Below are 54,582 nucleotides of genomic sequence, written 5' to 3'. Positions count from 1 at the left end.
AGTTTTAATTGTGGGATCAGGACACACGCTAAACATGTGCCTCTGCATGCCCTGCTTTTTTTAAGCTAGGTATTCTACTATCCTTTAATAATATAATAATCATCTGCAAAACCTACGCCCATTTAATTGAAAAACTTTATGAAGACTGATACTAGAGGTTGTTGGAGAGGACGTGGTTTCATGTAATATGAGTCACTGATGGACAAGTAAACTGGTAAAATTTCTTCGGAAAACTGGTCATACTTGTTACACTTAAACGTTCAGATAGCAAACACCCAGAAATTCCATATTGTCATATGTTTCCATGAGAAAAAACAAGAGACCTGTATTAAAATATCAACGATTATTAAAAATAATCACACTGGGTTTCATGATTTTTGTGTTAGCAACTCAGTCTCTGCCTGTTTTCAGCAGCACAACCTCTACCCAATATACATTTTGTTTTTTTTTTTCAGTCTACCACTCTCTAAGAACAAATACTATATTTTCTATCAATTCTACATTCAGGGTCTATAACAGAAACCAGCATTTTGTAGATTCCAAAGATTTGTTGAATAACTTAAATACGTTATTATTTATAGTATTTATATACAAATAATGTTATCATCTCAATACAGTGATAACATTTATTATGCAGAAATTGATTTCAATCTCAGTTAAAAATATTTTGGGCATATGAGTTACTGTCACATATAGATGGTCACATTGTTTTGTTTACGTGAAGCTGTTTGTAGTTAATGTATATTTTTGGTACTTAAGCCTTTTGGTCTTGCTGCCATAGCAAATAGTGTGCCGCTTAAGAACGTGAATCTGGCTGGGCACAGTGGCTCACGCCTGTAATCCCAGCACTTTGGGAGGCTGAGGCGGGCAGATCAGGAGGTCAGGAGTTCGAGACCAGCCTGACCAACATGGTGAAACCCCATCTCTACTAAAAATAAAAAAAATTGGCCAGGCATGGTGGTGCGCACCTGTTGTCCCAGCTACTCAGGAGGCTAAGGCAGGAGAATTGCTTGAACCCAGTAGGCGGAGGTTGCAGTGAACTGAGATCGTGCCACTGCACTCCAGCCTAGGCAACAAGAGCAAAACTCCGTCTCAAAAAAAAAAAAAAAAAAAAAAGAGAAAAACCACTCTCATTTCTGTATCTTTTTTAGCAAGTGTGTGAACTCACAGTGCTTTTCCGTGAAAAAACCCTGGATCAAATAAAAGATCATTTTTCTTAAAGCAAAAAAAAAAAAAAAAAAAAAAAAACTCTCTAAACCCAGAAAGGACCAGGAAATACTTAATAGAAGATTATAGATTTCCTGTGAGTGCATATGGCTTGGAGTGACATGATGCTATAAACCACATGTTACTGTCCTCCTCAAATTCATGTGTCGAATTCTAATTCTATGAGATGGTATTTGGAGGAGGGGCCTTGGCAGGTGAATAAGTTCATGAAGGCAGGGACTTCGTGAATGGAATTGGTGCCCCTATCAAAGGGACTGCAGAGAGCTCCCTCATCCCTTCTGTCACGTAAGGACACCGGAAAAAGATGGCTGTCTATGAACCAGGAAGCCAGCCCTCTGCGGACAAGGAATCTGCTGACCATTTGACCTTGGATTTTACCATCTCCAGAACTGTGAGAAATCAATTTCCTATGCCACCTAGTCTATGGCATTCTGTTTTGACACCCAGTTACCTAAAGTGCCAGCATGTCAACTTGCACACATAATTTTTGGAAACTCTGATTCCAAAACCTTGATGGCAAAAGGTGACTTATCTGCTGGAGAAATGAAACTACATGATCCCACTTTCCACAATACACTGGAGAATCAAAACAGGCAAGAGTAGGTCAAGGTCTTCTAAAAGCCATACCTGAAAGGTTTCCAATAACAGTTGATTTGGTGGTAACTCAATCACACAAACAACCACAACAAAAAGACACAACTATCAGAGATATTCAGGATCGCCTCAAAAACACCATCTAACATTAGGGAGCTAAAAAAGGCATGAACTTTCAAAAAGTTGAGCTTTAATGAAACATCATTTGCATAAACTGGTAATTTAACACTATGAATAAATCCTAGGGCAGGTGGCAGCATGGAGAGACCGAAGCACAAGTGCTGAGTTTGGAAGCTTTGGTTGCTGTACCCTTTGAAGCCGCCCCCTGGTCCTCGCAACCCCTGCCCGCCCATTAAGCCCATCCTGGGGAGCACATCAGGAGCAAACAGCCCAGATGTCCAGTTGCAGAGAGACCTCCACGCCTGGAGCAGGAGGCCGCCTCTGGGAGCAGGAGGAGCTGCTGGAACCCTTTCTCACAGGCTTCTTTTCCTGCTCTCATAGAAGTCAAGGCTGACTCTGGGAGCAGGAGGAGCTGCTGGAACCCTTTCCTGCAGGCTTCTTTTCCTGCTCTCAAGCACCTCCTGTGCGCAGATAGCTACTCCCAGCACTGGCAGAATGCAAAGGTCCTGCTGCACCTGGGATATGGCTCTGGTGAATAAAATAAGCCTCTTTCCAGTGAGGTAGATGAGCCGAGGCTGCATACCCTGGTCTCTGACTCCATGGCTCCCACCATGCCCGGGACTAGGGGCAGTGTGGGAGCTGCTGTCTAGGGTGGTGCTGGCCACCCGCTCTCTGTCTATCTCCAGCCACGCTGTCAGCTCCAGGGCTGAGGTCAGTGGCTACGGCAGGTGGCCTGAGGTCGGGCAGCTCCTCACTGGGCTGGTCCTTGGCTGTACCGGTGCACGGCCGGAGGGCTCTGGAGCTGCCTCTAGCTGCAGCGCTGTCTCTAGAGGGGGCCCTCCCCGTGCCGTGGGCTCTGGCTCCACAGCAGGCGCTGGAAGTTCCTCTCTCTTTGCACATGGCGCAGGAGCTGAAAAAGGGGAAACGGTCACCCATGTCAGTCACTTTCCATTGGAATTTCCAAACATGGAAACCACCTCACTGAATTTAAAGGAATTCCAGTCCTCAAACACCTCTATCTCCAGCCATGTTCTCAGCTCCAGGGCTGAGGCCAGTGGCTACGGCAGGTGGCCTGAGGTCGGGCAGCTCCTCACTGGGCTGGTCCTTGGCTGTACCGGTGCACGGCCCGGAGGGCTCTGGAGCTGCTGCTCTAGCTGCAGCATGGCCTCTGGAGGGGCCCCTCCCATGCTGTGGGTTCTGGCTCCACAGAGGGGCGCTGGAAGTTCCCCTCTCTCTGCACGTGCGGCAGGAGCTGAAAAAGGAGAAAGATCACCAACGTCAATCACTTTCCTCTGGAATTTCCAAACACAGAAACAACCTCACTGAATTTAAAGGAATTCCAGCTGAAAAGCACCAACCCCACAAAGCCTTCCAGACTGCAGGCCACCTCACCATATGCCTGTGCCCGTATAGGCTCCCGAATCTCCTCTTGGACAAGGACAACGTGCAGATGCAGGCCCGATGGGATCTCCGGTGAGGACTGGATTGCCAGGGCCTGCCCTGGGCTGCCCTGTGGTACCTGGGTGCGCGTTTTTACAAAGGGCCACAGGCGTCTGGGGTGAGGGATAAGCCTTCGTCAGCATCATCGGAAAAGGCTCTTCTGCCATTCCTGAAGGAGCAGCCTTGGGAAGTGGGGATGCAACACGAGAACATCTCTCTCTTTTGAGCGTCTCTCACCAAGTAAGCTGGCCACGGGGCTGACTCTAGGATATGGGCACCTGGTTACTAGAGTTCTAAGTTCTGTTCGGGTCTGTCATCAAGTAAGTGAGTTTGCTTCTTTAAGTTTCCGTCTCCACGGCCCCTTCCTTCCGTAAGACCTACTCAGGACTCCACTGGGCTACTGACTGCTCACCCTCCTCCAAGGTCAACTCCTTACCTAGACACCGTTATGTCCACTCAGGGCCTGCTTGGACACCTGCACCTAATGTTCACCAGGGGCCGGATGTCCTCCTCAGGCCTGATGTCCACCTAGGGCCTGATGTCCGCCTTGGGCTTGTGTCCCACTTGGGGCCTGGTGTCCACTGGGGCCTGATGTCTGTCTGCAGGACTGATGTCCTCCTGAGGTGGGAGGATCTCTGGAGCCCAGGAGGTCGCGGCTACAGTGAGCCGTGATTGTGCCACTGCCCTCCAGTCTGGGTGACAGAGTGAGACCCTGTCTCAAACAAATAAACAAAAAACCACACAAATTATATAGTTATACAAAAATATTTTCTTTCTTTTTAACCTTATTCTATGAGCTTTTTTCTATTATTTATTAATTTTACTTTTAAAACCTTTTTTTAAAAACCAAGACACGGCCGGGCGCGGTGGCTCAAGCCTGTAATCCCAGCACTTTGGGAGGCCGAGACGGGCGGATCACGAGGTCAGGAGATCGAGACCATCCTGGCTAACACGGTGAAACCCCGTCTCTACTAAAAATTACAAAAAAAAACTAGCCGGGCAAGGTGGCGGGTGCCTGTAGTCCCAGCTACTCGGGAGGCTGAGGCAGGAGAATGGCTTGAACCCGGGAGGCGGAGCTTGCAGTGAGCCGAGATCTGGCCACTGCACTCCAGCTTGGGTGACAGAGCAAGACTCCGTCTCAAAAAAAAAAAAAACCAAGACACAAACACACACATTTGCCTAAGCCTAAGCAGGTCAGGAGCATCAATATCACTGTCCTCTACCTCCAAATCTTGTCCCACTGGAAGGTCTTCAGGGGCAGTAACAGGCATGGAGCTGTCATCTCCTTGATAATAATGCCTTCTTCTGGAAACCTCCTGAAGGACCTGCCTGAGGCTGCTTCACAGTTAACTTAAAAAAAGAGTAGTAAACATATACTCTAAAATAACAATTTAAAAGTATACGATATTAAATACATAAAACATTAACATCATTTATTATTTTCATCAAGCGTTATGCACTATACATAATTGTATGTTCACACCCACATCACCACAAACACGTAAGCTCTGTGGTGTCCAATAAATCTGCCTTTCTTTACCTACAACTGTCTTGGTAAATTCTTTCACCACCCATGCCACCATCTCAGAGAGTCGCTGCTCCCCTGTGACATGGAGTAAGGAGGATGTATAGCTGACACCACCCAGGAATATTCCCTGAGGCCAAGCTCAGGCCACAGATTATGGTGAAGCCTCCAACTTCCACACTGTAAGCCTACAGGGAGCATCTATGGGTCAGGCACTTGCAGAGGCCCCAGGGTATACCCCAGCACACCCTTTCCACACCCAAAACCCCAGGCATGTATAGAGGATCCACACTGTTGCCCACAAACACCAGGTAATGCATGAGGGGAAGGGAGGCTACCTTGAGACTAAGCACTGCCTCGCTACCTAAAAGCATTCTGTCATCATGAGGGTGAACCAGAGATTGACTCGACTGGCCGTTTAATCCATCACTTTGGCCCTTGAGTTACTAACATTGATGGAACTGTTCAAAGTTACTAACTTTGGGTTTTCTGCCCACGTAACTGCCGGAAACTAAGATGGGAATATCAGTGTCAGTCAAATAAAGCAACATGCGTTAACTTAGTGACCACTGCACAAGGTCACCAGTACATCCTTCTGGTGCCACTAGGATGCCCCTTACTCCTCTACATAAGAGAAAATATTTTTAAAGTAGAATATGAATTATTGCTTTTTATGGAGATGTCATTATTAAATTTTATAATTGCCCTGCTTTTTCAAAGTATGACATATAAACAGTTAAATCAATTCAAGATCATTAAATCTTATGAAATAATTTTTATATACATTATCTGCTGAGTTGAATATTGCATAAGTCTTCTCCAACCCAGGTAGTCTTACAGAGACAGAGGCATATTTTTAAAATTACTGCGTTTGATATCAAACACTATAAAGGCTGTTAAGAATGCTGAGATGGATTTGCTTAATAGATGTCAAACCGGCCTGCCTTCACAGGAAGGGCATATAGCCGCTGCACTTGCACTGGACAATGTATTTGTGTGTCTGTGGATAAGATGTAAAGAAAAACAGTGAATAACTTCCAAAGCAGTGAAAACCTTGCAGCTGAGCTCTGGAATTCTTAGTAGAAACCATGAAAAGGGAATGAAAACACTTAGAGCAATTGCAGGTTAGAAACTGTGATTCACAGGAGGTTAACGGAGCACATTGTGTTAAGTGAAATGAGTCAGGCACAAAAAGACAACTACCACGTGATCTGACTTATGTGGAATGTCAAACAATTGAACTCACAGAAGCAGAGAGTAGAATGGAGGTTACCAGGGGCTGGGAGGCAGGGGTTTGAGGAGACAGTGAAAGCATTCAAAATTGTAGTTAGACAGGAGGAATAAGTTTAAGGGATGCATTGCACAACATGGTGACTGCAGTTAATGTATTGTATTCTTGAAAATCAAGAAGTGTTCTCACCACAAAAAATAAGTATGCATATGTTCCTGAGCGCAACGTAATCATTCTACAGTCTGCTTATTTCTAAACAGGTTTTACATAACATATATACAATTTTATTTGCCATTTAAAAAAACTAATGAGTTGTAAAAATAATTAAGGCCGGGTGCGGTGGCTCAAACCTGTAATCCCAGCACTTTGGGAGGCCGAGACGGGCGGATCACGAGGTCAGGAGATCGAGACCATCCTGGCTAACCCGGTGAAACCCCATCTCTACTAAGAATACAAAAAATTAGCTGGGTGTGGTGGTGGGTGCCTGTAGTCCCAGCTACCTGGGAGGCTGAGGCAGGAGAATGGCGTGAACCCAGGAGGCGGAGCTTGCAGTGAGCTGAGATCTGGCCACTGCACTCCAGCCTGGGCGACAGAGTGAGACTCCGTCTCAAAAAAAAAAGAATTAAGTACTGGAAAACTTGTCACAGTTTAGGACAACTCTCTTTGTAAAATTAATGGTTCTTTCTTAACCAACCTGTTGGTCTGTATTAGTTAATGAAATGAGACTTGGTTTATACTCTAAATCTCAACACAAATTGTAGTCGTCTTCTACATATTAACTGATCTGAAAGTAACAGCAAAATCAGAATGAAAGCCATCTTAAAAGAAAGTTATCCCAAATGAAATGTTTTATTAGCCTTTGATTTATCTCTTTTACTTAGAAATAAAATGAATACTTATTATTTTCATAGACCTAATTGCTTCAGGCTATAAACTTTATTGCTTAATTTCAACTTCAATTTTTATAGCCTGAGAGACATGCTTTTGAAAATATTCTTGGCTGGGTGTGGTGGCTCGGCATCTGTAATCCCAGCTACTCAAGAGGCTGAGGCATGAGGATCTTTTGAACCCAGGAGGTGGAGATTGCAGTGAGCCAAATCATGCCACTACACTCCAGCCTGGGCAACAGAGGGAGGCTCTGTTTAAAAAGAAAAAGTCATTTTTGAATAAAAACACAACACCTTTAATTCCATGCTATTGTCCTTTATATATTAACTTATAGAAAAAGAAAAAATTTATATAATGAAATTCATTATGTTCCCTTTAATTATTACTACTAATATGTTTATTATGTTCCCCTTTATATCACCCAGTTTACTTCTTCATCAACTCCATAATCAGCTGCATATTTCTTTACAGATATTAAATTTGAAGCAATTGTCTTTTAAGATACCCTTTTGTCAGTTTCACTTACTGATGGCAACTTTCTACTTTGAGTAGCATGATTCATCTCTGTTGTCAGGCGTTGGGGTTGCTGAGGGAGGAAGGTGTGTGTGTGTGTCTATGTTTGTTTTGTTCACTGACTGCATCTGTCCTACTGGCTGGGAGAACACACACTGACATCTGTCCTGGCAGTGAAGGAGGGAGCAGCCCTCTGGGCACAGAGAGAAACCATCACTGCACCCAGACTGCATCTACTCTAGTAAATAACAAGTCTGAGAGCTTACACACTAGTGAGATGATCAGTTCCTCACTCTGCTCACGCTAAGGACAAGGCTGTGACTATCGGCTGGGGCAGAGAGTACACAGCTCAACAGCAGGTTTTTAAATAGGGAGCAGAGCCTTCTTCCTTCCATGTTAAAAAACAATCATAATATGGTTCAGCTAACCACCAAGGACTGGGTTATATCCTGCTATTCTCTGAAACTCAATACTGTCTTTGAATTTTTTGGAATCTCATAGCCTTTTCTATCTAAATGTGTACTGTTACTCTCATGGCTAAAAGTTGCAGGGAGCAGTCTCTTTCTTTCATTTGTGTTTCCAGTTCCTTCTGGTTTCCTATACTATGACACTGTTTTAAACAAAATTTAAAAATCTTTCAGTCAGGCTGCACTCTCTGTTACACACTGGTTTTTAGTGCACTAAAATTCATAGCATTTCCTGTTTGAAAAATAAGAAGCCACAATTTTATTAATCATCATCTGTTTGAAAGCCATGCTAGTTTTAATAGTTACTGTGCTTCTGAACGTATTTTAAATGCCCATTTATGTGTCTTCTCTAACATTCCCAGGTTTGTGCTATTATACACAGGGGTAAAAGAAATGACCAGGAGAATCAATGTACAAATCGCTGAAAAAACAAGACAGATCCCAGCAGTTGTTTAGAACAAAACAGACCTGGCTGAGTCTCAAGTACCAAAGCAGCAATCACAAACATTCCACAAGGCATTTGCTCCAAATGATATTTAAATATTTAAAAAAACGTACAATTTATATATGAGCAAAAAGAAAAGAATTAACTGTGTTTCTGAGACAGGGTCTCACTCTGTCACCCAGGCTGGAGTGCAGTGATGCAATCATGGCTCACTGCAGCCTTGAACTCCCAGGCTCAAGAGATCCTCGCACCTCAGCCTCCTGAATGACTGGGACTGTCTGAATGCACACCTGGAAAGAAGGTGAAAACTTATTTATATTTCAATGTAATTCTTTGTGAAGAAGAAAAAATAATAAAGGCGTTAGGAATGTAATGCCTAAATAGTAAAGTGTGTTTTTGTGGAAAATGACCAGCAGCCAGAAAGAATGCCTCTCCGCAGAATATTTAGGTCCTGTTTGCAACAGTAGTGGGGAGCACTGGACACATCTCACCTCAACCCACAGGCAAGGCAGGACCCGAGCCACAGCCTTAAATGTATTCATTTGCTAAAAGAAAATGAATACTTCTTTCTCTTCTTTCCATAAACTTAAATCTAGTTTTATCATTACATAATTTCTGGCCGGGCACAGTGACTCAAGCCTGTAATCCCAACACTTTGGGAGGCTGAGGCAGGTGGATCGCAAGGTCAGGAGTTTGAGACCAGCTTGACCAACATGGTGAAACCCCATCTCTACTAAAAATACAAAAATTAGCCAGGCATGGTGGCAGGCGTCTGTAATCCCAGTTACTCCGGAGGCTGAGGCAGGAGACTCGCTTGAACCTGGGAGGGGGAGGTTGCAGTGAGCCGAGATCACTTCATTGCACTCTAGCCTGAGCAACAGAGCGAGACTCCGACTAACAATAATAATAATAATTTTCATATCTGAGCCCTGATTAATATATCACTTGTGAAGCTGATGTCTGCTTTGATTTCTCCTTTCCTGAATTTTTAGAAAAATGCCAAGTTTCTACATTATGCCTGATGGCCAAGTGAGGGAGTCAGGGTGGAAGCATTTTTCGTGGAAGGTCCTGGTGGTCTCACAGGTAGCATTTAGGATGACATATGAGCTCAGGTGAGAGCAGTTTCTACCTTGTCTCTCCCTGGGAAATTATGAATATGACAAGGAGCTTCTTTCAAAATAGCCAATGCTTCCTGCATTTGCAATACAGGGCCTCGGATCCATGTCATGGGGGAAATACTCTTTCTTCTGCTTTCCTAAAATTGTCTCCAACATGAGGGATTTGACAGCATTGAATCATTGAATTCTGTCTGTGATGAAAGAGAATTCTGTCTCCTTGTATTCTGGTTAACATGTTTATTCATGTTTTAAGTATCTATAATTGGTATAATCCACAAAGATACATATTTTAAACCTCAAAGCTTTTCTTATGTCAATAGGAAATTTGTAATGCAAGCAGAAAAATGTATGATATATACAGATTCAACACATAACAGTTATTCTTCAAAACCAAGTGACAATGCATAATTTAAATACTCTGGTGCTATTTATTTATTTTTGAGAAGAAGTTTCACTCCTGTGGCCCAGGCTGGAGTGCAACGGTGCAGTCTTGGCTCACTGCAAACTTGGCCTCCCAGGTCCAAGTGATTCTTCTGCTTCAGCCTCCCAAGTAGCCAGTATTACAGAAGCCCACCACCATGCCTGGGCAATTTTTGTATTTTTAGTAGAGACAAGGTTTCACCTTCTTGGCCAGGCTGGTCTTGAACTCTTGACCTCAAGTGATCCACCTGCCTCAGCCTCCCAAAGTGCTGGGATTACAGGCATGAGCTATTGTACTCGGCCTCTGGTGCTTTTTAAATATGTATTCCTATTTAAGCCAAATGTTGATTTTTCCTTCAGGTTAATTTGCTGTAGCATTTGTTCTTTTGTACCTAGTGGGAGTGGGTTCCCACTGGCACGTCTCCAGTAGTCACTATGATAACTCAGACATTTCCCTGCCAGGTAAAGGAAAACCAGTGAGGATAGTTTGGCATTTTAAATGGTCAAATAACAATGATAACTTGGCAATCTCATTGCTAAATATTGTTACACAAAACAAAAAACCTTGACTATAGGTTACGTCCTAGCAAGATCTATGGAGGAACAGTGCTGAATGTGTATCTTTTCTCTTTAGGATTTATTATAAATTTTTGCTCTAAGTCTTACATTCTTGGAGTAACAATTTTAATTGGCCAAAACAGAATTTTATAATAATTCTCATCAGCATATCCCCATCGTCACTATGATAAACATTTGGCTGCCAAGTAAAGTAAAACCAATGAAGTACTAAACTGTGAATGCAGGTTCTAAAGTACATTTTAATTTATTTAATAAAATTTGAATCTGTTAAGCATTTACTTGGGTGCACCAATATTTACTTTTCCTGGAATAATGATCATTTATGGCTATTCCAGGATCAAATTTTAAATCCAATTCTAATTATTTCAAAAGTCAAGACCAAATAGGTTATAATAAAGAGTATTTTTTCCAAGTTCCTCCATTTTCAGCTGTGTATGCTGGTGCATCCCTGTAGTCCCAGCTACTCAGGAGGCTGAGGCAAGAGGATTCCCTGAGCCCAGGAGTTAGAGGTGGCAGTGAGCTGTGACTGCACCACTGTACTCCAGCCTGGGTGACAGAGTAAGAACCCAACTCTTAAAAAACACCAACAATTAAGTCCCTCCATTTTCATTCAATAAAGGAAAAGGCTGAAGTTAAGCATATGAAAACTGAGTGATGCTCTAAGTTATCATTAATGTGATATTTATATTATTAAATGGCAAAGCCTTAGGCAATACTGCATTACCATTAAGTTTTTATAAGCATTTAACTTCTGTTTTAAAAAAAATGTTGGCCAGGTGCAGTGGCTCACGCCTGTAATCCCAGCACTTTGGGAGGCTGAGGTGAGTCGATCATGAGGTCAGGAGATTGAGACCATCCTGGCTAATACAATGAAACCCCATTTCTACTAAAAATACAAAAAATTAGCAGGTCGTGGTGGCGGGTGCCTGTAGTCCCAGCTACTCGGGAGGCTGAAGCAGGAGATTGGCGTGAACCCGGAAGGCGGAGCTTGCAGTGAGCCAAGATCGTGCCACTGCACTCCAGCCTGGCAACAGAGCGAGACTCCATCTTAAAACAAACAAAAAATGTTAATAGTAGCTTTAGTCACAATTGTCAAAAGGTGGAAACAACCCAGCAGATGACTGGATTTAAAAACTGTAGTAGCCATCCCCATTAAGCTACCAATGACTTTCTTCACGGAATTGGAAAAAACTACTTTAGAGTTCATATGGAACCACAAAAGAGCCCGCATTGCCAAGACAATCCTAAGTCAAAAGAACAAAGCTAGAGGCATCACGCTACCTGACTTCAAACTATACTACAAGGCTACAGTAACCAAAACAGCATGGTACTGGTAAGAAAACAGAGATATAGACCAATGGAACAGAACAGAGCCCTCAGAAATAATACCACACATCTACAACCGTCTGATCTTTGACAAACCTGACAAAAACAAGAAATGGGGAAAGGATTCCCTAATTAATAAATGGTGCTGGGAAAACTGACTAGCCATAAGAGGAAAGCTGAAACTGAATCCCTTCCTTACTCCTTAGACAAAAACTAATTCAAGATGGATTAGAGACTTAAATGTTAGACCTAAAACCATAAAAACCCTAGAAGAAAACGTAGGCAATACCATTCAGGACATAGGCATGGGCAAGGACTTCATGTCTAAAACATCAAAAGCAATGGCAACAAAAGCCAAAATTGACAAATGGGATCTAATTAAACTAAAGAGCTTCTGCACAGCAAAAGGAACTACTGTCAGAGTGAACAGGCAACCTACAGAATGGGAGAAGATTTTTGCAATCTACCCATCTGACAAAGGGCTAATATCCAGAACCTACAAAGAACTCAAATTTACAAGAAAAAAACAAACAACCCCATCAAAAAGTGGGCAAAAGAAATGAACAGACACTTCTCAAAAGAAGACATTTATACAGCCGACAGACACATGAAAAAATGCTCATCATCACTAGCCATCAGAGAAATGCAAATCAAAACCACTATGAGATACCATCTCACACCAGTTAGAATCATTAAAAAGTCAGGAAACAACAGGTGCTGGAGAGGATGTGGAGAAACAGGAACACTTTTACACTGTTGGTGGGACTGTAAACTAGTTCAACCATTGTGGAAGACAATGTGGCAATTCCTCAAGGATCTAGAACTAGAAATTCCATTTGACCCAGCCACCCCATTACTGGGTATATACCCAAAGGATTATAAATCATGCTGCTATAAAGACACATGCACATGTATGTTTATTGCGGCACTACTCACAATAGCAAAGGCTTGGAACCAACCCAAATGTCCATCAGTGACAGAGTGGATTAAGAAGATGTGGCACATATACACGATGGAATGCTATGCAGCCATAAAAAAGGATGAGTTCATGTCCTTTGTAGGGACATGAATGCAGATGGAAACCATCATTCTCAGCAAACTATCACAAGGATAGAAAACCAAACACCGCATGTTCTCGCTCATAGGTGGGAATTGAACAATGAGATCACTTGGACACAGGAAGGGGAACATCACACACTAGGGCCTGTTGTGGGGTGGGGGGAGGGGGGAGGGATAGCATTAGGAGATATACCTAATGTAAATGACAGTTAATGGGTGCAGCACACCAACATGGCACATGTATACATATGTAACAAACCTGCACATTGTGCACATGTACCCTAGAACATAAAGTATAATAAAAAAAACCAGATAAATAAAAAAATAAAAACTGTAGTATAGGCTGGGCGCGGTGGCTCATGCCTGTAATCCTAGCACTTTGGGAGGCCGAGATGGCCAGATCACGAAGTCAGGAGATCAAGACCATCCTGGCTAACACAGTGAAACCCTGTCTCTACTAAAAATACAAAAAAATCAGCCGGGCGTGGTGATGGGCGCCTGTAGTCCCAGCTACTCAGGAGGCTGAGGCAGGAGAATGGCGTGGACCTGGGAGGTGAAACTTGCAGTGAGCCGAGATTGCGCCACTGCACTCCAGGCTAAGCAACAGAGCGAGACTCCGTCTCAAAAAACAAAATGTAGTATATACATACAATAAAATATAATTTAGGCATGAAAAGGAGTGAAGTTCTGATACCCCTTACAAGACAGATGAACCTTGAAACATTTTTTATAACTTCTTTCACTGACTTATTTTAATGCATTTTAATGTATTACTGACATTTGCATAATTTGTTTTTCGTTGCACAACCAGGATTTCTTTCCTAATGTTTCTGCTATAATCAAGGGACATGGAAAAGAGAGAAGTGGTTTACTACAATATCTAAACCCTTTACCCACACAATGGTCTCCTTTACAGTTAGACTCTTGACTTTACAACTCTCTTGTTGCCTATGCCAGATCCTATCAGAGAGTGTGGAGGTGCTTCCAGAAGTTTCTCCTCTCATGTGCCATGAGGCAAGATTGAAGGCTGGTTTTGCTCTCCAATGTGCACGCCTGAAAAAGCCCTGGTGGGGCACAAGCTGGGTAACTCCCGCTCCACTTGTCTGTTTCATGCAGAGATGACACGAGCGACTTCCCAGCTACCGATGGATGAAGAGCAGCTGCGGATATGGATACCAGCTTTTATATGGGTTAAGTACTACTTTGTTTAGGAGGAGGAAATAATTTCCATAGATAAGATAATAGCTCTTATTTTAAACTAAATTGATTAACAATTTAGATTATTCATATAGAGAAGGAAAGGCCTTCCGGCAACAGGAAGCACAGTTTCATATCAAATACATAAAAATGATCAAAATCTTATGGAAGAAAGGTATCTTAATTTTAATCACTAAAATTTAACTTTTTTTGATAAATATTTAGGGCTTTAATGAAAAATAAACCAATGCTAATAGAATGACAGTTGCAGGGAATGCTGTCGAGTTTCTTGTTTGTGGTTTGAACACTGAAAGGCCCCACCTTGTTATGGTTATAATATTTGGCCTCACTCTTGTTGTTACGCTGAGGACACTCACCATTTAGGGTGAGAACAACTGGAAGGTATTCCTCGAGGAAGGAGCTCTTGTAGAGCTGTAAGCCGGGGGATGGTGGTTCGGAAGCTCAGTGTGGCCGCCTCTCTGGTCAGCATGACCTCTTCAGGAAATAAAGCTGCAGGGAAGCTGGAGTTCTTACTGAAGGTGTAAGTGTACTGTTCTTGAAGACTGTAGATCACCACGGTGCCCATTCAACATGCCAAAATCTCTGGAATGACACAGTTTTGCTTATATCAGGAATATGTATATGCCAGACTCTTGCTTTGTGTATATTTTTCAAGTATTTTTAATCCTTAAATATCTCAAGATAAAATAATCATGGCATTTTTGACGTTTTTTTAAAACTTTTAAATTTTAAAGATTTTAAAAGAGGAATATAAAATATAGATAATTAAACTCCCTCATATTCCCAGGACCCAGAACTGATTAACAATTAACATCCTATTATTGCCCCCAAAATGCTTCATCTTCGATTTGGATAAAGGTGAATCTCCAGTAGAACTGTGTAATTTCTATGTTACTGCTTTCCTCAGGGTGTTGCACTGATGATCCTCTGAGAAATGCAGAAAGGACTGCCACCAGATCCAACAGAAGCAGCCACAGGCGTCTCGAGAATGGAATCCTATCTCCTCCTAAAGTAAATGGGTTTGGGACAGAAACGATTCTATTTTAAATAATCAGACAGAATTGCCTTATACTTTCCTTAGAGTGCCAAATGCCAGAATGATCTCTGTAGTCTGTGATCTCCCACAGTTTCTCTGCGACCTGCTCCATGGGCACACCCACCTTGTGTGTAGACAGCCCATCCTATGTGGCTGCTGCTGCCGTGTCCTGCACACCCTGGCTCCACTCCTGGCGTGGCTGTGGCTTTTTTCCAGCGTCTGGGGAGTGATGACAGAGAAGTCCTGGACAGAGCATATTCATGAGAGATGAGATCAAAGCTAGAATACATGTGTCTCATTTTGCCTGTTTTGGGGGAGCTGAGGTCATGGAGGTTTCCCTGTGAACATGCGGAGTTGCCAGAGGTGCTAACGAGCCAATAGGCCTGATGGCTCTGTCCTTGCATTTTCTCATTCGCTGACCAATTTTAGTGATCTTAGCTTTCAGTAAAGTAGGTATGGATAAAACACTTGCCAACAAGTGATATAATATTTCAGATGATTCCATTAGTCTTTACAGCTGTGGTCTTATTTAAATACTGTATCAAAGAGACATAACCCAGAGGTAATATAATTTTTATCACTTTTTTCACAATTATAAGATACATTGCTTTTTCAAGTTAATTATTCCTAATGAAATACAGATTACCAGGGCATATAATGTTGTTTTTAACCCATGCAGCTAACTTTCCCATAAAACATGGACATGTATTATTAGTGAGCCAAGACAGTTCCTCTTGCCACTACTTACTGTCCCTTTGGCAGAGCAGAGGCCCCAGCATGTAAGCCGCTTCAGAACATGGCCAGTGTGTGTCCATCCTAACAACCCGAGTAACTGGCAGGAGCTCCTTATGGGAAAGAACTTCTGTGTCACCGGCCTTAGGAAGCAAACACAACTACCTTAATGTTATTCTGAACAACATACAGCAAATAATAGCCTTTCATTGCAGTTCAAGAAGTATTAAGTTACATTTGTAAATACATAATGTAAATCAAAAATATAATTCTAAGCCCACTGGCCATCTGAATGGACCCCTTCTCTGGGCAAGGGCATTCCGAGGCTAACCTGAGGGACTGGTTCAGGCCGTGATGGGGGGGGGCAGGGGGTACCTCATTACACCCTCCTCCCTTTCAGAATTACCAATGGAAAAACTAAGTCTGCTGAGAAACATTTTCAGTCTCTTCTCTCTGAAGCCTGCTACCTGGAGGCTTCATTTGCATGATAAACTTTGGTCTCCACAACCCCTTGTCATCATAACCCAGACATTCCTTTCTACCGACTCCAAGTCGTCCAGTTAATAACTTAACTCTTTCAACCAACTGGCAATCAGAAAATTGTTCCATCTACCTGTAATCTGGAAGCCTCCCCTTCCCTGCTTCGTGCTGCCTTTCCAGACTGAACCAATGTACATCTTACATGTATCTGACCGAGTCTCATGTCTTCCTAAATGTATAAACTAGGATGTGCCCCAACGACCTTGGGCACATACTCTCAGGATCTCCTGACAGTTGTGTCACAGACCATTGGTCACTCACATTTGGCTCAGAATAAGTCTCTTCAGATATTTTACAGAATTTGACTCTTTTCATCATCCATAATAGCAGGGAAATAAAACTGCTCGTGTGAACACTTACTAACATAGTAATGTATTTAGTGAGGCCCTCTGAGGACCAGTGTTCACTGTTCATAAACCTGACCACAGAAAAATAAGTGGTCGTGGGTGCAGACGTGAGATTACATTCTCCATGCAATTAAGCACGCCACTGCTCTTTCCAATGTAGCCACTGCATAAAACTTAAATGCAGTTACCATGCAAGGAATAGCAATCTGCCTTCACCATAAAAGCACCTGTCTGAGAAGATTTAGGATTTCAATTATCAGAAATTTATTGCTAAAGTCTTAAGAGATTCCTATTGTGATTTTTAGGCATTTCCTTACTCATTCATGTTATAAATTTAAAAACAACAAAAAAATACTGATTCAAGAGCAAGATGAAGGTATGATACGATGCACTCTTTTTTTTTTTTTTTTTTTTTTGAGATGGAGTCTTGCTCTGTTGCCCAGGCTGGAGTGCAGTGGTGCAATCTCAGCTCACTGCAAGTTCCACCTCCCGGGTTCATGCCATTCTCCTGCCTCAGCCTCCTGAGTAGCTTGGACTACAGGCACCCATCACCACACCCGGTTAATTTTTTGTATTTTTAGTAGAGATGAGGTTTCACTGTGTTAGCCAGGATGGTCTTGATCTCCTGACCTCGTGATCCGTCCACCTTGGCCTCACAAAGTGCTGGGATTACAGGTGTGAGCCACCATGCCTGGCCACAGTGCACTCTTAAAGTTATTTTATGTAGCATAAGGCATGGGAAAGTGCTTGGCCTATGACTGTCACCACCCGTGCTTTGACACTTACTGCACATCTTGTATTTGCTGGGCCCTGTGTGTTGGGCATGTAGACATAAATACCATTCATGCCCCCAGGAAATCTGCTGGATATTACAAACAATAATAATGACAGCAATAATATCATCATGTAAGTAAATATTTGGGGGAACACTAGTATCTGTGGTTCCAACACAAAAAGGACTAGCATAGGAACCGGAGACCTGGCAGGTGAGCTGGCTGGACCAACAACATCCCCTCTGGACACAGTAAGGTGATTTTTCTACAGCTCTTAAGCTGTTCATATATTGTGTTGTAATACTTCAATTACATGTGTATTTCTGATTTACGGACAAATAGTTGCTCATCTAGTTTATCTTTCTGATATCCTTTATCTGTGTAGAGCTTAGTAAGTTTTAATTCCTAACAATCACAAAGCCACCACTCGCTCCAGGATATACAGGCTGAAGCATCTGAAACCACCACTTTTGCAGGTCAAAAAGTCAGCAATTTAATATGACCCAAACTAATAGCTTTGCACCAAAAAATATGAATGACTTAGTAGCCATTCTTGTTCTATTTAGGTGTCAGAACACTCATTTAAGATAGAAAAGTTAGCATTGTTAAGTTTTTATCCTAAAATTTTTAATAAAATCACCAGTATATTTGGCAAGACAGGAATAAATATAAAATGAATATCCTAAAAGAAATTGTTTTATTGAATCAGGTTGCTACCAAAATCAGACAAAATAAAATGGCATGGATTTATTTAGGTAAGCCCCTGTGATTCTCTCCCCCTAAGGAAAGCCCGTAGATTATTGTCAACATAGTACTATCTAGCTGTGTTGTGGAACCAGTGGCCAACAAGGTAGCAGGAACCACCAGATTATAAGCGGAGTGAACCTAGACGTTTGTTTTATTATAAATGTGAGGATAATACACCGAATTAATTTCTGGCGCTAAATATCAACCTATTTGTAACATCACATATAAATGTTTTAATCCCTGTGATTGCTGTTTTGAAAAAACATCCTATAGTAAAAATATAAGTGTATTAGTTATTTCTTGTGGATCTTTGAATCTTAAGGAACCAATTTAAAATGACATTTTTTAAACGTAGGAATAACTAAATGTTAATTCTATTTTTTTGTGTTTTGTTTTTTTGTTTGTTTGTTTTCTGAGACGGAGTGTCGCTCTGCCTCCGACTCCCTGGTTCAAGCGATTCTCCTGCCTCAGCCTCCCGAGTAGCTGGGATTACAGGCACACGCCACCATGCCCAGCTAATTTTTGTTATTTTTAGTAGAGATGGGGTTTCACCATGTTGGCCAGTATGGTCTCGATCTCCTGACCTTGTGATCTGCCCGCCTCAGCCTCCCAAAGTGCTGGGATTACAGGCGTGAGCCACCGCGCCCGGCCAACTAAATGTTAATTCTGTTTTTAACATTGACAATGAATGCAGAGTCCTGAAAATACATAAATAAAATCATGATGCATGTTGTTTGTATTAAGGCAGATAGTATAATAGTCTTTTTCATTTTATTATTTGCAATGTACCTTGCTGAATGTATAGGAATTTCTAACAATTCTTATTTAAACTTTTATTATTAGTACAGGTCATGCCCAACTTTGCCCACGCTTTATGCAGGATATTACTAATTGTGCGGTCACCAGACTTGTTCAAAACTGCCTACTTTAGAGTTATATCTCAGTTTTTTCTTGCTTCTCTATTTTCCAAAATTTGCAAACGTAGTATATACAGGCATGGTAATTTTTCCCAGCAGTTTTAAACATTAAGAGAGTTTTCAAATCCATCTTTTATAGTTCCTAATGCTCTAGAAATTATTTTTACTGTTGTGTTCCAGTGGATTTTTTTTTTTTTTTAGGTAAAACAGAGCTTTGACTACTTTGGGTTGTTGGGAAAACTGGGGGGAAAATACTGGGTCAAGCACGTTTAATAATTGGGTAAAAGGGACTGGAAACAACATCATCCTCATCATCCAGAATTATGTACTTTGGCAGCTCCTAGGCTCTGAGCATCTTTGTTCCATGTGCTCGACCCTTTGGCAACCCCAAACAGCAGCAACAAGGATGCAGCATGATACGTCTCCACATCTGTAGGGCTGGTCTCCCGATACTGTTTCCATTTTCAGAATTCTCTTAGCTATATGTGCCCCATTGTCTCTCCATACAAATTTTAGAACCAGTTTGTCAAAAATAGATACATAAACAAACAAATATTCAGCATATTCTTGGAATTAGATTAAATCAAAGAAAGCATTTTTTGGAGAGATACTTAGTTTGCCTATGCATGGCAGTGGTGTGTCCTATCTCCGTGCATTTAGGTCTTAAATTCTAATAAAGTTTTATGAGGTCTTTTCCACAGAAGTCATGCATGTTTTTGTTATCTTGGTTCCAAGCCATTATACCCTTTACTGCTTTTGCAAGTGGTTTTTATAGCATTTTCTTATGGTAACATGTTCTTCACAGGAATCCAGTTATTCTAAGATTCAGCAGTCTTACAAAATTCCTATCAATTTCAACAATTTCTGTATATTCTCTTGGGCTTTCTTCGTAGACAACCATATTGTTTTCTGTTTATGAATAGTGCAATTTGTATTTTCTTGTTTTCAATCTTTTGTGTTTTAGAATTGAATCACATATATTTTTATCTCTTTATTATTAATTTGTACTCTAATTGCACTGTAATTATAGAAACTGTCCCTATGATAACAACTCATATAAAACTTTTTGACTTTTGCTTTATGGAATATTGGGTAACCAGTTTTTAAAACCATGCCATGTATGCTTGAGAAAATTATGTATTCTCTAGTTTTGTTATAACAAATCAAGCTGTTCATTTTGTTTTTAAAATACCCTATTTCCTTACTAATTTTTGTCTAACTGATTTACCAATTACTAACAGATATATATTTAAGCCTCTTCCTATCATGGTTAATTTATAAATTTCTTCTTATAGTTTAGTCAACTTTTGTCTTTATACATCTTGACTCATTTTTACCAGAAGCATATGAGTTCAGATCTGTTATTTCTGTTAAAATTAAAAAGTATCAGCTGGGATGGGTGCGGTGGCTCACGCCTGTAATCCCAGTACTTTGGGAGGCTGAGGTGGGCAGATCACGAGGTCAAGAGATCGAGACCATCCCAGCCAACATGGTGAAACCCTGTCTCTACTAAAAATACAAAAAATTAGCTGGGCGTGGTGGCAGGCGCCTGTAATCCCAACTACTCAGGAGGCTGAGGCAGGAGAATCATTTGAACCTGGGAGGCAGAGGTTGCAGTGAGCCAAGATAGTGCCACTGCACTCCAGCCTGGCGACAGAGTGAGTCTCTGTCTCAAAAAAAAAAAAAAAAAGAAAAGAAAAGAAAAAAAAATGTAGCAGCTGGCTGTGGTGGATCATGTCTGTAATCCTAGCCCTTTGGGAGGCTGAGGCAGGCATATCGCTTAAGCTCAGGAGTTCAAGACCAGCTTGGGCAACCCAGTGAGACCCTGTCTAGAAAATACAAAAATTAGCTAGGTGTGCTGGGGCATGAGTAGTTTTAGTATGAGCTATTTGGAAGACTGAGGTAGGAGGGTAGCTTGAGCCCAGGAGGTCGAGGCTGCAGTGAGCTGTGATCTTACCACTGCACTCCAGCCTGGTGACAGAGTGAGACCTTGTCTCAAAAACAAACAAACAAACAAACAGATTAAACTGTGGAGTCTGATACTAACTCTGGGTAGTTAGCATTTTATTCAATGATAGGACATACAATTGGTGTCCAGAGAACTGGATAATTGGTGTTTAAAAAGATACTATATATTTGAGGTCAGCAGGAAGAAACTCACACATTTGGTGTTAGAAGTGTTAGGAACAAAAGCAGTTCAATTTCTTTATCAAAAATTACTTCAAGTGTGAATAAAATAAACTCCCTGACCAAAAGACACAGAGTGGCTCAATGGATAAAAAAAGATCTAACTGAATGTTGTCTGTAGGAGACTCACTTTATATACAAGGACAGTCATAGGCTGAAAGTGAAAGAATGGTTAAAAGATAGTTCATGAAAATTGGAATCAAAATAGAGCAGGTGTGTCTAAACTCATCTCAGACAAAATAGACTTTCAGTCAAAAATTGTCACAAGGGACAAAGAAGGACATCATAAAATGATAAAAGGGTCAATTCACCAGAAAGATAGAACAACCATAAACATATATACAACCAACATCAGAGCACTTAAATGCTGTATATAAAGTAAACATTGGGCCAGGCGTGGTGGCTCATGCCTGTAATGCTACCACTTTTGTAGGCCAAGGCAGGTGGATCACCTGAGGTCAAGAGTTCGGGACCAGCCTGGCCAACATGGTGAAACTCCGTCTCTACTAAAAATACAAAAATTAGCTGAGTGTGGTGGCACATGCCTGTAATTCCAGCTACTCAGGAGGCTGAGGCAAGAGAATCGCTTGAACCCAGGGGGTGGAGGTTGCAGTGAGCCAAGATCATGCATTTCACTCCGGCCTGGTTGAAAGAGCAAAACTTCATCTCAAAGAAAAAAAAAAAAAAAATTGAATAAATAAATAAAGCAAACAAACATTGGGAGAACTGAACTGAGAAAAGAGAAATAGATAGCAATTTAATAATAGTAGCTTTCAATACCCAGCTTTCAATAATGGATAAAACATTCACACAGAAAATCAATAAAAACACAGCAGAGTTGAACAACATTATTGACCAAATGGACCAAACACACATACAGAACATTCCACTCAGTTGCAGAAGAATGCACATTCTTCAAAGGACACAGAACATTCTTCAGAACAGATCGCATAGTAGGCCAAAAAATAAGACTCACCAAACACAAGAACACTGAGTTCATATTAAGTATCTTTTCTGATCACAATGAAATTAAACTAGAAATTAACAGCTAAAGGAAAACTGGAAATTTCACAAATACCTGGAAATTAAAGAACACGTTTTTGAACAACCAATGTATCAAAGAAGAAATTAAAAGGGAAATCAGAAAACATCTTGTGACAAATGAAAATGAAAACACAGCATACCAAAACTTATGGGATGCAGCAAAAGCAGTGCTAGGAAGGAAATGTAAAATAATAAATGCTGACTTTGAAAAATATCTCAAATCAAGTATGTAACTTTACACTTCAAAAAACAAGAAAAAGAGCAAACTAAGCCTAAAGTTAGGCAAAAAAGGGAAATTATCACATTAGAGAAGAAATAAATTGAGGATAGAAAAGGAATTTTTAAAAAGTCAATGAAATTAAGAGTTGGATTTTTGAAAAAAATGAGAAAATTGACAAACTTTTAGCTAGACCAGAAATAAAAGGAAAGACTCAAAAAAAAAAAATTAGAAATAAAAGAGGAGATATTACAACTTTTGCCACAGAAATAAAAAGAATCCTAAGAGACTATAATGAACAATTATATATCAACAAATTGAATAACCTAGAAGAAATGGTAAATTTCCAGAAACAACCTACCAATACTGAATCATGAAGAACAGAAAATCTGAACAGAACTATCACTACTAAGGAAATTGAATCAGTTGTCAAAAATCCCCCAACAAAAAAACACTCAGGACCAGATGGCTTCACTGGTGAATTCCACCAAAGATTTCAAGAATTAAAGAAAATCCTTCTCAAACTCCTTCAAAGACATTGAAGAGGAGGGAACACTTCCAAACTCCTGCTAAGAGGTCAGCAATACCCACATACCAAAGCCAAAGACAATGCAAAAAAATTAAACTTCACACCAATATCCCTGATGAACACAGATGCAAAAATCCACAACAAAATACCAGAAAACTGAATTCAATAATGTATTAAAAGGATGATACATCATTACTAAATAGGATTTATCCTTAGGATGAAAGATTGGTTCAACATATGAAAATTAATTACTACACCAACAGAATGAAGGATAAAAATCACCTGGTCATCTCAATAGATACAGAAAAAGCATCTGACAATATATGGCACCATTTCATGATTAAAAAAAACCTTCCAGCCGGGCACAGTTGCTCACACCTGTAATCCCAGCACTTTGGGAGGCCAAGGCAGGCGGATCACCTGAGGTCAGGAGTTCGAGACTAGCCTGACCAACATGGAGAAACCCCGTCTCTACTAAAAATACAAAATTAGCCAGGTGTGGTAGCACATGCCTGTAATTCCAGCTACTCAGGAGGCTGAGGCAGGAGAATCGCCTGAACCTGGGAGGCGGAGGTTGTGGTGAGCCGAGATTGAGTATTGCACTCCAGCCTGGGCAACAAGAGCGAAATTCCATCTCAAAAATAAATAAATAAATAAATAAATATTTAAAAAATGAAAACTTCCAACAACTAATAATGGAAGGATATTTCTATAAGAGTTAAAGGAAGAAGAAAGAAATACAAAACGCAGCTGGCAGTTAAAGACAGATTTACTTTAGACAAAACCTGAGAGGCGCTCCTAGCCGATTTTGGTCCGAAGACCTTTCTCTTACAGACTAAGAGTATATATTGGTTTTAGGGTGAAGGGGCTTCTCAGAAGCTTGGAATGTTTATGTGTGTGGAGAAGTTTATGGAGGGGCTGAAATCTCTCTGGGAGGATGGGAGGTTATCTTGGGGCAGATATCTTTCTGGCCTGGAGCTGAGCGGGGTTATCTCTCTGGTCGGGGAGGAGTTTGGAATGTTTCTGGTTGGAGGTGTTATTTGTGGTTTATGGTCATGCTGACCTATGCCCTTTGGATTTAGGCGTTTTTTTATTAAGGTAAATTTTAGAATGAGGGGCTTGTCCAAGATGGTGATGCTCCTGCTCTGTCAATTACTTTAACATAATAAAGGTCATATATGAAAAGCCCACAGCTAATATCAGGCTGAATAGTAAAAACCTGAAAGCTTTTCCTCAAAGACCAGGAACCAGGCATGGATACCCACTCTCACCACTTCCATTCAACATAATACTAGAAGCCACAGTCAACAATTAGGCAAGAAAATAAAACAAAAGGCATCCAAATTGGAAAGGAAGAAGTAAAATTATCTGTTTGCAGATGACATGATCTTATATGTGAAAAAATCCTAAATACTTCATGAAGAAAACCTATTAGAGCTAATGAGCAAATTTAGTAAAGTTGCAGGATTAAAAAATATCAACATACAGAAACCTATTGCATTTCTGTATATTAACAAAAGATTATCCAAAAGAGAAATTTAAAAAGCAATACCATTTACAACAGCATCAAGAAGAATGAAAAACAGAGGATAAACTTAACTAAAGAGGTGAAATAGTTGTATAGTAAAAACTGCGAAATGCTAATGAAAGAAATTACAGAAGACAGAAATAAAAGTAAAGACATCCCATACTCGTGGATTGGAAGATTTAATATTGTTAAAATGTCAGCACTATCCAAAGTGATGACCAGATTCAATACAGAAACCTGCAAATCTTCATCTGTCTGGAAGCTTCCCTAAATCAGTCCTTTTGGGGGTCTTTATGGAATCATAATCGCCCATTGGTGATCAGCTCAACCTTGAGCCCCTCTGCCCTCCAGGGAGGTTGAAGAGGGGCTGAATATTCCAACCCTCTAATCACATGGTTGGTTCACTAGGCGACAACCCACGTCATCTGGTGATCCAGGAGCCCCTAGCTGTCAGTCATCTTATTAGCACATAAAAAGACACATCACTTAGAAAATCCTAAGTATTTTAGGAGTTTTAGAACAAAAAACAGGACAAAAACTAAATGTATCTTTTACAATATCACAGACAGCTTTCTTTTTATTTGTATCTTCTTTAGTTCATTTTAGCAATGCTTTGTAGTTTTCAGTTTATAAGTCTTTTGCCTTCTTGATTACATGCATTTTCAAATATTTGTTATATTTTGTGCTATTGTAAATGGTATTATTTCATTTTTCTTATTGGCCCTGATAGTGTATAGAAACACATCTGATTTCTTCATGCTAATTTTGTATCCTGCAATTTTGCTGAAATCATATGTAGCTGGTTGGTGGTCAGCACTCCATGTCACTGGATTTTACCTGGGTGGATTCAACTACCCACAGATCAAGAATATTCAGAAAAAAAGTGGATGGTTGTACTGAACATGTATACCTTTTTTCTTGTCATTATTTCCTAAATCATAAATTACGACAACTATTTACATTGTATTAAGTATTAGAAGTAATCTAGAAATAAAATATATGAGAGAATATATATAAGTAAGATGCAAATACTGTATCATTTTATTTAAGAGAATTGAGTATTTATAAATTTGGTGTCTGAGGGAGGTCCTGGAACATAGATGCTGAAGGATGACTATATTAAGTTTTTAAAACCAAATCATTAGAGATTTCTTCATATTTTGTCATCTGAAAAAAGGAAAATTAATTTTACTTCTTCCTGTCCAACAAAGATGCCTTTTATTTGTTTTTCTTGTCTAATTGGTCTGGCTAGGACTTCTGGTAGTATGTTGAATAGAAGGGATGAGACTGGGCTTCATCCCCTTATTCCTGATCTTTGAGAAAAAGTTTTCAATAGTTTATTTTTGATTAAAAGCTAGATGTGGGCTTTTCATATATAGCTTTTGTCATGTTGATGTAGTCTTCTTCTATTCCTAGTTAAGTGCTCTTATTTTTATTTTTATTTTATTTGGGGTGGCGGGGAGGGGTGGGTCAAGATCTTGCTCTGTTACCCAGGCTGGAGTACTCAGCAGTGTAATGACAGCTTACTGTAGCCTCAAACTCTCAAGCTCACGTGATCCTCCCACTTCACCCCTACACCAAAGAGCTGAGACTACAGGCACATGCCACCACACCTGGCTAATTTATTTTTATTTTTTTACTTTTTGTAGAGATGGAGTCTCAGTATGTCTCCCAGGTTGGTCTCGGACTCCTGGGTTCAAGCAATACCCCTACCTCAGCATCCCAAAGAGCTGGTGTTACAAGCATTAGCCACCATACCTGGGCCCTAGTTAAGTGTTTTTAATTAAGAAAGTGTTTTGAATTGTCTCAAACTCTGTCAGCATATATTTGATTTCCAAATGGTTCCGGTTATGTTCTGTTGTTTCTATTTTTTGTTGTTTTTGGAAAATTTACTTTTTGTAGAGATGGAGTCTCAGTATGTCTCCCAGGTTGGTCTTGGACTCCTGGGTTCAAGCAATACCCCTACCTCAGCATCCCAAAGAGCTGGGATTACAAGCATGAGCCACCATACCTGGGCCCTAGTTAAGTGTGTTTAATTAAGAAAGTGTTTTTAATTTTCTCAAACTCTGTCAGCATGGTTAAAGTTATGTACTGTCGTTTCTACTTTTTGTTGTTTTTGTAAAAAAAAAAGGCAGTAACAAAAAGCTTATTCCCATGGCCAGCTGCGGTGGCTCATGCCTGTAATCCCAGCACTTTGGGAGGGTGAGGCAGGCAGATCACGAGGTCAGGAGTTTGAGACCAGCCTGGCCAACATGGTGAAACCCTGTCTCTACTAAAAATACAGAAATTAGTTGAGTGTGGTGGCATGTGCCTGTAGTCCCAGCTACTTGGGAGGCTGAGGCAGGAGAATCGCCTGAACCCAGGAGGCGGAGGTTGCAGTGAGCTGAGACCACGCCATTGTACTAGGCAACAGAGCAAGACTTTGTCTCAAAACAACAACAACAACAACAACAAAACAAAAAACGAACAAAAAAAAACGACCGAGCGTGGTGGGTCATGACTGTAGTAATCCTAGCACTTTGGGAGGTGACAAGGTAGGCGGATCACCTGAGGTCGGGAGTTCAAGACCAGCCTGACCAAAATGATGAAACCCCATCTCTACTAAAATTACAAAAATTAGCTGGGCGTGGTGGCATACGCCTGTAAGCCCAGCCACTCGGGAAGCTGAGAAAGGAGAATCGTTTGAACCTAGGAGGCGGAGGTTGCGGTGAGCTGAGATTGCACTATTGCATTCCAGCCTGGGCAACAAGAGCGAAACTCCGCTTCAAAAACAAAAAACAAAACAAAGCCTATTCCCTTTCTTCATGGTTTTGTTTTCTTATCACTGGTAATACTTTCAGGAGTATTAACAGCATTTACTGTATTTACTGTAGTTTGTGTAATGTCTTCCTACAGAGATTTTCAAATGAGTATTATCTCTTAGGCATGGCAAGAGTATATCTCTTGCCTGCATGGCAATAGATGCTTTATGTAGTTTAAGGACATCAGGCTTTATTTAGGTTAAACTAATAGTTTTGCTGTGCTACAGTCATTCCATGGGGTGGTCCCTGACACCTGGAGGATCAGAGTCTTTGTTGTATTAGAGGCATGTGCAGCAGTAGGAGCAGCAGAGGCACTTAATGGTCCTACTGAGTATGGACCTTAGGACACCATCTAATGGCAACTTCCTCACCCTCTCTCTCTTCTCTTTCCTTCTCTTTTCCAAGTGACCACTCTTTCAAGAATGACCATCTGATGGGCTCAAAAGTTGCACAGAATAAAATATCACAACAAGCCCCCAGTCCTAGACCTGTAGATTAAGGCCAATGCCCAGCATCGGTGACAGCTTCATTCTGAAATACACAGATAGGCCCCAGCCAAAACTCTTGAACCAGAGCCACTTTATGGAGCACCCCAATCTCACACTCTTGCTTATAAATGACAAGGAATTATGCAAACTGCTGACTTTTCCCAGCTGAATCTAGAACTGAGATCTGCTAGGCTTCAACAACGCAACACAGAGCAACAAGCAGCAGCTCAAAGTGCATGCTGGCCATCAAGTAACAGAGCAGGTTAGCAACCCAGAGCAAGAGATCACAGCCCCTGGCATGGTGATGATGCCAATTGTTATGGTCACCTGAAAAAGTGTGGTTCTGATGTTGACACTGATGGCTATGTGGCACATACACACTGAGAGTATGAAAATGCTTATTTAACATTTAGTTGAGGTTTCAGGGAGACTAGGACAGGCCTCTCAAGAAGATGTAAAATGGTTCAGAGAGAAAGGAAAATAGCATTGATATCCCTTATGAATGTGAATGTAAAATCCTCCAATAAACATCAGCAAACCCTATTAAGCAACATATTAAAAGCATTATACAACATAGCCAGGTGAGATTTTTCTTGGAATGTAAGGGTGGTTCCACATATGAAAATCAATGTCATACACATTAGCAAAATGATAGAAAAAATTGAAACAAAATTGATAACATTCTACACCCATTTGTAATAAAAATGCATAGTAAACTATGAATAGAACATAACTTCCTCAACCTGCTATAAGCCACATATGAAAATTTCACATCATTTTGATAGTGAAAAACTGGACTTTCAATATCTATGACCAAAACAAAACAAGGTTGTCTGCTCTCACTAGTTTTATTAAATATGTTAAGGGAGGTACTCTCAGGGAAATTAAACAAGAAAATTAAATAAAAGCATTCCAGATTTTAAAATGCATACATGGCCAGGTGCGGTGGCATACGCCTGTAATCCCAGCACTTTGGGAGGCCGAGGAGGGCAGATCACTTCAGGTCAGGAGTTCGAGACCAGCCTGGCCAACACAATGAAACCTAGTCTCTATTAAAAATACAAAAATTAGCCAGATGTGGTGGCACACACATATAAACCCAGCTACTCAGAAGGCTGAGGCAGGACAATCATTTGAACTTGAGAGGCAGACGTTGCAGTGAGCTGAGATCGAGCCACTGCACTCCAGCCTGGGTGATAAAGCGAGACTCCGTTTCAAAAAAGAAAAAAAATGCACACACACAACCCCACAGACCAACATAAAAATCACAAACACTTTATCACTATACATATAGGTGGGAAAACCCAGACACAGATACATAAGTCCACAAACCTACAGACGTAGCAGGTCAGAGATACAGTAGATAATACTCCCAGAGCACATGGACCCTAGGCCTTCTGCACCCTTCTGCAGGTGTTTCTGCACTCTTAGAAATAACTACCATAATATTATACATACTACATTTTTACTTGTTTTCTTCTTGTCTTCTAGAATGTTGGAGAAGACAGAGATAGGAGCACAGTTTTGTTCACTGAATACCAGGACTTACACAGACACAGCCACACACCCAAAAACAAGGTTTACACAAACCTCATCATAGGCCCACATATACATAATCTTCCAGGAATTAACTGTTCTTACCCCCATTTCATGTGTGAGAAGAGTGACTCCTAGACCCCAAACCTCTTCCAAAAGGTTGTTCTTCAGCCTGTCCTGATGGAGAAAGTATTTCACACTACCTAAACACAGGGTACAAAAATTGCTTTTCCACAAAAGCACAAAATGGTAATACAAGGGTACAAAAGAAAGGGCTTAAAAAGTATAGCATGCACATAATGGTAACAGCTAAAGAAAAAACAGAAAGAAACAGAAAAAGAATTGAAGCAATAAGGACTGATAATTTTCCCCAAATTAGTGAGACACCGAAACACATATTCAGGAATCTCAGAACTTGCCAAGCAACACAAATACCCGAAAATTCACACCTGAGCATACTACATTCAAACCAGAAAAAAATTAGACAAAGAAAAAGCCTTGAAAAGAGTTATAGGAGGAGAAAATCAACACCTAATTATAGAGAAACATTTATATGAGTTAAATTGGACTACCTGAAGGCTTCTTCTGCAAATAAGCACTTTGGTCTCCACAATACTTTATCTTAACGCAGACATTTCCTTTCTATTGATCCCAGGTCTTCAAACTCAACCAATTGTCAACCAGAAAAATTTTAAATCTACCTATGACCTGGAAGCCCCACTTCCAGTTGTCCCACTTGGGACAACTTCAACTGAACCAATGTATTTTTTCATTTCTAAAGCTTTATTATTTTATGTTTTTAAGTTCATGCAGTCATACATCACTTAATGATGGGAATTCATCTGAGAAATGCATCATTAGTAGATTTCCTTATATGGGAACATCTTATAGTACTTATACAAACCTAGATGGAATAGGCTACCCACCTAGGCTATCTGGCCTGGCCTATTGCTCCTAGGCTACAACTCTGTACAGCGTGCTACTGCACCAAATATGGTAAGCAGGTAACACAAGGTATTTGTGCACCTAAACATATCCAAACACAGAAAAGGTACAATAAAAATATTATAATCTTACAGTTCTGTAGTCCTATGTGCAGCCTCCATTGACTGAAATGTCATTATGTAGCACATGACTGTACTTAAATTACTTGCCCACCAAAATGAGAGGGTAAATATTTCCTTCCTGGCCTGTTTTAATGCAAGGTTGTCTCATCTCAGGCTCACGTATTCCAAAAAAGAAGGTTGAATCAATGTACTCCTATTATAAACTCTTCAAATACCATTAGAGTGACCTGAAAACGAGTTTCGTTCACTTTCTGAAGCAATAACTTGGGCACTGACCAATCTCATTTACAGAGTGCAATAAGTTACTACTACCTACTGAGCTTCCTGCTAAGCTGGAACTCACCCTGCTCCTCGTTTCACCCATAAAGATGCTGCTGATGTGGACCTGGGGTTGCTGAATATATGGACATTTTTACTTTTGAGGGCAGTTGTTAACAGAAGTACAGGCCACCTGGATTTAACAATTCCATTTTGATCCATGCTCTCAATTTAAGTCGACACTTTGAGAAGTTTCTCTTCGCTCCTAGCAGTCATAGATAGAACAAAGTTCCTAGTTTCCTATTCTTGCGGACATAGCTGTCCAGTCATTCCTCAAAACCTTTCCCAAAGATGGCTTTCCCAAGAAGCTAATGAAACTTAAATTCACAGCTCATCACTTGTCCTCACAGGACCCTTCTAAGGCCTGGGAGGGGTCCCAGCAATGTGCTCACCTCATCATTTTGTCTTTTCCTTAAAGAGGACCTGTCAAATCACATAAGCACCAAGTCCACCAGAACTGAACCCTCCCCTGCCATTTTCCTCCCCTACTGATGGCCACCAGGCATTGCCCAAGCAGAAGGTTGGGATGATCTTGTGGGTAATGGTGGTTCTGCTACCCACAGTTCTGGTATAATAAATCAGCCACACTAGAAGAGTTTCAGTTTTTTGCTTCAAAAGATGAACTTAATATAATAACCAAATTAGAATATGAGGTCTGAAAAAAGGATGTTTATTCTGATTTATAAAATTATTTATATGAAACGTTCCATGATGTTAATTACACATTTATTAGTTCCTCTTCATTGAAAAGAATAGAGTTACATTAGATAAGGTCTCTCTTATATGGCATGATACATAATAACCAATAGCCCTCAGAATAGTGGCTCTCAACTAGAGGTGATTTTGTTTCCCAGGGGATACTTGGCAATGGCTAGAGACATTTTGGGTTGTCACAGCTTGAGGAGTGAGGCAGTGTGTGGCACTCCTGGCATCTCGGGGGTGGAGGCCAGGGATGCTGTGAAGCATCCTACAATGTACTGGATGGCAGCCCATAACAAAAAATTATCCGGCCCAAAACATTCGTAGTGCCCAGGTTGAGAATCGCTCCTTAAAATAATGGACACATATAGATAAAGAAGCTAGGATTCTCTCTGCAAATGATAAAGCTTTAAACTTTGGAGTAAAGTGTATGATGGCCAAGCTGACAGGTGGCTTACAGAGAGCCACTGTCTGATTTAAACCACCACATCATGATAAAAAGCAATGAAGCCTCTAGACTTTCATGAATCATGGGACTCTAAGGACCCTCACCAGGACTGGCTAAGTGAGAAGGTGCTGGTTTCAGGAGCAGCAGGAAAGGTACTTTGCCTCCCCACTTGTCTGTGCCTGATATCCTCTCACAGTGAGCACAGCCTTTCATTCCATAATGAGGCTTAAAGTGCAAAGACCTCCAGAAGAGAGAACACAGGGACCTACATTCATATTCAAGAGAAAGTGACTCATCACAGACTGGTTTTCCCCTGAGACCAGTTTTCATACAGTGAAAGGCTCTGAACAGCTGAAAACAATGGAGAGGAAGAGAGGACAGCAGGCTCTGATGAGGCCAGGAAGGAGTGAAGAAATGGGCAATAGAGGTCACTGAAGTAAGTGTCACCTATTCTACCAAGTCCTTCTCCCTGAGCCTGCAAGGAGGGAAGAAGGATGCAGAGAAAAAAAATAAGCCACATTCTTGGCCATGAAGATTATAGTCAAGTTCAGCTCAGGTGAAAAAACACCAGGAATGCCTGAAAGAATGGCTGAGACACATTCAGTGCCACCCCGCGGCCAGGGCAGGGGAAAAGGGCACTTCCTAGCTGTGGGATCATGCTGAACCTCAATCAGTTCTGGGTGACATCCCCCACCTGACACCTAGCATAGTCCTTGACACACAGTAAAATGTTCAGGCAGTGCTTGTGTGTTGAGTGAATGGAAACTACTCCAGAAGAAGATCTATCAAACCCCTAAAGTGTTCTAAAGATGGTTTGTTCTCCTTGACACCTTTGCTAACACTATTTCCCTCAATTTGGGAGGAAAGTCTTTGTTAGTTTCTTTGCCCATCTGAATCCTGTTTTGTCTTGCAAAGCCAGTTTGTTTTCTCTGTAAATTCTAAATGTTGGCCTCCAATGTTTTTCCCTCTTTTCTTATAAGCACATTCATGTAGTACTTATCATATTTTCTGTGTATCTTTCATAATGGTATGAACCCAGAAAATCTGAGACAGATCTCAGTTAATTTAGAAAGCTTATTTTGCCAAGATTGAGGACATGGGTCTATGACACAGCCTCAGGAAGTCCTGATGACATGTACCCAAAGTGGTCGGGGGACAGCTTGGTTTTACACATTTTAGGAAGACATGAGACATCAATCAATATATGTAAGAAGTCCATTGGTTCAGTATGGGAAGGCGGGACAACTTGAAGCAAAGCAGGAAGACTGGAAGTGGGGAGGGGCTTCCAGGTCACAGATAAGTGAGACACAAAGGGTTGCATTCTTTTGAGTTTCTGATTAGCCTTTCCAAAGGAGGCAATCAGATATGCATCTATCTTAGTGAGCAGAGGGATGACTTTGAATAGAATGGGAGGCAGGTTTGCCCTAAGCAGTTTCCAGCTTGAGTTTTTCCTTAGTGATTTTGGCGGCCCAAGATACTTTCCTTTCACAGGGTGCTTACTTCCAAAAAAGATTTGAGGGAGGCTTTCAAATTCACAACAAAAATAATAGAGTTTTAAATAAAGAATTTAAAAGGAAGGTCTCAGAAATAATTTAAGAAGAAAAAAATCATTGTACCAAGAGGCTGGGATAAAGCAGTTACCAGCAATTTCTGGAGGCCGAGGCAAAAAGATAAACATACAAGCCATGTAGAGAGTTTGCAATGTCTGATAAAAGAAAAGCCATAGTTCCTTGAAGTCAGAATATTATTTTTTTTCTGATATTAAATTCTAGGAGGAATTTGCTCCCAGTTTTTCATATATGCTGCCCAAGTTGTCATTTTACATGTTTATCTCATGACCAGAGTTCCTTAGGACAAAGACTATGTCAGTGAAGCAGAAGTTAACAAGAGAAAAACAACTTTTCCTGTATTTGGCTGACTCACTCCAAGGCCAGCAATAGGCAGGGCCCTGGCAGAGCCTTGATAATACTATCTGAAAAGCCAGAGCCCAAAGGAATGAGCTCCAGAGACTCTCCCAACACCCCTCACCCCAGAGTGAGGATAAGAAAACAGAATTCTTTTCTCATAACTATTTCTACAAACACCTGGTTTTACAAGTTTTGTAAGTTCCTGTTTTCCCTACAGTGCAACTGCAAGGTCACAAGCTCTGCTTGGGTTGTGAGACCGATCATAATTTAGTTAACTGCCTTTGTTCTGCTTCTGTAAGCCTGCTTGCCTGCTGCACGAGTTTTGTGCCATCAAATTCCCGCCATGCCTTTCAAACTAGCCAGCCCCCTTTCAGAAATGTGTATAAAAGTCAAGCCCTGTCTTTGTTTGGGGCTCAGCCTTTGGATGTTAATCTGCTGAATCGATGGCCACCTAATGAAGTCCTCCTATTCCACCCATTAGTCTCTCTAGTCTCCTGATTCCTGTAACAGTAGGCTACATTTACCTGATAAAAGTCTATATAACATTGTAAGTACTCAAATATTTGCTGATGAATATGATTTTCTTGCTAGTCTGCATATTCCAGTGTATCTCAAGATCCTAAGATTATCGGAATAAGAGATTCATCAAATCTCTTAGCAGGAAAACCATTTGATTCCACCCCTCGGTCCCCAGTCATGGGCAATGATGGGATTTAAAGACTCACTCCAATGCCACCGGTACCTGATTGGAGTGAGGGGCTGGAAGGTCAGGCTGGCCCTATCTTCATGCTTCCCTCTCCCTTTCCCTATTGGTTCCTTCCTTGTTTAGGTGATTGTCTTTTTGTCTTTCTGTCTCTAGCACAGATTCTCTGTCCCTTTGGGCATTAAGGCTTTGTCTTATTGCCCTTTGATTCTCTGTGATAATTCCATGGTGCTTTGTACAAAGAAACAGACTTTTCTAATGTAAGGAAACTGAATTGGAAAGAGGTTCCAGAGCAGGCCTTTTCATCATCAGCCTTGCTCCTGTCTGACAAACCCTTAAGAATAGAAATGTACCCTCAAGTGTAGAAGACCAGCCCTTCCTACACCATGCAAGTGACCTAGAAAGCTTAAAATTCAGGTCACTAAAGGAGTTGAAGACTCAAGAGTCAGAAGATCATTTACTCTCCCTTGTTTCCATATGTACCCCAAAAGTACCCTGGGCAACCCTTCAGCAAAAAAGCCATTTGTACTTAGTAGGTGCTCAGTAAATGCTAAAATAAGGCCATAGCATAGCTACCTTGAACACAGTAGGTACTCTATAAATAACTGTTAAATTGAGAAAGTCATGGCACATTATCTTTGTACACAATAGGTGTTCAATACATATCTATTCAACATAAAAGTTTGTAGTATATCTGCTTTGCATATAGTAGGTGCTCAATAAGTATTTTCTACATTAAAGTGATTGTAAGATAAGTGCCTTGCATACAATAAGCTCCCAGGAAATGGCTATTGAATGGAATAGTCGTGGACACTTTCTCTTTAGAGAACCCAGGTAGAGGTGACATTAATTAGCCCCGAGGCACAGATCCATGAATGCACATCTCCAGGTAGCACTTTGGAGTGTGCTGGGGAGGTGTGCGAGAGTAGGCCGGGAGCACTGCGCTCATTCGGGACACTGCCAACCCACTGCTGGCTCCCCGGGTAAAGCAATTGGAATCCATTCTCCACTGGGGGAGGAAAACAGCCACCACCTCTAGTTGTCACTTCGGGGCCTCACCTGGAACTCCTGCCACAGCCCTCTCCCAGGGCATCCACCCACCTGGACTTCTCCAGTTCTGGAGAGTAGGTGGCAGAACAAAAGCAAAAGTTGGCTTCCGATTGCTTTCCTGAGAGACAACAACCCGGAGGAGGCTGGGGAGCTGGGCTGGGACCCAGCTGTGCTGTCCTTCACAGCCTGGCCTCCTCACCCGGCTAAGGCTCCGGACTGCAGTGCTGGGGGAAGCAGCAGGATCCCCACTCACCACTCCCCTGGAGCCCCAGACTGGCAGAGTGGGCGCTTCACTGGGTGGGGCGGGGTGAGGGTGCTGTATTAACCCTTGAAGGAGGGAAGGAGGCTGGAGGGAAGGATAATAGGGGACCCCACAACCGAGATCCGAATCAAAGTCACAGTGTGAATCGCCCCTGGGTGACCCCAAGCGCGGTGGGACTGTCCTAGGGGTGAAGTCCCCTGGCAAGGCCCTGCCCGTCCATCCCCCTCCCCTAACCATGGCCAAGGGGGAGGAGGCCACCCACGGCGGTGGGCAGGTCCGTGGGAGACCCCGCCGCTCAGACACGCACTGGGCTGTCAGTGGCTTGGCCTTGGGGGTGGCGGGGCAGCAGAGTGAGCAAGGAAGTCTCATCTCTTCTCATCTCTTCCTTTCTCCCTGCTTCTCTGGAGCCTGCAGGCCTCCTAGTGGTGCTGGGAGAGGAAGCCAGCGGGAGAACTGCTGACCCAGGTGGGGCCCCAGAGCACCTTTGTCTGTGGCCATGGCCCAGCCAGTGAGCTCCTCAATGTATTTCTCCAATGTATTTGATTGATATCTCGTGTCTCCCTAAAATGTCCAGGCTGCACCTGACCACCTTGGGCACATGTTCTCAGGACCTCCTCAGGGCCGTGTCATGGGCCATGGTTCCTCATGTTTGGCTCCAAATAAATCTCTTCAAATATTTTACAGAGTTTGACTCTTCATCAACACAAAGAAGAAAAATGATAAAGCTAAGCATTAGACAAAAAAAAGAATGAAGGTTAAATAAAACAAATTTAAATAGGAGAAAGACATTGATCCACTAATACAGTTGGAGATTTCACTACCTCTCTCTATTGGTATAAGGAGAGCCAGCAGGCGGAAAAGCAGGAAGTACATAATGAATTGAACAGCACCATCAAACAACTGGACTTAATTCAAAAATAGAAAATTCAGTCAGCAACTGCAGAATAAACATTTTTCTCAGGTTCACATGGAACATTCACCAAGATGGCCCATATTCTGGAATTTAAACACATCTTAACAAATTTGAAAGAATAGAACTAATACAAAACATGCTGTCAGACTAACATGGCACCAATTCAGAAATCATTAATGGAAAGATAGCTTGAAAACCCATAAATGCTTGGGAGGTTAAACAATATGCCTCTATAAAATGTAAGGATCCAAGTTGTTTCAAGATATGTTAAAATTATTTCTAATTAAATAAAAATACAACATCAAAATCTGTGGAATGCAGCAAAAGACTAGAAGAAAATTTATACTACTGAGTACATATGATACAAAAATATATATATTCTGTGTCTAAACCTTAGAAAACTAAAAACTGAAGAGGCAACTGAACCCAAAGAAAGCACAGGCAATAAATAACAAGAGAAGCAATAAATGAAATTATGGAAAACCAATAGAAAAAAATCAACAAAAGCAAAAGTTGGTCTTGTCAAATGAACAATAAAATGGACAAATGTCTACTCAAGGTAACTGAGAAAAAAAGAGAAGACAAAAATTATTAATATGTCAAATAAAAGGGGGGGAAATGAAAATTAAAAAGCATTTGACGAAATCCAACATCCATTATGACAGCAAACTAAAAATAGAAACTTCTCTCTTTGAGAAACAACACCTACAAGAAACCTGCAGTTACCATGATGTTGGAAATAAATGCTCAGTGCCACAAAGTGAAACTAGCAATCAGGCAAAAGTTTTCTCGGGAAGGCAAATTTACTTCTGCAGCAGAAGGGTGCTGCTTGTGTCAATCACGATCACAAGAGCACAATGAACAAAGGAGGAAAAGGGCTTTTATTCCTAATGTAACCCCCACCTCTGTGTCACTCCCCCATGGGGCTGGGCTCAGACCGGACATTCTAAGTTGACCCGATTGGCTATTTGTGAATACTTTCCCAAATAAGGAAGGGAAGGTGGCTGTGAGTTACAGTGGTGGGACGTGAGGTTTTGAAGGGAGGAAGGGAGGAGTGGGTAACCAAGGGAACAGATGTGAGTTATTGATTAGAGCTGATGGGAAGGTTGTTCACAGTAACTAGGGGCAAGGAAGAATAGAGAACAAGAAATTTGAGTTTGAGAACAAAGAACAAGGAAGTTAACAGGCTAAACATTTGAAGAGGAATTTATTGTATCCTAGAATCACACTGTTGGTGAGAAGCTAGATGCTTTCCTGGGAACATGACAAAGAAGGCAAGGAAGTTGCCTCTCACCAAACAAGGTGAGGAAGTTAACATTGCTCTAGAAGTCCTAGCTAATGCAGTAAGACAAGGAAAGGAAACAAATGCTATACAGATTGGGAAAGTCTTTGTTGCACATATCATTGTCTACGTAGAAAATCTAAAAACAGGCCAGGCACGGTGGTTCATGCATGTAATCCCAGCACTTTGGGAGGCTGAGGCAGGCAAATCATGAGGCCAGGGGTTTGAGACCAGCCTGGCCAACATGGTGAAACCCCATCTCTAGTAAAAATACAAAAAATTAGTTGGATGTGGTGGTGGACACCTGTAATCCCAGCTACTTGGGAGGCTGAGGCAGGAGAATCGCTTGAACCTGGGAGGCAGAGGTTGCAGTGAGCTGACATTGTGTCACTGCATTCCAGCCTGGGCAACAGTGTGAGACTCCATCTCAAAAAATATATAAAAAAAGAAAAAAGAAAAAAGAAAATCTAAAAGCATCCACAACAACAAAGAAAACTCCTGGAACTATTAAGAGTATAACAAAGCTGAAGTAAAAGGTTAATATAAAAAAGTCAACTGCTTTCCTACAGTCACACAAATTGTAAACTGATCTTTGGTAAAAAACAAAAACAGAAAAAAAAACCAAAAACAGAAAAAAACCATAGGGAATCCAATGATTAAAAGATAGCAACAAATAGTATGATAACTATATGAAAATAGTATATAACCACATGAAAAACAATCTAGACATACACTTAAGACTTTTCATAAAAATTGACTCAAAACAGAACATTGGCATAATCATAAGATGCAAAACTCTATAACTTTTATAAGATAACATAGGAAAAAATCTAGATGGCCTGGGGTTTTATGATAAATTTTTAAATAATTGTAAGTTTGACTTCATTAAAATAAAAAAAAACTCTTCTTCTTGAAAAAATGTTGATAAGTGAATGAAAAGACAAGCCGCAAACTGGGAGAAATTCTTTGCAAAACACTTATCTGATAAACAACTTGCATCCAAAAATAAAAAAGAATAATTAAAACTTAACGATAATAATATAAATGACAAAACTAGAAATGGGCGAAAGATAGGCACATACACATCACCAAAGATTTAGAGATGGAAAATAAAAAGATGCTCAACATGATATGGCATTAGGTAATTAAAATATAACTGAAAGAGATGTCAGTACACGCTTATTGGATTGCTACATTTCACAACACGGAAAACACCAAATGATAATGAAGATGGTGAACAACTAATTCTCATTCCATGGTGATGGAAATGGAAAATCGTACACCTACTTTGGAAGATAGTTTCTTATAAAACAAAACAGGCACTTGCAGATGTGTGGTTCTGATGTTGACACTGATGGTGGGTGGCACATATGTCAAGAGAGTATAAAAAGGCTCATACTCACATGATTGAGGGCTCAGGGAGAGCAGAGCAGGCCTCTCCAGCAGGTGTGAAATGACTGGAGGCAGCAAGGGGAAAAGTTCAACCTGGGTGTTCATTGTGGTTATCAGGTGAGGTCAGAGCAATGGGGCAGGGCCCTGTGTGTTTGGAATCTCCTGCTTGCTCTATAAGGAACCCACCATCAGGCTTTCTCATCTGCTTGTCCAGGTGCGGGGTGCTCTAGGAAAAGAGAGGTGACACTTAAGCTGTCATTGGCCAGACATAAAAAAAATGTGCAGTGTGACTACTCATTATAATAAGACCAAACATGGCTAAGAAAAATAGGTGTTCACAATTGCTTGTTCTTATATAAAGGAGCACAGTAAGGATGCTCAAGTCACCTACACTGCTTATTCTGGGGTGGCTGAATTGAAAGCACTGGAGTGGACAAGGATATGTTGGCAGTTGAGTCTTCTTAAGCTAGAATTGCCAAGCTTATAAAAAATTTAACAGCTATTACAAGCATTAGTTTTATTAAATAGAAAGAAATTTCTTTCACAGAGGGAGCTCTGAAACAAATGAAAAAAAAATTAAAGAACTATGTAAACCACATGTTACTTTCAAAAGCCTTTACCTTTTTAAAAAATGTTAACTTTTCTTACAGTCCATTCTAGGACTCACTTTTTAAACACTACCAGTTATGGAACTGCAATCACAAAATATGAAAATTTCCAATTTCTTTTTTTTTTTTTTTTTTTTGGAGGCGATGTCTCGCTCTGTCACCCAGGCTGGAGTGCAGTGGCATGATCTCAGCTCACTGCAAGCTCCGCCTCCCAGGTTCCTGCCATTCTCCTACCTCAGCCTCCTGAATAGCTGGGACTACAGGTGCCCACCACCACGCCCGGCTAATTTTTTTGTATTTTTAGTAGAGACGGGATTTCACCGTGTTAGCCAGGCTGGTCTCCATCGCCTGACCTTGTGATCCACCCACCTCGGCCTCCCAAAGTGCTGGGATTACAGGCATGAGCCACCGCGCCCGGCTTTCCAATTTCTTTCTAAGATTACAAAGGGCATCACAGTTTGGTGATGACTATTTAGGTACAACACCAAATGCGCAATCCATTAAAGAAAAAATTGTTAAACTGGTCTTCATTAAAATTAAATCTTTCGGCTCCACAAAAGATATTGTGAAAAGAAGAAAAAGAGAAACCACAGACTGAAAGATTTGCAAAAGACATCTAATACATGACTATTGTCCAAAACATATAAATATCTCTTAAAATTCAACAAAAAGGAAACAACATGACTCAAAAAAAAAAAAAAAAAAAAAAAATGGGCCAAATACCTTAAGACACCTCAGTAAAGAAGATATACAGATAAAAATAAACATATCAGAAGATGCTTCATATAATATTTTATCAGAGAAATGCAAATTCAAGCAACAACAGATATCAATTCTTACCTATTATTGAATAGGTATAGGTATAAACTCAATTTAAATGTATTATTTGGCCATGATTGAATGGCCAAAATCCATAATACTGAAAACAGCAAATGCTGGTGAAATCGCGGAGAAACAGAAACTCTCATTTATGGTGAGTAAGGATGTAAAACTATGCAGCCAGTTTGAAAGAAGGTTTGCAGTTTCTTACAAAACTAAAAATCCCCTTCCAATAATATCCAGTAATCATGATTCTTGGTATTTGCTCAAAGGAGTTGAAAAATTAAGTTCACCCCAAAGCTTGTACATGGATGTTTATAAATCTTTATTTATAATTGCGAAAACTTGAAAGCAGCCAAGATGTCCTTCAGTGAATGAAAAGATAAACTATGGTACATCCACAAAATTGAATATTGTTAATTTTTAAAAAATTTTTGAGATGAAGTCTCACTCTGTCACCCAGGCTGGAGTGCAGTGGCACGATCTCGACTCACTGCATCCTCCACCTCCTGGGTTCAAGAGATTCTTCTGCCTCAGCCTCCCAAGTAGCTGGGACTAGAGGTGCGTGCCACCATGCCTGGCTAATTTTTTGTGTTTTCAGTAGAGATGAGGTTTCACTGTGTTAGCCAGGATGGTCTCGATTTCCTGACCTCGTGATCCACCTGTCTCAGCTCCCAAAGTGCTGGGATTACAGGCATGAGCCATCATGCCTAGCCCACATGCATATTTCATAAATTCTTTTGTTCTAAACCTTATCACAAGTTACAAATTTCTGCCTTGCCCTATACTTCCTCTTTCTTACACAATGAATAATTTTAGTATAGTACAAAAAATTACCACAAAATATGCTCTCTCATATGAAATTATTCTCTTTTCTTTTTAAACTTTCTTGCTAGAAATACATCTTCATATCCATAACTTTCTTTACATCTCTCCTACTTACTGGTTTCTATCTTGTGATTTTTTCCCCAATTCCGTATTTGACAACAGCCTTTCAATAATCTTTAAGTTCAACAAAATTATTCTTTATCTCAACAAAGAACACATATTTATAGCTTTCAGAGTGAGACCTTAGCTCTACAAAAAATAAAAAAATTAGCTGGGTGTGGAGGCATGTGCCTGTTAGTCCCAGCTACTTAAAAGGCTTAGGTGGGAGGACTTCTTGAGCCTGGGAGGTCAAGGCTGCAGTGAGCTGAGATTGAGCCAGTGCACTCCAGCCCAGGCAACAAAATGAGACCTTGTCTCTCACACACAGAAATACATATATTTGGCCGGGCACAGTGGCTCATGCCTGTAATCCCAGCACTTCGGGAGGCCGAGGTGGGGGGATCATGAGGCCAGGAGAACTTGCCACCTGGAAGGGAAGGACACAGGCCTGGATGGCTTTGCCACCTGCTGACTGTAGAGCCCCCAGGCCTTGAGCAAACATAGGCAGTAGTCAAGGAGTGGTTAAGACAGGCCTTGGGCAAGACCCAGCACTGTGCTGGCTTCAGGTCTGACCCAATGCAGTCACAGTGGTGTTGGCCACAGGGCTGCTTCTGTCACTCTACCCCTAGGCTTTAGGTGGCTCAGAAAAGAGACCATGACTCTTTATGTTTGGAAAGAAGTAAGGGAACAGAATCAGAGTCTCTGCTTGGCAATCAAGAGAATTCTTCTGGATCTTTCCCAAGACCATCAAGGTAATACCTGTACAAGTCCACATGAACCCAAAACATTACTGGGCTTGGGGTGTCTCCTAAAGATTGTTACACCCAAGTCATTTCAAATATATGAAAAGCCTTCCCAAGAAGGATGGCTACAAATAAGCCCAGATAGTGAAGATTACAATAAATACCAAACTCCTCAATGCCCAGACAGAGATGAACATCTGCGAGTAAGAAGACCATGCAGGAAAACATGACCTCACCAAATGAACTAAATAAGGCACTGGAGACTCATTCGGGAGAAACAGAGATATGTGACCTTTCAGACACAGAATTCAAAATAGTTGTGTTGAGGAAACTCAAAGAAACAAGATAACACAGAGAAGAAATTCAGAATTCTACTGGATAAATTTAACAAAGAGATTGAAATAATATTTAAAAATCAAGCACGAATCCCAGAGCTGAAAAATACAACTGACATGCTGGAGAATGCATCAAAGTCCTTTAATAGCAGAATGGATCAAGCAGAAGAATTAGTGAGCATGAAGACAACTTATTTGACAATACAGTCAGAGGAAACAAAAGAAAAAAAACACAATAAAGTATGTCTACAGGATCTACAAAATAGCCCCAAATAAGACATATTGGCCTTAAAGAGAAGGTAGAGAACAAGAATGGGGTAGAACATTTATTCACAGGGGTGACAACAGAGAACTTCTCCAACCTAGAGAAAGATATCACATCCAAGTACAAGCAGGCTATACAACACCAAACAGATTTAACCCAAAAAAAAGAGTATCTCAAGGCATTTAATAATCAAACTCTTGAAGATCAAGGATAAAGAAAGGATCCTAAAAGAAGCAAGAGAAAAGAAACAACATGCAATGAAGCTCCAAAAGGTCTGGAAAACCTCAGAATAGTATGACACTGTATTGTGGTGTATAAACTAGTCTTATAAATAGAAAGACTAAATAATGAACCAATCAAAATAATAACCACAACAGGTTTTCAAGACATAGTCAGTACAGTAAGATATAAATAGAAACAACAAAGTTAGAAAGCATGAGGACAAAGTTAAGGCAATTGCTATAGAAATTTTAAATATATACACACCCAACATGGGAGCACTCACATATATAGAGGGAATATTCTCAGAGCTAAAGAGAGAGATGGGCCCCAATACAATAATAGCTGGAGGATTCAACACCCCATGTTCAGCACTGGATAGCTCTTCCAGACAGAAGATCAACACAGAAACATTAAACTGAAACCGCACTATAGAACAAATGAGTCCAACAGATATTTACAGAACATTTCACCCAAGAACTGCAGAATACACACACTTTACCTCAGCACATGGATAGATCATATGTTAGGTCACAAACAAGTCTTAGAACGTACAAAAAATTGAAATAATATCAAGCACTTTCTTGCACCACAATGGAATAAAAGTAGAAATCTATAGCGAGAGGAATTTTGGAAACTACACAAATACACAGAAATTAAACAATCTAATGATGCATCTTTATAAACTGGAAACGCAATAGTAAACCAAACCAAAATAGTAGAAGAAATAATAAAGATCAGAGCAGAAATAAATGAAATTGAAATGAAAAATAACATACAAAAGATCAATGCAACAAAAGCTGGTTTTTTGAAAAGTTAAACAAAATTGACAAATTTTAGCCAGACTAAGAAAAAAAGAGAGAGGATCTAAATAAATAGAAATGAAAAGAAGACACTGTAACTGATACAGTGGAAATTCAAGGATCATTAGTGGCTACTCTGAGAAACTATATGCCAATAAATTGGAACATTTAGAAGAAATGGACAAATTCCCAGGCACATACAACCTGACAGGATTGAATCAGGATGAAATCCAAAAGCTGGACAAACCAATAACAAATAATGAGATTGAAGCCATAATAAAAAGTCTTCCAGTAAAGAAAAGCCCAGGACCTGATAAATTCACTGCTGAATTCTACCCAACATTTAAAAAAGAACTAACACCAATCCTCCTCATACTGTTTCAAAAAACAGAGAAGGAAAGGATAATTTCCAACTCATTCTAGGAGGCCAGTACTACTCTGATATCAAAACCAGACAAAGACACATCTAAAAAAGAAAAACTACAGGACAACTTCTCTGGTGAATATTGATGCAAAAATCCTCAACAAAATACTAGCAAACCAAATTCTACAATACATTAGAAAGATCATCCATCATGACCAAGTGGGATTTATCCCTGAGATGCAAGGATGTTTCAACATATGCAAATCAATCAACATGACACATCTTATCAACAGAATGAAGAATAAAACCATATAATAATTTCAATGGACAGTGAAAAATAATTTGGTAAAATTCAACATCCCTTTATAATAAACAAAAAACTTGATATAGAAAGAGTGTATCTCAGCATAATGAAAGTCATGTAAGACAGATCCGCAGCTAGTATCATACTGAATGGAGAAAAACTGAAAAAGCCTTTCTTCTAAGATCTGGAACACAACAAAGATGCACGCCGTCACCACTGTTATTCAACCTGGTACTGGAAGTCCTAGCTAAAGCAATTAGACAAGAGAAAACTAAAAAGAGCATCCAAATTGGAAAGAAAGAAGTCAAATGATCCTTTTTTGCTGATAATATGATCTTATATTAGAAAAACCTAAAGTCTTCACAAGAAAACTGTTAGAACTGATAAACAAATTCAGTAAAGTTGCAGAATACAAAATCAACATACAAAAATCAGTAGCATTGGTATATGCCAACAGTCAGTGAACAATCTGAAAAAGAAATAAAAAAAAGTAACCCCATTTACAACAGCCACATAGGAAAGTAAATACCCGGGAATTAATTTAACCAGAAGAAGTGAAAGATCTCTATAAGGAAACTTTGTAAAACAATGATGAAGGAAACTGAAGAGGACACCAAATAATGGAAAAGTATTCCATGTTCATGGACTGGATGAATCAATATTGTTAAAACATCCATTCTACATATTCAATGCAATCCCTCTCAAAATACCAGTGACATTCTTCACAAAAATAGAAAAAGTAATCCTAAAATTTATGAGTAACCACAAAAGACTCAGAATAGCTGGAACTATGCAAAACAAAAGGGGCAAAACTGGAGGAATCACATTCCTTGGCTTCAAATACTACTACAGAGTTAGAATAAGCAAAACAGCATGGTACTGGCATAAAAACAGACACACAGGCCAATAAAACAGAATAGAGAGCCAAGAAACAAATCCACACACCTACAGTGAATTCATTTTTGACAAAGATGCCAAGAACATACACTGGGGAAAAGACAATCTCTTCAAATAAATGGTGCTGAGAAAACTGGATATCCATAAGCAAAAGAATGAAACCAGACCCCTATCTATCACCATCTACAAAAATCAAATGAAAATAAATTAAAGACTTAAATCTAATATCAAAAACTATGAAACTACTACAAGAAAGTGTTGGGGAAAATCTCCAAACATTGGCCTGGGAAAAGATTTCTTGAGCAATACCCCCACAGGCACAGGCAACCAAAGTAAACATGGACAAGTGGGATCACATTAAGTTAGGAAGCTTCTGCAGAGCAAAGGACAAAATCAACAAAGTGAAGAGATAACCCACAGAATGGGAGGAAATATTTGCAAACTATCCCTCTCACAAGGGATTAATAACAGAATATATAAGGAGCTCAAACAACTCTATAGAAAAAAATTTAATAAGACTGGCAATAATAAATACTGGTGAGGATGTGGAGAAAAGGAAATCCTTGTACATGGTTGGTGGCAATATAAATTAGGGCAACCACTATGGAGAACAGTTCCTGAAAAAACTAAAAACTGAGCTACCACATAATCCAGCAATCCCACTGCTGGGTATATACCTAAAAGAAATGAAATCAATATATCAAGGGGATATCTGCACTCCTATGTTTTCTTCAGCGATGTTTACAATAGCTAGGATTTAGAAGCAATCTAAGTGTCCATCAGAGGACAAATAGATAAAGACAATGTGATACATACACAAAATGGAGTATGATTCAGTCATAAAAAAGAATGAGATCCAGTCATTTGCAACAACACAGATGGAAATGGAGATCATAAAGTTAAGTGAAACAAGCCAGGCACAGAAAGACAAACATGTGTTCTCACTTATGTGTGGGATCTAAAACTCAAATCAATTGAATTCATGGACATAGAGAGTAGAAGAATGGTTATCAGAGGCTGGGAAGGATAGAGCAGGGTGAGGGGAGGTGGGGATGGTTAATGGATATAAAAAAATAGAAAGAACACATAAGACCTACTATTTGATAGTACAATAAGGTGAGACTATAGTCAATAATAATTGCATATTTTAAAATAACTTTAAAAATGTAATTGGATTGTTTGTAACTCAAAGGATTAATGCTAGAGGAGATGGATGCCCCATTCTTCATTATGTGCTTATTTCACATTACATACCTATATCAAAACACCTCATGTATCCCATAAATATACACACTTATGCACTTACTATGTACCCACAGAAATTTTAAAAAAAGAAAAACTCACAAAACAATTAAAAGGCAAAGAAAAATCAAGAAAAAATGATTTCAAAATTAATGCCACACCATAGTTCCCTGTGGTTGAGATTATTCTTAGTTCTACCATGAAATCTAAATATATCCTTGGGCCTCTGGACTAATACGAGCTTAGTACACCATAGAAAATTCAAGACTAGTAAATGCCAAACTTACAAAACTGAAGGATATATATATATATATATATATACTTTTTTTTTTTTTTTTTTTTTGAGACGGAGTCTCGCTCTGTCGCCCAGGCTGGAGTGCAGTGGCCGGATCTCTGCTCACTGCAAGCTCCGCCTCCCAGGTTCACGCCATTCTCCTGCCTCAGCCTCCCGAGTAGCTGGGACTACAGGTGCCCGCCACCTCGCCCGGCTAGTTTTTTGTATTTTTTTAGTAGAGACGGGGTTTCACCGGGTTAGCCAGGATGGTCTCGATCTCCTGACCTCGTGATCCGCCCGTCTCGGCCTCCCAAAGTGCTGGGATTACAGGCTTGAGCCACCGCGCCCGGCCCAAAACTGAAGGATATTATCACATAGGGCTCTCATGAAGTTTGCTAAGATTTAATGTAGTACCTGTCACAGAGTGAGCCCTTATGTTGTTGAATGTGGTGTAGCATAGTACTAAAGAACTTTAAAATTAGGACCTGCTTTTAAGGGCTTTGCCATTGTTTCTCCTCTCATTTAATTTAAAAATCTGCACGCTTACTTTAACTGTGTAATTATTCACCACCATATTTGTCTTGTAACACTAGTCAATCAACAATAAGGGATGAGAATCCCTGCTAATTAAACAAATTCCCCTCCTTTCTGGGGGAACCCAATTGACTAAATTATTCATATAATCTTTTGTATTTAGGAATAATTTCTACTACAAATTTATTCTCAGTGGAATTTTGCATTCTCCAAATGAGGAATCAGCAATGACCATAATAATTGGAGAGTGTGAAATTTAACAAACCTTCCTTTGTGATCAGTGAAGGGTTTTTAAAAATTTTACTTAAACATTTTAGATTTAGCCTTCAGCAATAAAAGTAGTTAACATCGGGAATGTTTACTAACACATGCACATGCACACACACACGTTATATGTATATTAAATTATATGTATATATATAAAACAAACATTAGCATTCTAAACTAACAAGTCATGTCCATAAAGAAATGTTAATTTAGCATGCCAATTTAATAGTGATCAAAATTGCCTGAAATTTTCAGGAGAAAAAAATATCTATATAAATAAAACTTTGGGGAATTTTGTTTTTTAAATTATACTTTAAGTTCTAGGGTACGTGTGCACAACATGCAGATTTGATCCATAGGTATACAAGTGCCATGTTGGTTTGCTGCACTCATCAACTCATCATTTACATTAGGTATTTCTCCTAATGCTATCCCTCCCCCAGTCCCCGACCCCCTGACAAGCCCGGTGTGTGATGTTCCCCACCCTGTGTCCAAGTGATCTCATTGTTCAATTCCCACCTATGAATGAGAACATGCAGTGTCTGGTTTTCTGTCCTTGTGATAGTTTGCTCAGAATGATGGTTTCCAGCTTCATCCATGTCCCTGCAAAGGACATAAACGCATCCTTTTTTATGGCTGCATAGTATTCCATGGTATATATGTGCCACATTTTCTTAATCCAGTCTATCATTGATGGACATTTGGGTTGGTTCCAAGTATTTGCTATTGTGAATAATGCTGCAAATAACATATGTGTGCGTGTGTCATTATAGCAGCATGATTTACAACCCTTTGGGTATATACCCAGTAATGGGATGGATGGGTCAAATGGAATTTCTAGTTCTAGATCCTTGAGGAATCGCCACCCTGTCTTCCACAATGGTTGAACTAGTTTACAGTCCCACCAACAGTGTAAAAGTGTTCCTGTTTCTCCACATCCTCTCCAGCACCTGTTGTTTCCTGACTTTTTAATGATTTCCATTCTAACTGGTGTGAGATGGTATCTCGTTGTGGCTTTGATTTGCATTTCTCTGATGGCCAGTGATGATGAGCATATTTTCATGTGTCTGTTGGCTGCATAAATGTCTTCTTTGGAGCAGTGTCTGTTCATATGCTTTGCCCACTTTTTGATGGGGTTGTTTGTTTTTTTCTTGTAAATTTATTTGAGTTCTTTGTAGATTCTGTATATTAGCCCTTTGTCAGACGAGTAGATTGCAAAAATTTTCTCCCATTCTGTAGGTTGCTTGTTCACTCTGATGATAGTTTCTTTTGCTGTGCAGAAGTTCTTTAGTTTAATTAGGTTCTATTTGTCAATTTTGGCTTTTGTTGCCATTGCTTTTGGTGTTTTAGACATGAAATCCTTGCCTATGCCTATGTCCTGAATGGTATTGCCTAGGTTTTCTTCTAGGATTTTTATGGTTTTAGGTCTACCATTTAAGTCTTTAATCCATCTTGAATTAATTTTTGTCTAAGGTGTAAGGAAGGGATCCAGTTTCAGCCTTCTACATGTGGCTAGTCAGTTTTCCCAGCACCATTTATGAAATAGGGAATCCTTTCCCCATTTCTTGTTTTTGTCAGGTTTGTCAAAGATCAGATGGTTGTAGATGTGTGGTGTTATGTCTGAGGCCTCTGTTCTATTCCATTGGTCTATATCTCTGTTTTGGTACCAGTACCATGCTGTTTTGGTTGCTGTAGCCTTATAGTATAGTTTGAAGTCAGGTAGCGTGATGCCTCCAGCTTTGTTCTTTTAGCTTAAGATTGTCTTCACGTTGTGGGCTCTATTTTGGTTCCATATGAACTTTAAAGTAGTTTTTCCAGTTCTGTGAAGAAAGTGGTAGCTTGATAGGGATGGCCTTGATAGGGATGAATGTATAACTTACTTTGGGCAGCATGGCCATTTTCACGATCTTGATTCTTCGTATGCATGAGCATGGAATATTCTTCCATTTGTTTGTGTCCTCTTTTATTTTGTTGAGCAGTGGTTTGTAGTTCTACTTGAAGAGGTCCTTCACATCCCTTGTAAGTTGGATTCCTAGGTATTTTATTCTCTTTGTAGCAATTGTGAACGGGAGTTCACTCATGATTTGGCTTTCTGTTAGTCTGTTATTAGTGTATAAGAATGTTTGTGATTTTTGTACATTGATTTTGTATCCTGAGACTTTGCTGAAGTTGCTTATTAGCTTAAGGAGATTTCGGCTGAGACGATGGCGTTTTCTAAATATACAATCATGTCATCTGCAAACAGAGACAATTTGTCTTCCTCTTTTCCTAACTGAATACCATTATTTCTTTCTCCTGCCTGATTGCCCTGGCCAGAACTTCCAACAGTATGTTGAAAAGGAGTGGTGAGAGAGGTCATCCCTGTCTTGTGCCAGTTTTCAAAGGAAATGCTTCCAGTTTTTGCCCATTCAGTATGATATTGGCTGTGTGTTTGTCATAAATAGGTCTTATTATTTTGAGATACGTCCCATCAATACATAATTTATTGAGAGTTTTTAACATGAAGGGCTGTTGAATTTTGTCGAAGGCTTTCTCTGCATCTATTGAGATAATAATGTGGCTTTTGTCTTTGGTTCTGTTTATATGCTGGATTACATTTATTGATTTGTGTATGTTGACCCAGGCTTGCATCTCAGGGATGAAGCCCACTTGATCATGGTGAATAAGCTATTTGATGTGCTGCTGGATTCAGTTTGCCCATATTTGACGATTTTTCCATCAATGTTAATCAGGAATATTGGTCTAAAATTCTCTTTTTTTTGTTGTGTCTCTGCCAGGCTTTGGTATCAGGATGGTGTTGGCCTCATAAAATGAGTTAGGGAAGATTCCCTCTTTTGCTATTGATTGTAAGAGTTTCAGAAGGAATGGTACCAGCTCTTCCTTGTACCTCTGGTAGAACTTGGCTGTGAATCTGTCTGGTCCTGGACTTTTTTTGGTTGGTAGGCTATTAATCATTGCTTCAATTTCAGTTTGCTATTGGTCTATTCAGGGATTCAACTTCTTCCTAGTTTAGTCCTGGGAGAGTGTATGTGTCCAGGAATTTATCCATTTCTTCTAGATTTTCTAGTTTATTTGTGTAGAGGTGTTTATCGTATTCTCTGATGGTAGTTTGTATTTCTCTGGGATCGGTGGTGATATCCCCTTTATCATTTTTTATTGCATCTATTTGATTCTTCTCTCTTTTTTCCTTTATTAGTCTTGCGAGCGGTCTATCAATTTTGTTGATCTTTTCAAAAAACCAGCTCCTGGATTCACTGATTTTTTGAAGGGTTTTTTGTATCTCTATCTCCTTCAGTTCTGCTCTGATCTTTGTCATTTCTTGCCTTCTGCTAGCTTTTGAATGTGTTTGCTCTTGCTTCTCTAATTCTTTTAATTGTGATGTTAGAGTGTCAATTTTAGATGGTTCCTGCTTTCTCTTGCGGGCATTTAGTGCTATAAATTTTGCTCTACACACTGCTTTAAATGTGTCCCAGAGATTCTGGTATATTGTGTCTTTGTTCTCATTGGTTTCAAAGAACATCTTTATTTCTGCCTTCATTTTGGTATGTGCCCAGTAGTCATTCAGGAGCAGGTTGTTCAGTTTCCATGTAGTTGAGTGGTTTTGAGGGAGTTTCTTAATCCTGAGCTTTAGTTTGATTGCACTGTGGTCTGAGAGACAGTTTGTTATAATTTCTGTTCTTTGACATTTGCAGGAGAGTGCTTTACTTCCAACTATGTGGTCAATTTTGGAATAAGTGTGATATGGTGCTGAGAAGAATGTATATTCTGTTGAGTTGGGGTGGAGAGTTCTGTAGATGTCTCTTAGGTCCTCTTGGTGCAGAACTGAGTTCAATTCCTGGATATCCTTATTAACTTTCTGTCTTGTTGATCTGTCTAATTGTTGACAGTGGGGTGTTAAAGTCTCCCATTATTATTATGTGGGAGTCTAAGTCTCTTTGTAGGTCTCTAAGGACTTGCTTTATGTATCTGAGTGCTCCTGTGTTGGGTGCATATATATTTAGGATAATTAGCTCTTCTTGTTGAATTGATCCCTCTACCAGTATGTAATGGCCTCCTTTGTCTCTTTTAATGTTTGTTAGTTTACAGTCTGTTTTATCACAGACTAGGATTGCAACCCTTGCCTTTTTTTGTTTTCCATTTGCTTGGTAAATCTTCCTCCATCCCTTTATTTTGAGCCTATGTTTGTCTCTGCACATGAGGTGGGTCTCCTGAATACAACACACTGATGGGTCTTGACTCTTTATCCAATTGGCTAGCCTGTGTCTTTTAATTGGAGCATTTAGCCCATTCATATTTAAGGTTAATATTGTTATGTGTGAATTTGATCCTGTCATTATGATGTTAACTGGTGATTTTGCTCGTTAGTTTATGCAGCTTCTTCTTAGCATCGATGGTCTTCACAATTTGGCATGTTTTTGCAGTGACTGGTACCAATTGTTCCTTTCCATGTTTAGTGCTTCCTTCAGGAGCTCTTATAGGGCAGGCCTGGTGGTAAGAAAATCTCTCAGCATTTGCTTGTCTGTAAAGGATTTTATTTCTCCTTCGCTTATGAAGCTTAGTTTGGCTGGATATGAAATTCTGGGTTGAAAATTCTTTTCTTTAAGAATGTTGAATATTGGCCCCCACTGTCTTCTGGTTTGTAGAGCTTCTGCTGAGTGGTCCACTGTTAGTTTGATGGGCTTCCCTTTGTGGGTAACCTGACCTTTCTCTCTGGCTGCCCTTAACATTTTTTCCTTCATTTCAACTTTGGTGAATCTGACAATTATGTGTTGGAGTTGCTCTTCTCGAGGAGTATCTTTGTGGTATTCTCTGTATTTCCTGAATTTGAATGTTGACCTGCCTTGCTAGGTTGGGGACATTCTCCTGGATAATATCCTGCAGAGTGTTTTCCAACTTGGTTCCATTCTCCCCATCACTTTGAGGTACACCAGTCAGACGTAGATTTGGTCTTTTCACGTAGTCCCATACTTCTTGGAGGCTTTGTTCGTTTCTTTTTACTCTTTTTTTCTCTAAACTCCTCCTCTCACTTCATTTCATTCATTTGATCTTCAATCACTGATACCCTTTCTTCCAGTTGATTGAATCTACTACTGAAGCTTGGGCATTTGTGACGTAGTTTTTGTGCCATGGTTTTCAGCTCCATCAGGTCACTTAAGGACTTCTCTACACTAGTTATTCTAGCTAGCCATTCGTCTAATTTTTTTTGCAAGGTTTTTAGCTTCTTTGAGATGGGTTCGAATTTCCTCCTTTAGCTAGGAGAAGTTTGATCGTCTGAAGCCTTCTTCTCTCAACTCGTCAAAGTCATTCTCTGTCCAGCTTTGTTCCATTGCTGGCGAGGAGTTGCGTTCCTTTGGAGGGAGAGAGGCACTCTGATTTTTACAATTTTCAGCTTGTCTGCTCTGTTTTTTCCCCATCTTTGTGGTTTTATCTACCTTTGGTCTTTGATGATGGTGATGTACAGATGGGGTTTTGGTGTGGATGTCTTTTCTGTTTGTTAGTTTTCTTTCTAACAGTCAGGACCCTCAGCTGCAGGTCTGTTGGAGTTTACTCGAGGTCCACTCCAAACCCTGTTTGCCTGGGTATCAGTGGTGGAGGCTGCAGAACAGCGAATATTGTTGAACAGCCAATGTTGCTGCCTGATCGTTCCTCTGGAAGCTTCGTCTCAGAGGGGTACCCAGCCGTGTGAGGTGTCAGTCTGCCCCTACTGGAGCGTGCCTCCCAGTTAGGCTACTCGGGGGTCAGGGACCCACTTGAGGAGGCAGTCTGTCCGTTCTCAGATCTCAAACTCTGTGCTGGGAGAATCACTACTCTCTTCAAAGCTGCCAGACAGGGGCATTTAAGTCTGCAGAGATTTCTGCTGCCCTTTGTTCGACTATGCCCTGCCTCCAGAGGTGGAGTCTAGAAAGGCAGGCAGGCCTCTTTGAGCTGTGGTGGGGTCCACCCAGTTCGAGCTTCCTGGCCACTTTGTTTACCTACTCAAGCCTCAGCAATGGTGGGCGCCACTCCCCCAGTGTCGCTGCTGCCTTGCAGTTCGATCTCAGACTGCTGTGCTAGCAATGAGTAAGGCTCTGTGGGCATGGGACCCTCCAAGCCAGGCGTGAGATATAATCTCCTGGTGTGCCGTTTGCTAAGACCATTGGAAAAGTGCAGTATTATGGTGGGAGTGACCTGATTTTCCAGGTGCTGTCTGTCACTGCTTCCCTTGGCTAGAAACAGGAATTCCCTGACCCCCTGCGTTTCCCGACTGAGGCGATGCCTTGCCCTGCTTCAGCTCATGCTTGGTGGGCTGCACCCACTCTCCTGCCCCCACTGTCCAACAAGCCCCTATGAGAAGAACCCAGTACCTCA

General features: G+C 40.4%; 1 long non-coding RNA gene across 2 annotated transcripts; it reads right to left on the bottom strand.

Moving 5' to 3' along the window:
- Nucleotides 1-3,339: 3,339 nt before the first annotated feature.
- LOC119620322 (uncharacterized) lies at nucleotides 3,340-39,983 on the bottom strand. Of its 2 annotated transcripts, XR_012088764.1 has the most exons (6): nucleotides 39,645-39,983; nucleotides 15,955-16,081; nucleotides 14,527-15,449; nucleotides 4,605-4,731; nucleotides 3,818-4,093; nucleotides 3,340-3,494 (listed from the first exon to the last, which is right to left on the bottom strand). It is a non-coding gene; the product is annotated as an uncharacterized lncRNA (long non-coding RNA). The 2 variants fall into 2 exon arrangements; XR_005236880.2 differs by having other exon boundaries at nucleotides 3,340-4,093.
- Between the last annotated feature and the right edge of the window lie 14,599 nt (nucleotides 39,984-54,582).

This window comes from Chlorocebus sabaeus, chromosome 16 (genome assembly GCF_047675955.1).
Source record: "Chlorocebus sabaeus isolate Y175 chromosome 16, mChlSab1.0.hap1, whole genome shotgun sequence".
Classification (NCBI taxonomy): domain Eukaryota; kingdom Metazoa; phylum Chordata; class Mammalia; order Primates; family Cercopithecidae; genus Chlorocebus; species Chlorocebus sabaeus.
Note: the sequence above shows the minus strand (reverse complement) of the source record. Positions and strands in the feature narration are given on the sequence as shown.